This window comes from Medicago sativa, chromosome 2 (assembly GCF_051527215.1).
Source record: "Medicago sativa cultivar Bolivia chromosome 2, Bolivia_mono, whole genome shotgun sequence".
In the NCBI taxonomy this organism is placed as follows: Eukaryota; Viridiplantae; Streptophyta; class Magnoliopsida; order Fabales; family Fabaceae; genus Medicago; species Medicago sativa.
In genome coordinates this window covers 29,042,031-29,114,119 of record NC_140750.1, presented here as the reverse complement: position 1 = coordinate 29,114,119, position 72,089 = coordinate 29,042,031, and the positions used below count along the sequence as shown (strand labels likewise).

Below are 72,089 nucleotides of genomic sequence, written 5' to 3'. Positions count from 1 at the left end.
TTTGCTTAAAAGAAAAATATTTGAGAGAAATAACAAATCAAAATAAATCAAAAGAAAAGGACTTGGCTAATTCCTATTAGCAGAAACTACGTATAACCTGAAGATAAAAAGTCCATGGTGATCAGGCAAATCAAATATTCCTTTTTCATTAGTTTTCATATTGTCTCCTTTTGCAACATTCCACAAAAGATAAATATAAATGGTGATTGGAGAGTCCCAATCCCTTATAACATTTTCATTACATGATTATTATATTTAAATAAATTTTCCCTTATTAAATTTATCTCTCAGGAAATTTATCGTCATATGTTACAAGCTATTTGTTCTTGCAAGCTCCCAAACATGAACTCACGATGTGCTCTACTGAACCTTGAGCGTCTGTCAAAATTTAAATTATGGTAAGAAACACCATTTGAGCATCTATAAAATATAATTTAACAGATTTATCATATAATGTAAGGGATAAAATTTAGCGTGCATACCTTCGATGTTATTGGATTTAGAAACAGCACAACTAGTTGCACAATCATAAGCAGCTATTAATGACACCTTATTATCAGCTGTTGTTGACCCTCCACTACATTTTACTACTCCACATCCTGCTGTACAAGCTGCATAAGCACCCATAAATATTCTCGCTATTCTACATCGAGAAGCACACCTGCCAAGACAACCGATTGTCTCCGATACTGAAGAAAGTTCAGGTGTTGATGACATAGGGGGAGAATCATCGGCTTGAGCAATGATAGATCTCTGGCAAGTGCACCAAATACTATCGAAGTAGTAAAAATATCGTTCCCACGAGGACTGTTTTTAACTTCAATAATTCAATTTCGTTATATAATTAGGATGTATAAAATTTATTTTGTTTTGCCACTAGGCGGTAGATTTGGTTTGATTTTAATTAAATCAAGAAACAGAAAAGATTTGATTAAGAAAATAGGAGAGAAAGATGAGATCAGATCCGTCGAATCCTCTAAGTTCCCCTAATTGGTCTACTGCACCTATTTGTTATGAACCCTCTTCTAGTTTACGATGATTAACAAATTAGCCCTAATCAATCCCTTGAGTTAGGACCCTCTTCTTAAACTACAGCCCCTAATTCCTTAGGTGGTCTAATAATTCTTGAAGGTTTTACCGAACGTTAACCTATTATCACTAACAAACGATTATCTATTCCTAGACTAATCCTGTTTATTAGAACAATTCAATTAGGTCTAAGTTGAAAGCCATGGTCAGTGGTCATTCATTCTCACGAAAACAAGTTATATGTGATCAAGATATAAAAAGCATTAAGAACAATTGAATTGAATAAACTAGAATTGAATTCATAAACAAAATAGAGTTTCACAGCAACATGTGTCAATTAGGGTTACAAAGATTCATCTCGGATCTAATCTCTAAGAGATTTAGCTACTCATAATCGAGTTTACAAATAGCATAATCAATGAAATAATTAAAACATACATGAATTGGTAAAAGGATGAAGAAATCGCCCTTCTAGCCGTCTCCGATGTCTCAAAATCGCACTTTGCTCTCCAAAATCGTAACCCTTGTTCTTCAGCTTGAGTGCAGTATTTATAGAAGTCATGGGCCTGACCCATCAAAATCGCGCCGCGCCTTGTTAATTGGCGTGCCGCGATTTCCCCTTTACAGGAAGTGTGTATTTTTGCTTCAAAAATCGCAGCACGGCTTGAAATTGGCGTGGCGCGATTTCCTTCGAACAGACTTCAAATTTTAAGCTTTTTGCACTCCAGAACAGTATAAATTGCATGAGAACTCTATCAAAATGTCACAATAAGTCCCTAATATTACGTAATGACAGAATGTCATCACAACCCCAAACTTAAACCATTCCTTGTCCTCAAGGAATTTGCTTGCAACAGTGACAAACGACAGTAAAATAACAGTTACCTGACAAAACGATAGTACCCAAAAGTTCATTCTCCTTCTAGCTAAAGATGAGCTAGTTTGACTTGTTCGCATCCACCAATTCACAACTCCTCGCATCAAATTGAAACAGGGTTCTACCAGTCGACATGCAGGTCTACATATTACCATACGCTTGAAAAGTTTCTAAACATCAATCAAAGTCAATATCATTACACACTTTTGAGGTCTTTAGGGTTATAACGGGGCTTAGGTGAAAGGTGGGATATATTTGGATAAGTAGGCTACACAAAATTTGAGTTAGGCATTCCTACGGAAGTTATAGCACAAAATTCAATCCTTCAATCATTCACCTTGTGGAATAACAATCAATGCAAAGGTACTAGAGAATATTTTTAACATTTAGGGACAATCGAGTTTGAAGTTACTCGGATTTTAAATGTTTTGTCCCTTTTTCATCATTCAATTTCTTTTTTTTTTTTGATACACCATTTTTGTGTATATTTTGCATGACAATCTCATATTTCTTTCATTTTTGTTCTCTTATTCTCTAGTACCCCCACCCCAAACTTAGTTGGTTGCAAATTCCAATAGCAACCCCAAACTTAATCTTTAGCAACATTCTACAATGCCTTAACTCAGAAATTCATTAAGGGATAAGTCCTAAAAAGTCTCTAGGCTTGTAATGTAGTTTGTCACCGAACAAAAAGTTCTAATCCTACCGGCTCACAATTGGTTAAGAAAGGATAAATTCAGCAAATTAAAACAGGGTAGGCTTCAAAAAGGCTCACAGGACCAAGCACTTTTGCCTCAGTGTGTAATTGACAAAGACCAATCAATAATAGAGAAACAATGCAAGTTCTAGAAATGTAGTTGCATGGAAAACTAATCTAAATATAAGTAAATTGAAAAACAAGATTTGGCAATGAACCTTATGGCTGAGATTTCTGGGAGTATGTGACTACCTAGCAACGCCGTACACTTCGCCTTTGAATCAAGTCACCCCTCCTTTAGAACTTTTGGAATACCGTTTCATCAAACAACTGTTACTAAACTGGAATAGGTCACATGAAACAAAACAAATTCATTAATAATAAACAAGTGCAGGAGCAATTACAATAGGGAAATAAGTTCAATGGACTTCGACATTAAAAAGAAAATAAAAAGAAAATACATCAAAAGATAAATGACTGAAAAATAAAATACAAAGCAGAAAATGCTAATCCATCAGTAGATCAGCCCATGTCTTGATCATCATCCGAGTGTCCAGCCCCCGGTGTCCTCAATCCTTCGAAGATGCCATCCCCTTGATCTTGCTCGGTGTTGTTGAAATCATCAGTGATTTCCCTCCTCATGCGCAGCCCATATTCTTCTTGATGTGTAAAATATTGCTCCATGCGCTCACGGGAGCCTCCAAACCTCTCATAAGACCCACTAATTGGACCCATATGCAATTGAGCCTCCGCAGCAAACGCAGCTGAGAACCTAGGACGGTTCACCCACAGCTGGTCCGAAGTCTCATTCATCCAATTAGCTTGCACATGCATGAATTCCTCAAGCTTTGGATGAAGAGGAGCATAACCCCCTTGGCTACTACTCCCTCCTTGCTCCATTTGTTGTTGCCTTGCTGCTTCCCTCTCTCTCTCCTTGATGTAGCCTTCATATTTCTTGACAAACCCATCCATGACCGAGTCGGTGATCGGCTTCATATTGCTTGTGTTGAGATCACTATCATAAGCCGGCACCAACTGTTGCTCACACAACCAATTAATTAAGCTTCCATGTCCCAACTGTGTGGTGTTCCCGGTTGCTAGATCATGAAGACTATTGGCCAAGAGGCGGCCAATATCTATAGGGTGCCCCTTGATGATGGCATAGGCAGCAAGCACCCTCTTGAGAGGAATTTCAGAGGTGCAAGATGCACTCTCAAGAGTCTGGACCACATATGATACCCACGCCTTGGGTACCGGCAGCATCTCCGCATAAGTAAGCATCCGGGACTTTTTCCAAGTCGACCCAGGCCTACACATTGTTGTGATGATCTCATCAAATGTATCCTCCGTGATGGCAAATCTTTCCCTCCTCAGTTTTTCTACCCAACACTCCTCCGGTGCTTGAACATTCAGCCATGCGTTGAGAGCATCCGGGCTGAAATCAATATACTTCCCTCGAACAAAAGATTGAAAGGGTGTATCGGACACCCTTGCATTTGCAAAGAATTCGACGATCACCGTTTTGTTGTTTGCCTCGTCGATCATTTCATTCAATCTCGTCCACCCCCTCCTTCTTAATTCAGACTCAAAGAAAGGATATTTCACTAGTTTTGTGAAATCAAACTTCCTCTCCCCTATGACTTCGAAACTTTTCATAGATTGATGGAACTCTTGGGCTAGGTCATTGATGAAATGGATGGCGTTTTCTGGTGGTTCGGATGCGGCACGAGGACGTTTGGATTTGCTTGAGGATGGCTTGGGGTTGGTGGCTTTCTTGGAGCGGGTGTTTCTTTGGTTTGAGGCCATTTGTGAGTGAAAGGAAGATGGTGAATAGAAAATTTGTGGAGTTTTGGAAAATTGGTGAATTGTGGAGGTTTAGGTTGATGAATGGATGATGAATTTGTGGTTTGATGATGGTTAGGAAGTGAAAATTGAGATGAAGATGAAGAGAATTCGTGAATGGAAGTTTAGGGAAGTTTTGGTAGAGAAAGGTAAGAAGAATGGAATGAAAATGATGATGAACAGTGAAGAATTTATAGGCCTGTTTGGGCAAAATCGCGGCACGCCAAAATGCAAGGCGCGGCGCGATTTTGCGTTGCAACGGTCAATAACGGGCAGATTTTGTAACGGCTAGTAACGGATAGTTCCAACGGCTATTTTTTTTTCACAAAACAGTCAAAATCGCGCCGCGCCATGTATATAGGCGTGCCGCGATTTTGGTGAAACAGGGGGTAATTCCTTGCTTTCTCAGGCCAAAAATTTTGTTTTCTTGAAAAATGCCTGAGTCCCTTGGATTTTTGAAAAACTTTTGAGGAGAGAATCATGCAAGACATCAGTACCTTGCATGATTTTCTTGGCAAGAGGTATCCTTGAACAAAATTTTAAAACTTCCCTGCCTTGTATTAAAAGAAAAGAAAAATATTTTTGTGTTTTTATTTTTGAAAGCAATAAAATCATACCTGAAAAATAAATAGTGGGTTGCCTCCCACTCAGCGCTTCTTTATCGTCACTAGCTTGACTGATGACTATTTCTAAGGATCATATGATGTGGCTCCCTCTTCATTGTTTGGGAGTCCTCCTTTACGGTACCGTTTCAGCTTTTGTTCCTTACCCTTGAAAGTTCCTTGTGCACCAGACTTCTTTAGGTCTACAGCTTCATCAACAGGCTTGTTTCTTGCCAACCCTTCGTCACAGTACCTCCTAATTCTTTCCAAAGTATCAGAGAGAGTTGAATGCATACACCATCGAAAAGCAGCCGGCCCATTACGCATCCCATAGGGAATCCTTCTATAAGCCAATTTACCACCTGGACCAGTGGTAATAGTCTTTATTTCATTTTTACCAGTTGTCAATCCCCCATACTTGTTGTCACGGATGTCTCCTGATGATTGTTGGTGCATCTGTTCTTTGCTTACTTCCAGTTGCTTAACACCCTCTATCTTTCCAAGATCTTCAATCACTTCTTGTCTATCTATAGATTCCACACTTTCCACCTCCGTAGATTGAATAGATTGAGATTCAAGTGTTTTATCTTCGACAGTTTCTTCCACAACATCAATCCGGTAACACTTGGGATTCTCATCTTGGTGTTTCATTGCCTCAAAGATATTGAAGACTACCTGCTCCTTATGGAATCTCAACATTAGCTCTCCACGCTCAACATCAATCAAAGCACGACCAGTTGCAAGGAAAGGTCTCCCTAGAATGAGTGGCATGTCTTCATCTTCAGCCATATCTAGGACCACAAAATCTGCTGGGAACACCAAGTCATTAACCTTGACTAGCACATCTTCAAGTATACCGAAAGGGTAAGAGATTGACCGATCAGCTAAAGTGATGGTCATTCTTGTTGGTTTTGGTTCCCCACATTTAAGCTTCTTCATCATTGAAAGTGGCATCAGATTTATACTTGCTCCCAAATCACATAAAGCTCTTCCAATGTCTACCGGTCCAATTGAACAAGGGATAGTAAAAGCACCAGGATCCTTCAGCTTAGGTGGCAACTTCTTTTGAAGAATAGCACTACAATTCTCAGAAAGTGCTATGTTCTCATCATCCTTAGGCTTCCTTCGTTTAGTCAACAAGTCTTTCATGAACTTAGCATACAACGGCATTTGATCAAGGGCTTCACCGAAAGGAATATTCACCTGAAGTTGTGAGAAAAGTTGCATGAACTTCTTGAATTGGCCTTCATCCTTTTCTTTCTTCTTCGAAAGGTGAGGGTATGGAAGCTTCACATATGATGGAATAACCTGTGGTTTGTCTCCATCTTTCAAAATTTGACTCTTCGACTTCCTCAAGATTGAATCTTCATCAATTAATCTCTCACTTTTTTCTCCCTCTATTTTTTTCTTCCTTTCGTTTTCAACTACTCCATGATCATTTTCTTTTTCAACTACACCCTTCTCATTCTTTTCAACTACATCATTCTCCTCCACCTCAACTACTTCATCAACCTTCTTTGGAGCTTTTGGAACTAAAGGTGTCAAAACCTTTTTGCTCCTCAGTTCAATAGCATTGCAAGACTCATTCTTAGGGTTATCTTTAGTGTTACCTGAGAATCCGCCTTTGTTTTGTTCAGCCAACTGCTTAGCTAATTGCCCCAGTTGAGTTTCAAGCATCTTCCTAGAAGCTTCATTGTTCTTTCTTTCAGCTTCTTGACTCTTCTTCATCTCTTCAAAGTTGCCTTGAGTCATCTTCATGAAGTTCATCATAGTTTCCTCAAGAGCTGATGGCTTCCTTTGTTGTTGTTGAGGAGGAGTTAGCATCTGAGAGTTCAAAGCATTGTTGTTTGAGTAGCTTAGATTTGGATGCTTATTAATGCCTGAATTGTAGTATTGATTCTGCCTTTGATATCCTCCCATGAAGTTAGCTTCTTCACTTGATCCTTCCGGAACACATTCACCGTTGGGATGTTCTTCACCACATAAGTCACATTTGATTGCAGCCACTTGTTGTTGCTTATGAGCCAAAGTGAAGCCTTGAAACTCCTTAGTTAGAGCTTCGATTTGTTTGTTCATAGCTGCTTGGTTAGCAAGGATAGCAGTTTGTTCACTCACCCCAAACACTCCTCTTTCTTTCTTTTTAGCTTGATCACGATACTCATTGCCAGCCATGTTTTCAATTAGAGCTTGAACTTCATGATCAGTTTTACTTTTGAGACTACCTCCCGCGGAAGCATCTAAGAACATTCTAGTGTTTGGTGTTACCCCCTCAGTGAAGATTTGGAGGTATTGCTTCTCGGTGAACTCATGATTAGGGCATCTCTTGAGAAGCAAATTGAATCGCTCCCAAGCATCATACAATGATTCACCTTCTCCTTGCTTGAAGTTAGAGATCTCCATCTTCTTGTCCCAATACTTAGACATAGGGAAGTATTTCTCCAAGAACTTCAGCTCTAACTCTTCCCATGTTTGGACAGTCCCGTTTGGAATTGTTAGCAACCAATCTTTTGCTCTTCCCGTCAAGGTGAAAGGAAATAGCCTTAGCTTCTTTTGTGCTTCAGTCACGGTGGCTGGTTGCACACAAAACTCACAGGTTTCAGCAAAACGGCTCAAGTGTTCATGAGGACTCATGGCTTCAGTCCCATCGAATTGCTTGTCCCTCAAACCATTGAGGACAGTTGTCTTGATGTCGAACGCTACGGGGTTAGCTGGTTGAAAAGTGTGGGTCAGTTGACCGCGATGAGTGGCCAACCCGTAGTCTCCAAGCTTAGGTCTTGGTGGTACAACTCCTTCTCCTTCCATAGTTGCAGATTTAGGAGAAGAGATTGTTTCAGATTCACTTGAGAGTTGCTCCGGTACTTGTTCTCGAACACCCGGTGGAACGGATTGAGCTAACCTTTGCGATCGGACAGCTTTCCGAAGTGCTCTAGCAGTTCTTTCAATCTCCGGATCGTATTCTAAGTCGTCAGAGCTCTGTTTACCTCGCATAAACAGCAAAATACCTTAGTAGCACTGCACAACGCAAAGTAATCAAGTGAATATGAAAACAGAAAAATAAAAATTAAAAACAGAAAATTAAATTGCAAAAACCCTAAACTATAACGTAATTGCCTTGTTGAAATAATTCAACAGTCCCCGGCAGCGGCGCCAAAAACTTGATAGATCTCTGGCAAGTGCACCAAATACTATCGAAGTAGTAAAAATATCGTTCCCACGAGGACTGTTTTTAACTTCAATAATTCAATTTCGTTATATAATTAGGATGTATAAAATTTATTTTGTTTTGCCACTAGGCGGTAGATTTGGTTTGATTTTAATTAAATCAAGAAACAGAAAAGATTTGATTAAGAAAATAGGAGAGAAAGATGAGATCAGATCCGTCGAATCCTCTAAGTTCCCCTAATTGGTCTACTGCACCTATTTGTTATGAACCCTCTTCTAGTTTACGATGATTAACAAATTAGCCCTAATCAATCCCTTGAGTTAGGACCCTCTTCTTAAACTACAGCCCCTAATTCCTTAGGTGGTCTAATAATTCTTGAAGGTTTTACCGAACGTTAACCTATTATCACTAACAAACGATTATCTATTCCTAGACTAATCCTGTTTATTAGAACAATTCAATTAGGTCTAAGTTGAAAGCCATGGTCAGTGGTCATTCATTCTCACGAAAACAAGTTATATGTGATCAAGATATAAAAAGCATTAAGAACAATTGAATTGAATAAACTAGAATTGAATTCATAAACAAAATAGAGTTTCACAGCAACATGTGTCAATTAGGGTTACAAAGATTCATCTCGGATCTAATCTCTAAGAGATTTAGCTACTCATAATCGAGTTTACAAATAGCATAATCAATGAAATAATTAAAACATACATGAATTGGTAAAAGGATGAAGAAATCGCCCTTCTAGCCGTCTCCGATGTCTCAAAATCGCACTTTGCTCTCCAAAATCGTAACCCTTGTTCTTCAGCTTGAGTGCAGTATTTATAGAAGTCATGGGCCTGACCCATCAAAATCGCGCCGCGCCTTGTTAATTGGCGTGCCGCGATTTCCCCTTTACAGGAAGTGTGTATTTTTGCTTCAAAAATCGCAGCACGGCTTGAAATTGGCGTGGCGCGATTTCCTTCGAACAGACTTCAAATTTTAAGCTTTTTGCACTCCAGAACAGTATAAATTGCATGAGAACTCTATCAAAATGTCACAATAAGTCCCTAATATTACGTAATGACAGAATGTCATCAAGCAACAACGAACATTATCATCACCAATATTGAAGCTATCTTTTTCATCTCATAGTTTGCCATAACTCTTCTCTTTGTAGATCTTGTTTTTTCTGCCATTATTCAATTTTATTTCGCAGTAAAAGTTGAATAAAAAACTTATCAATTGATGAAGATAGAAATAAATGGACATTAAAGTATATTTTCACACCTTAAAAATCCACATATCGTGTAAAAAAAATATATGCAAAACTACATACATGGCTAGTTAATTGATACCTATAGAGTAATAACAACATATTACCCTAAAATGAATTTTATGGTTGTCTATTACAAGTTATATAAAATGACATTACTTTAGAATTTTTTAAGAAAAACAAAAGCATGTGTTTGTTTGCATTAATGAAAATCATTTCAAAATAAAACATTTTAGAGTGTTGCATGATAAGGTTGTGTGATATGCTACTTTTGGGAAACAATTTGCCAACATTAACACACATGGATAAATAAAATGAAAAGCGTCACAAGCATAACGGTATACCTTTAGATCGGAAAATGAATTGAAAGTGAGAGAAGGATTGAAGGAGAGAGGGATATATTTAGTGAAAGAAATGTTTGGTATTTATAGAATATTCAAGATGCATGTAAACATGGAAGGCAAGGAAAATATGGAATCAATCACTCAAAAATTTATTTTCATTACCATTTTTTTGGTTGCCTACTTAACTATTGTACCAATAACAAGGAAGTTGATTTTTATTACTTTTTTTTGCCTGATTAAATATGGTATCGATCACTCTGAATTTGTCCAGTAGGGACTTATTTTAAGGGACTAATTGTCTCTTTTGTGATGGTGGTTCAAGTATGGACTAATTGAGTTGTCTCGGTTTTATTTTCTAACATATTATATGTAATTTTGAATTTTTTTCAGCAATCAAGTTGAGTTTTTTGAATTGTGTTTTTTCACTCTATATTACATTTTAATTTTGTTTTTTAAATGATAAAACATCTAGAGAAGAAGCCTCTAATGTAAAAAAGAAGAATATGTTGAAGGGAGTTCAATTACATATTAAAGGACCAAGGGGAAGGAAACCCATACAATATGAGGAGTTGCTTGAATAATATGTGTGGATGTCCATAAGTTATTTTTCCATACCTTTGACTTGTACCTTGTATTCTCATATAAGTATGACACATCATTTGACAGAAAAGTAATTACAAGTTAATAATATAATACACTCATTTTTTTTAAAGGAGAATAGACTTATTTTTCTCTTTTTATCTCTGTGATATCTATTGTTGTTTTTTTTTTCTCTTTACAAAATATACTTTTGTTGTTATTGAGGAGTTTTGTAACACGTATTTCCCTTTTTTTTTTCTTTCCTTTGTCAGCTTTGCAATAAATGGAAAATTGAATTGTCTTTATTAATATCAATATAAGACCCTAGTAATTCGAAGTTCAATCGTGAGGGAGGTATAGTTTGAACAAGAATTTTTTTTCTCCCAATAATTGAACTTGGGTTCTACCGAATGATTCATCATTTGGTGGAGCTCATTAAGCACGTGAGCTTAATTTTTTTCTTCTACATACTCATAATACTCATTGATACTTTAATATCAAATTATTTTTTATTTTCACTTTATTACATTTAAATTTCTATTTTAAATTATGTTGTTTTGGTAAATCATTAAATGATTTTCTTATTCTATCATGTTTGTTTCCAACTAAACTAATATTCATGATAATAATTTTAACTAGAGAAACAACATAAAATAAATTTCAAAATTAACTTATCATATAACGTTGTCTCATCATCAAACATTGAACTGAGATAAGATCTATTACAATTATCAAATCTTGCCTCTACCACTTTTTTTTTTATAATTAAACAAAATGTTGCTGGTCTCTCCACTAATTATATAAGTCTAAGAAATATCCAATGACGCATTTATCGAGAGATAGCTAGAGTGGCCCCTACGTAAGTCTTACGCGTATACATTTTTAATTTATAATTTTTTAATGCTAATAAATATTAAGTACTCATTCACTTCAATCCAACAACTCATTAGAAATTATTCCTTTCAGAAAAAAAAACTCTTTAGAAATTATTAACTGCACTATATCAATAACTTTACATTATTCCATTTCAACGATTCTTAATTTGTTAATTCATAAAGTATCCAATGGGACCATCATTTTTGATATATATATATATATATATATATATATATATATATATATATATATATAGAGAGAGAGAGAGAGAGAGAGAGAGAGAGAGTAGAAGCCTTTGATTTTCACAACAATTCCTCTTAGTTTTTCTCTATTAAAGGAATAAAAAAATATCTTCATGTTATTAGAGAGATCATCGCCCATTAGAGATACTTTAATAATATTATAATACTAATAGCTTAATAGTTATATAATTCTTATATGTTTTTGGGGTTAAAATATCCCCGAACTTAACCAACTAACTAAACTCAAATGGTTATGGAGCTCCACCAAAAGAATAAATTGTTATGGAGAATCTAAGTTAGATTCGTACGAGAAGTTATTTTTGGTTAGGTTTAACTTATTTTTTAACCGAACTATGTATTATCAAGAGGTCTTTTTCTAAAAACCGGGGGATTAACACGAAAAAAAATTCTCAAAATTTGTTATTTATGATCAGTACATTTGTATGTGTTCTATTAATTCATGGGTGGTGATTTCAAGAAGTGAATTATTAACATTTTAAGAAGTTAATTAGAATTATCGTTTAAATAAAGAAGTTTATTAATTGTTTAATGATTAATGATTTTTTTTAAGACATTAACACATTAAATGACATACTATTGAAGTTTAAAGTTGTTGTTGTTTAATTTCTATTCCCAACCAAAAATCATGTTACTTTTATTGACATTTAATGATGTTAATGCAAAAATTATGAAATAAACATAGGTTTTTTAATCGGCAAAATTTATTAGTAGCGCAACTACAAACACAAGATGCGCAAAGATATAATTACAAATACTTGTGAAAAATGAAAAACGCACTGTCATTGTGGTTCACTATAAATATATTAATTTTCACAACTCACAATTTCCTCTTCCAATTTTTTTTGAAGGAGATTTCCTCGTACAAGTATTAAATATTTATTTCTTACATTGATTTGATTTGATTTCTTTATTATTGGCAAACCTTTTATTGAATGACGATAAAGAAAAAGAGAATATGTAGTACTACATCCACAACCTGAAAATTAGTACAAGTTGTTCTACATGCACAATACATAAAATAAAATTGATTTTATTTTCTATTATACATAAATGAGAATAGTCATGAAACCTGAATTCCCATTTTTTTTTTCATATTATACCTATTTTGCAAACTTATTCTATTTTTTTTCTCCCATTTTTATCTCAATTTTTTTGTCATCTCGTGCCAATTTTTCACCCCCACTCTTATCCGAATTTTGATCTTTATTAGCAAACCCACTACACATTCATTAATTTCCTCATTTTTTTTTAATCATTCATTGAAAACATTGAAGTTGATTCTCAATGACTCATTCATATTTAAGTTTACAATGCATGAACATATACCACACTACTAGTTTGAGGACCTTTAGCAACATTGAATTGTGACATTAATTTAATTGTTTCCCATAAACAAAGAAATAGTGTCTGTAAACCGAAAACAAATAGTGATCCGTAACACATAATTCATACCAAGTGAAATCACAAAATTCTATACGTGGCTGCGATTGTTATTTAATAGTTTGGCCGAGACAACAACAGACAAAAATATACGCGACCACGATTGTTATTTAATAGTTTGGCCGAGACAACAGCAGACAAAAATAATGAAACAAAAACTAATTTTTATAGAAATAGACAACACCCAGTTTAACTAACGACCGCTCTCTCACAAAATCAAACATGTCTTCGTCTGAAGATCAACTTAATTTTTAACAAGGGAAATACACGAAGCAAATAACTACAAAATCAAGTCCATATAACAGTTGTTAACACCTGAGCGATAAAGAGAGAAAGAGATACGAGAGAAGCACAACATGTGTTGGTATATAATAAGAAAAATATCAGACAAAACATAACAACATGCATGATTGATTTAGAGAAGCACAATCTCAAAAGATATGATATAATATGTGATTTCTTGTAAAAACATGTATTAGGAACTCAATGGATCACTCAAGTATTATTTAAATAAAAATGAGCAAAGTACACTTTCCATAAATCACATTCATGGTAAGCTCAAAGCATAAATTAAAAAAAGAAAATGAAAGAGAGAGTAATTGTTAATTGTTGATTACTAGAACACCAACCAATGCCTCTCAAGGATATTAAAAAAAAAACAAAAACTAATTAAGTGCATGTAGAAAATAACATGAAACATATAAACAAACATTTTTAAGCTCTTATCTCTAATTTAATGAAACAAATTAGTTTCTTTTTCACTTATTTTTCGCTTACAACTTCGTCGATTATGACATTCTTTTCAGTTGCTTGATCACACATGGTCTCATCTTCAAACCTTCTTCTGTTGGCACAATTAGAACCCAAGTAAACGTAGGTTGAATTGATTTGAGAGAAAACTATAATGTATTATGTTGCAGGGACTGTTGGTCGCCGTGAACCTATCTTTTCTGGTTGACGGTTCATTTACGATTCATTAAAAATAAAATATGGTTTAAATACGCTTGTATCTGGTTTGATATAATGCTCCTCGCTTTCTTCTACACATCATTTTTAAAGCATGAAATGTATTTTCCTGTTGCGCATTTGGATTCACTTAACGGATTTAAATTCATCTAGTTATATTTATATTTATCAATGTTAACCAAGTTATAATTCCCTTTTAAAGGTTGATTATGTCGTTGATGGGTCACAGTCATGTCCCCCAAATTTTTCTACCTCTTTTTTATTTAAAATATTTCACTTTGCTTAAAAGAAAAATATTTGAGAGAAATAACAAATCAAAATAAATCAAAAGAAAAGGACTTGGCTAATTCCTATTAGCAGAAACTACGTATAACCTGAAGATAAAAAGTCCATGGTGATCAGGCAAATCAAATATTCCTTTTTCATTAGTTTTCATATTGTCTCCTTTTGCAACATTCCACAAAAGATAAATATAAATGGTGATTGGAGAGTCCCAATCCCTTATAACATTTTCATTACATGATTATTATATTTAAATAAATTTTCCCTTATTAAATTTATCTCTCAGGAAATTTATTGTCATATGTTACAAGCTATTTGTTCTTGCAAGCTCCCAAACATGAACTCACGATGTGCTCTACTGAACCTTGAGCGTCTGTCAAAATTTAAATTATGGTAAGAAACACCATTTGAGCATCTATAAAATATAATTTAACAGATTTATCATATAATGTAAGGGATAAAATTTAGCGTGCATACCTTCGATGTTATTGGATTTAGAAACAGCACAACTAGTTGCACAATCATAAGCAGCTATTAATGACACCTTATTATCAGCTGTTGTTGACCCTCCACTACATTTTACTACTCCACATCCTGCTGTACAAGCTGCATAAGCACCCATAAATATTCTCGCTATTCTACATCGAGAAGCACACCTGCCAAGACAACCGATTGTCTCCGATACTGAAGAAAGTTCAGGTGTTGATGACATAGGGCGAGAATCATCGGCTTGAGCAACAACGAACATTATCATCACCAATATTGAAGCTATCTTTTTCATCTCATAGTTTGCCATAACTCTTCTCTTTGTAGATCTTGTTTTTTCTGCCATTATTCAATTTTATTTCGCAGTAAAAGTTGAATAATAAACTTATCAATTGATGAAGATAGAAATAAATGGACATTAAAGTATATTTTCACACCTTAAAAATCCACATATCGTGTAAAAAAAATATATGCAAAACTAAATACATGGCTAGTTAATTGATACCTATAGAGTAATAACAACATATTACCCTAAAATGAATTTTATGGTTGTCTATTACAAGTTATATAAAATGACATTACTTTAGAATTTTTTAAGAAAAACAAAAGCATGTGTTTGTTTGCATTAATGAAAATCATTTCAAAATAAAACATTTTAGAGTGTTGCATGATAAGGTTGTGTGATATGCTACTTTTGGGAAACAATTTGCCAACATTAACACACATGGATAAATAAAATGAAAAGCGTCACAAGCATAACTGTATACCTTTAGATCGGAAAATGAATTGAAAGTGAGAGAAGGATTGAAGGAGAGAGGGATATATTTAGTGAAAGAAATGTTTGGTATTTATAGAATATTCAAGATGCATGTAAACATGGAAGGCAAGGAAAATATGGAATCAATCACTCAAAAATTTATTTTCATTACCATTTTTTTGGTTGCCTACTTAACTATTGTACCAATAACAAGGAAGTTGATTTTTATTACTTTTTTTTGCCTGATTAAATATGGTATCGATCACTCTGAATTTGTCCAGTAGGGACTTATTTTAAGGGACTAATTGTCTCTTTTGTGATGGTGGTTCAAGTATGGACTAATTGAGTTGTCTCGGTTTTATTTTCTAACATATTATATGTAATTTTGAATTTTTTTCAGCAATCAAGTTGAGTTTTTTGAATTGTGTTTTTTCACTCTATATTACATTTTAATTTTGTTTTTTAAATGATAAAACATCTAGAGAAGAAGCCTCTAATGTAAAAAAGAAGAATATGTTGAAGGGAGTTCAATTACATATTAAAGGACCAAGGGGAAGGAAACCCATACAATATGAGGAGTTGCTTGAATAATATGTGTGGATGTCCATAAGTTATTTTTCCATACCTTTGACTTGTACCTTGTATTCTCATATAAGTATGACACATCATTTGACAGAAAAGTAATTACAAGTTAATAATATAATACACTCATTTTTTTTAACGGAGAATAGACTTATTTTTCTCTTTTTATCTCTGTGATATCTATTGTTGTTTTTTTTTTTCTCTTTACAAAATATACTTTTGTTGTTATTGAGGAGTTTTGTAACACGTATTTCCCTTTTTTTTTCTTTCCTTTGTCAGCATTGCAATAAATGGAAAATTGAATTGTCTTTATTAATATCAATATAAGACCCTAGTAATTCGAAGTTCAATCGTGAGGGAGGTATAGTTTGAACAAGAATTTTTTTTCTCCCAATAATTGAACTTGGGTTCTACCGAATGATTCATCATTTGGTGGAGCTCATTAAGCACGTGAGCTTAATTTTTTTCTTCTACATACTCATAATACTCATTGATACTTTAATATTAAATTATTTTTTATTTTCACTTTATTACATTTAAATTTCTATTTTAAATTATGTTGTTTTGGTAAATCATTAAATGATTTTCTTATTCTATCATGTTTGTTTCCAACTAAACTAATATTCATGATAATAATTTTAACTAGAGAAACAACATAAAATAAATTTCAAAATTAACTTATCATATAACGTTGTCTCATCATCAAACATTGAACTGAGATAAGATCTGTTACTGTAACACCCATACCAGACGTATCTAGAAAGTCTGGCACATGCGTTAATATTAGTACTGGATACATTAAAAGATACAACAATTAAAAACTTCGAATGAATAATATTTACATCAAGTTACGTTCGTATAAATAATAATACAACACAACTCTTCCATACATAAAAATACATCCTTGATGTCCATATCGTCCTGCAGCTTTACAAACGAACCCTTGAAGTAATATTCATCCGGCTCCGAACATGCATAAACATCCTGCTTATCTGAAACAAATAAGGATTGGGATGAGACATAATGTCTCAGTGAGTTCCCCTAATTCCTAGGCTATAGGTAACCTCGAGGGGAAACCTACGGTCACCACGTGTCTACATTACAACCTGACGGTTGATTATACGTGTGTGGGGACATGCATACTTAGACGGTAGTGCATACTAGGGCCGTCATAGTCATATCTCACTTGTTTTAGGCTTCTCACCTATACATGTCATGGCGGTTGAGGGAACCTAAACCGCATTGCCAAGTGTACTCTATACGTAACAAGGCCTAAACATAAATAACGTAGTATATCATGACATGATTCTAAACCGGACGATTAGGGAACCTAAGATCGTCACCGGTATCATATTCTTTACTTGTCCTATACATATCTTGCTCTCGTCTAATAGCATTTCATGCTCTTGTTCTTAAACATAAACGTGCATGAATTCATTCTTACATAAACATAACATAAACATATCGTGCATAAACGTATCTAAGTTCATTCATTAGGTTAGCGTTGAACAAACAGTTATTATCTTGATTCATTTTACGGATAGTCCCGGGTGGAGTAACCCCGAGATCAATCCCATACATGACCGATGTACGTACATCGGACTCCCTCGGTGTCGTGCGGGTCCCTTGCGGCTTAAACCGTTCCCCTTAGGTCGAGAACCTCCCGTATCCCCCTGGCGTGGATAATGAGAGACACGAACACCTACGTCTTGCTTACTCGGTGACATGCGGGTCCCTTACGGCTTGAATCGTTCTCATTACGAGAACCCCTTGCATCCCCCTGATGTGGATAACAAGAGACATGCCACCTACACATATTAATCATGGTCTTGTCGTGCATAAAAGTTAGACATAATCATACATACATGTTTACCTCGGAACCTTGATCGATCCGATTGTCGGTAACTCATACTTGCTAAGGCATACTTGATCATATGCGAAGAGAATACACTTCGCGTCTTATCATTCTAGGGAAACATATCCTATACTTGTCATACTTATATTCATGCTATCTTTCTATTTCTCGACTAGCTAAGCCGAGGCTCTACGTTCATTCCCTTTCTTAGTTCATTGCTACCCCATCATGCTTAAACTCTCTTGAGCCATCCTTGTAATACATGCTAAGATTGCCACGATTATCGATGCAAGGATCATTGGATGATGTGTGCAATTTTCAAAAGTTACTAAAGACCGAAAGTGCCGAAAACCCAATTCCAAGCCGTTTATAAATCTTATGATTTGACAAAGCTAAGTTTGTTCCAGTAGAAAAATAAGTGAAAACAGTCAAAGAACACTTCGAAACGATCGCTACGGACCCCCACGCGACTGCCCCCAAGCACCCGAACGCAGAACAACGCGGAGGTTGTCCTGTCTGGGGCGCCTGGCGCCAGGAGTGGGGCGCCTAGCGCTGGCTCCCTGTGTGTGGGCGCCTAGCGCCCTTGTACAGGCGCAGCGCTGCGAATTCTGCTTGTTCGCGTGTTCCGGCCGCGGGTTTTCGCCATTTTCGACCCAAAACTCGTCCAATTCGACCCTGTAATGCACCAAATACATCCAACAACATATATAGACTTATTTAAACATATATCATGGCAATTTTAACCTATAATCACCTAGGATTGGCTTGGGGTACTAAAGTTACATAAAAACTATACTTAGCATAAATCATGATTTTTCTACAAGATTAATCAATCCCAAAGGTGGGTAATCTATCTATGGAACTCACCTCAGTTGTTTGCACTTGATTCCCAAAGCCTCCAAGGCCAAGCATGACAACCCCCTAGTTCTTGATTCAACACAAAACCATGGCTTAAGCTCATCAATCCCACTTCTTCCATCTATCTCTTTGTTTCCTTGCAATATAAAGCTTCATGATCCTTGCTTGATCATTTTGTTCCAACCCAAAGCTTCCTCACCAAAACCCTAACTTATTAATTCAACCCAATCTTCCAAACCCTAAGCCAAACCAAGCTTCCACATGACCATGTTATCTTGAAAGGACAAGGATTAGAGCCTTGCTAATTGAGGAGGAAGATTTACAAAAGATTGATGAAAAGAAGAAGAAAGGGGGCGTGAGAGAGAAGAGGGAAGGAGAGAAGAAAGTCTTTGGCATAAGAGAGAGAAAGAAGATTGGAAAATAAGATATTTTGGTGCCTTTCCAAATAAATATCCTTTCCCGCACAATTACCAAATTGCCCTTGCCTCCAACGTGCCACATCCGTCTCTGATTCTTAACTCGTATTAAGCTGACATATCATAAAATATTTCCATTAACTTACTTTCCATGAACATCATTCCTCTGATACACTTAGCAGGTAAAATTTCCATTAGGTAAAGAGCGGGATGTTACAGTTACAATTATCAAATCTTGCCTCTACCACTTTTTTTTTTATAATTAAACAAAATGTTGCTGGTCTCTCCACTAATTATATAAGTCTAAGAAATATCCAATGACGCATTTATCGAGAGATAGCTAGAGTGGCCCCTACGTAAGTCTTACGCGTATACATTTTTAATTTATAATTTTTTAATGCTAATAAATATTAAGTACTCATTCACTTCAATCCAACAACTCATTAGAAATTATTCCTTTCAGAAAAAAAAAACTCTTTAGAAATTATTAACTGCACTATATCAATAACTTTACATTATTCCATTTCAACGATTCTTAATTTGTTAATTCATAAAGTATCCAATGGGACCATCATTTTTGATATATATATATATATATATATATATATATATATATATATATATATATATATATATAGAGAGAGAGAGAGAGAGAGAGAGAGAGAGTAGAAGCCTTTGACTTTCACAACAATTCCTCTTAGTTTTTCTCTATTAAAGGAATAAAAAAATATCTTCATGTTATTAGAGAGATCATCGCCCATTAGAGATACTTTAATAATATTATAATACTAATAGCTTAATAGTTATATAATTCTTATATGTTTTTGGGGTTAAAATATCCCCGAACTTAACCAACTAACTAAACTCAAATGGTTATGGAGCTCCACCAAAAGAATAAATTGTTATGGAGAATCTAAGTTAGATTCGTACGAGAAGTTATTTTTGGTTAGGTTTAACTTATTTTTTAACCGAACTATGTATTATCAGGAGGTCTTTTTCTAAAAACCGGGGGATTAACACGAAAAAAAATTCTCAAAATTTGTTATTTATGATCAGTACATTTGTATGTGTTCTATTAATTCATGGGTGGTGATTTCAAGAAGTGAATTATTAACATTTTAAGAAGTTAATTAGAATTATCGTTTAAATAAAGAAGTTTATTAATTGTTTAATGATTAATGATTTTTTTTAAGACATTAACACATTAAATGACATACTATTGAAGTTTAAAGTTGTTGTTGTTTAATTTCTATTCCCAACCAAAAATCATGTTACTTTTATTGATATTTAATGATGTTAATGCAAAAATTATGAAATAAACATAGGTTTTTTAATCGGCAAAATTTATTAGTAGCGCAACTCCAAACACAAGATGCGCAAAGATATAATTACAAATACTTGTGAAAAATGAAAAACGCACTGTCATTGTGGTTCACTATAAATATATTAATTTTCACAACTCACAATTTCCTCTTCCAATTTTTTTTGAAGGAGATTTCCTCGTACAAGTATTAAATATTTATTTCTTACATTGATTTGATTTGATTTCTTTATTATTGGCAAACCTTTTATTGAATGACGATAAAGAAAAAGAGAATATGTAGTACTACATCCACAACCTGAAAATTAGTACAAGTTGTTCTACATGCACAATACATAAAATAAAATTGATTTTATTTTCTATTATACATAAATGAGAATAGTCATGAAACCTGAATTCCCATTTTTTTTTTTCATATTATACCTATTTTGCAAACTTATTCTTTTTTTTTTCTCCCATTTTTATCTCAATTTTTTTGTCATCTCGTGCCAATTTTTCACCCCCACTCTTATCCGAATTTTGATCTTTATTAGCAAACCCACTACACATTCATTAATTTCCTCATTTTTTTTAATCATTCATTGAAAACATTGAAGTTGATTCTCAATGACTCATTCATATTTAAGTTTACAATGCATGAACATATACCACACTACTAGTTTTAGGACCTTTAGCAACATTGAATTGTGACATTAATTTAATTGTTTCCCATAAACAAAGAAATAGTGTCTGTAAACCGAAAACAAATAGTGATCCGTAACACATAATTCATACCAAGTGAAATCACAAAATTCTATACGTGGCTGCGATTGTTATTTAATAGTTTGGCCGAGACAACAACAGACAAAAATATACGCGACCACGATTGTTATTTAATAGTTTGGCCGAGACAACAGCAGACAAAAATAATGAAACAAAAACTAGTTTTTATAGAAATAGACAACACCCAGTTTAACTAACGACCGCTCTCTCACAAAATCAAACATGTCTTCGTCTGAAGATCAACTTAATTTTTAACAAGGGAAATACACGAAGCAAATAACTACAAAATCAAGTCCATATAACAGTTGTTAACACCTGAGCGATAAAGAGAGAAAGAGATACGAGAGAAGCACAACATGTGTTGGTATATAATAAGAAAAATATCAGACAAAACATAACAACGTGCATGATTGATTTAGAGAAGCACAATCTCAAAAGATATGATATAATATGTGATTTCTTGTAAAAACATGTATTAGGAACTCAATGGATCACTCAAGTATTATTTAAATAAAAATGAGCAAAGTACACTTTCCATAAATCACATTCATGGTAAGCTCAAAGCATAAATTAAAAAAAGAAAATGAAAGAGAGAGTAATTGTTAATTGTTGATTACTAGAACTCCAACCAATGCCTCCCAAGGATATTAAAAAAAAAAAACAAAAACTAATTAAGTGCATGTAGAAAATAACATGAAACATAAAAACAAACATTTTTAAGCTCTTATCTCTAATTTAATGAAACAAATTAGTTTCTTTTTCACTTATTTTTCGCTTACAACTTCGTCGATTATGACACTCTTTTCAGTTGCTTGATCACACATGGTCTCATCTTCAAACCTTCTTCTGTTGGCACAATTAGAACCCAAGTAAACGTAGGTTGAATTGATTTGAGAGAAAACTATAATGTATTATGTTGCAGGGACTGTTGGTCGCCGTGAACCTATCTTTTCTGGTTGACGGTTTATTTACGATTCATTAAAAATAAAATATGGTTTAAATACGCTTGTATCTGGTTTGATATAATGCTCCTCGCTTTCTTCTACACATCATTTTTAAAGCATGAAATGTATTTTCCTGTTGCGCATTTGGATTCACTTAACGGATTTAAATTCATCTAGTTATATTTATATTTATCAATGTTAACCAAGTTATAATTCCCTTTTAAAGGTTGATTATGTCGTTGATGGGTCACAGTCATGTCCCCCAAATTTTTCTACCTCTTTTTTATTTAAAATATTTCACTTTGCTTAAAAGAAAAATATTTGAGAGAAATAACAAATCAAAATAAATCAAAAGAAAAGGACTTGGCTAATTCCTATTAGCAGAAACTACGTATAACCTGAAGATAAAAAGTCCATGGTGATCAGGCAAATCAAATATTCCTTTTTCATTAGTTTTCATATTGTCTCCTTTTGCAACTTTCCACAAAAGATAAATATAAATGGTGATTGGAGAGTCCCAATCCCTTATAACATTTTCATTACATGATTATTATATTTAAATAAATTTTCCCTTATTAAATTTATCTCTCAGGAAATTTATCGTCATATGTTACAAGCTATTTGTTCTTGCAAGCTCCCAAACATGAACTCACGATGTGCTCTACTGAACCTTGAGCGTCTGTCAAAATTTAAATTATGGTAAGAAACACCATTTGAGCATCTATAAAATATAATTTAACAGATTTATCATATAATGTAAGGGATAAAATTTAGCGTGCATACCTTCGATGTTATTGGATTTAGAAACAGCACAACTAGTTGCACAATCATAAGCAGCTATTAATGACACCTTATTATCAGCTGTTGTTGACCCTCCACTACATTTTACTACTCCACATCCTGCTGTACAAGCTGCATAAGCACCCATAAATATTCTCGCTATTCTACATCGAGAAGCACACCTGCCAAGACAACCGATTGTCTCCGATACTGAAGAAAGTTCAGGTGTTGATGACATAGGGTGAGAATCATCGGCTTGAGCAACAACGAACATTATCATCACCAATATTGAAGCTATCTTTTTCATCTCATAGTTTGCCATAACTCTTCTCTTTGTAGATCTTGTTTTTTCTGCCATTATTCAATTTTATTTCGCAGTAAAAGTTGAATAAAAAACTTATCAATTGATGAAGATAGAAATAAATGGACATTAAAGTATATTTTCACACCTTAAAAATCCACATATCGTGTAAAAAAAATATATGCAAAACTACATACATGGCTAGTTAATTGATACCTATAGAGTAATAACAACATATTACCCTAAAATGAATTTTATGGTTGTCTATTACAAGTTATATAAAATGACATTACTTTAGAATTTTTTAAGAAAAACAAAAGCATGTGTTTGTTTGCATTAATGAAAATCATTTCAAAATAAAACATTTTAGAGTGTTGCATGATAAGGTTGTGTGATATGCTACTTTTGGGAAACAATTTGCCAACATTAACACACATGGATAAATAAAATGAAAAGCGTCACAAGCATAACTGTATACCTTTAGATCGGAAAATGAATTGAAAGTGAGAGAAGGATTGAAGGAGAGAGGGATATATTTAGTGAAAGAAATGTTTGGTATTTATAGAATATTCAAGATGCATGTAAACATGGAAGGCAAGGAAAATATGGAATCAATCACTCAAAAATTTATTTTCATTACCATTTTTTTGGTTGCCTACTTAACTATTGTACCAATAACAAGGAAGTTGATTTTTATTACTTTTTTTTGCCTGATTAAATATGGTATCGATCACTCTGAATTTGTCCAGTAGGGACTTATTTTAAGGGACTAATTGTCTCTTTTGTGATGGTGGTTCAAGTATGGACTAATTGAGTTGTCTCGGTTTTATTTTCTAACATATTATATGTAATTTTGAATTTTTTTCAGCAATCAAGTTGAGTTTTTTGAATTGTGTTTTTTCACTCTATATTACATTTTAATTTTGTTTTTTAAATGATAAAACATCTAGAGAAGAAGCCTCTAATGTAAAAAAGAAGAATATGTTGAAGGGAGTTCAATTACATATTAAAGGACCAAGGGGAAGGAAACCCATACAATATGAGGAGTTGCTTGAATAATATGTGTGGATGTCCATAAGTTATTTTTCCATACCTTTGACTTGTACCTTGTATTCTCATATAAGTATGACACATCATTTGACAGAAAAGTAATTACAAGTTAATAATATAATACACTCATTTTTTTTAAAGGAGAATAGACTTATTTTTCTCTTTTTATCTTTGTGATATCTATTGTTGTTTTTTTTTTCTCTTTACAAAATATACTTTTGTTGTTATTGAGGAGTTTTGTAACACGTATTTCCCTTTTTTTTTTCTTTCCTTTGTCAGCTTTGCAATAAATGGAAAATTGAATTGTCTTTATTAATATCAATATAAGACCCTAGTAATTCGAAGTTCAATCGTGAGGGAGGTATAGTTTGAACAAGAATTTTTTTTCTCCCAATAATTGAACTTGGGTTCTACCGAATGATTCATCATTTGGTGGAGCTCATTAAGCACATGAGCTTAATTTTTTTCTTCTACATACTCATAATACTCATTGATACTTTAATATCAAATTATTTTTTATTTTCACTTTATTACATTTAAATTTCTATTTTAAATTATGTTGTTTTGGTAAATCATTAAATGATTTTCTTATTCTATCATGTTTGTTTCCAACTAAACTAATATTCATGATAATAATTTTAACTAGAGAAACAACATAAAATAAATTTCAAAATTAACTTATCATATAACGTTGTCTCATCATCAAACATTGAACTGAGATAAGATCTGTTACAATTATCAAATCTTGCCTCTACCACTGTAACATCCCGCTCGTCAGCTAATGGAAATTTCATCTGCTAAATGTATCAGAGGACTAAGATTCATAGAAAGTGAGCATGATGAATAAAGTTAAATACGACGAAAGATATTAATGAGTAATATCAGTCAAGCATGAGTTATGTATCAGAGTCAGGTAAACACGACTGAGACGAAGGACATTTAAGTAAACTCGCACAAAGGGGTATATAAGCGATTTTGGGGAAAAATATCTCATTTCCCACTTCACTTTCTCTCTCTAGGTTTGAGAGAAAGAATTGTTCTCTCCCTTCTCTCTAGCCACGCCACTCTCCCTCTCTACCATAATCTTTCTAAACTTCCAAACACATGGGATTAGTGATCAAGCATGAATCAAAGAAGCTTTGTGAGCAAGAAACATCAAGAAGGAGAAGTTTAGCATGATTAGAGGAACTTGGAAGTTAGGGTTTGAGCTTGAGCAAGATGGATCAAAGCTTGTTAGGTGCTGCAATTATCATGTGAGTTCTTAGATAGAACCCACCTTTGGGATTATGTGTTTGATTTTGCAAGAAAAACATGTATTATGTTAATTTTAGGAAAATGAGAATTTTATACCCTTGCCTTGATCTTGCTTGGTACATGTTAATATTGCTATGAAATAAGTTTAGAAATGTATATGTATGTTGCTGGATGTTTTGGTGCATTGCAGGAACCATTAGAATGAGTTTTGGGTCAAAAATTGGAAATTTGGTACCACAGACCCGAAGAACTACGCTATTAGCGAAATTCTACGCTAATAGCGTAGCTCCCCAGAAAAGCCACGCTCCAGGGGCGCTATTAGCGCAGCCCTCTGGACCAGCCAACATGCTTTTTGGCTGTTGGCTCAGTGTGGGTCGGTGGTGCGTTCTAATGCTTTTCTTTCAACGATTTATAACTTTATAACCCCAAAACAACATCTAGGCAATGCACATAACATCAAATGATTCTTGAAATGGAAAACATGGTAATCTTAACATGTATGGCAAGGTTGGCATAGAGAGCTTTAGCCGAGTTACTCGGGTAGCAAAGAGCTAGGCATGGGATGCAAATAGAGCCTTGACATAGCTTGTCAAGAACTAGAATAATTAGTAAAGAATAGAATGCTAGACATGAGTAGTATGCTTGCTTAGACGCGAAGTGACATAGAGTATTCTATTCGCATAGAAGCTAGAGTGCCATACGAGTATGGCAAGACGTGAATTGATTAGATATCTCTTCACATAGAAAGTTAAGCAAGCATATAGTTTACCCCTAGATGGATCGTATAGGCATCCGAGGTAAAAGAGATAGCTAGCATAGATTTAATACTCATGCATTTATAGACCCAGACTTTAAAGTTAAAGGTGTCATGTCTCTTGTGTCCACACTAGTTTGGCTCAAGAGGTTTCCATTAGGTGAAACGGGGTTAGCCGTAAGGAACCCGCATGTCACTTAGTAAGTAAGATGTAGTGGTCGTGTCTCTTGTGTCCACACTAGGTTGGTTCAAGAGGTTTCCATTAGGTGAAATGGGGTTAGCCGTAAGGATCCCGCACGTCACTGCAGGAGTGCCGTTGGTTATACCTTAGATAGGTTTCCATCGGATAGATAGGGATTGCGCTCGGGGTTACTCCACTCGGGGCTTTCCGTAAAATGAACTCAGATAATATTTGTTTGTCAAACGCTAACTTAATGAATGAATCTGACTGTGCATATTATTAGATATATTATGTTATGTCATAGAGCCTTGACGTAGATCGTCAAGAATAGTAGAACATAGACGTAGATCGTCAAGAACTAGTATGATAGCAAGATAGAATATGTTGTTAGATACAACATAGTTATGCATAGAGCAAGAATAGAGAAAGATATACCGATGACGATCTTAGGTTTCCCCTAATCGTCCGGTTTAGAATTGTGTCATGATTATAGTATGCTTAGGCCTCGATACGTAGAGCGTATTCTTGGCATTGCGGTTTTAGTTTCCTCTCAACCGCCATGACACGTATAGGAAGTGAAGCCTATAACAGGTGAGATAAGACTATGACGGCCCTAGTATGCACAACCGTCTAAGTATGCAAGTCCCCACACACGTATAATCAACCGGCAGGTTGTATTTTAGACACGTGGTGACCGTAGGTTTCCCCTGAGGTTGCCTATAGCCTAGGATTTAGGGGAACTCACTGAGACATTATGTCTCATCCCAATCCTTATTTGTTTCAGATAAACAGGTTGGATTAGCAAGCTAGTAGCTGAATGGATGATGCAACAAGTGTTCGTTCGTACCTGCTGCAGGATGACATGGATAATCAAGGATGCATTCATATTATTTTAGAGAAGTTGAGTTGTAATATTACGTACGAACGCATTTGGTTGTATATATATTCATTTGTAGCTGTTTTGTTGTAAATTTTTAATGTATCCAATACTAAACTTAACGCACGTGCTAGACATTCTAGATACGTCTAGTATGGGTGTTACATTTGGTATCAGAGTAGGTCGATTCAGATCGTGCCTTGGGTCATTAAGTTACAACAAAGGTAGTGGGACCATTGGGTTCCGGGTAGATGTTCTAGTTGTTGTTGTTAGTTGAGCCTGATCAACTCAATTTAGCATTCGACGATTAGAGTGGATGCCTGAGAGCTGAATAGGATCCTGGAGGAACGAAGTATATGATGAAGATTCACCGGAAGTGTGAACTCAGAAGTAAGAACTCGGAATGAGTATTAGTAAGAAGTTGATCGTGCCAGTAGGTGGACGGTGAACTAAGAAAGTAGAAGTATGAATCCTCTGGGAATGTAAGGCAATGTTGAGAAGGGTCATTCCGATAAGTGTTGGGTAAGTTGTTAGTGATGCTTCGTATACCCGTAACAGAAGGATATGGAAATATCTTAGCAGGACCTGAAGCTTCAGTAAGGGTCATAGTTAAAACGGAATTGTATTTCAGAAAGTAAGCGCAAGGCTACAAGATAGAGAGCAGTCGGCGTATGATGACAGAATTAGTAGACTCTCAGGATTAGTGTTATGTTATTGAAGTTGTGGACTTGAATGTTCAAAGTAAACAAGGTTCTAGTGTTCGGGAGGCTACGTTAAGCGGCAACGCAGAGAAGTAAGCTACTCGTAGCAGAAAAGGATCCAGTGAGAGTTTTATGTTATCAGGAATGAAGCATTAGTTTCTAAAGTGCCGAGAATCGTATCGAATTAGGTTGATGCTTGCCATGCATATGTGTAGAATATTTTATGATGCTAGGAAAGAATGATGTGCATTAGGTTACTTGAGAAATAACAATTTATGCAAAGTATGTTTTGAAAAAAAATTGAGTTGAAGAAACTCGTCAATAGCGAACCTGGAGCGAAATTTTCGATTTTCCCGAAAACTTTTAGTTCGTCTCTAGGGAATGCAGTGACTATTGAGGAGTTGTTTTCACCATCTTTTATGCAACGAGAAATTGTTTTGATATCGAGTGACGAATGCATATCACCCCCCTAAAGTTTTAAAAAGGGAAAAAGGCATGGGCAACCATCAACGAAAATCGATTCGGTTAACGTGACTTTGAAAGTTAATGTGTCAAGAATAAGAATGAGTTTGGACCAAGAGTTTAGAGGCACCCGTATCTAGAATGGAAGTCACAGATGTGAAATCATGAAGCAAGAAGTTAAATGGTGCAAATTCATATGAAATCACGAGGATTTTGGATTTCGCAGAGTTAAGAGTACCCCTCGAATCTATGTTTTGCTTGATGAACTTGCGAAGGCTCGTTAGGATGCTAAGTAGTAAAGTTTACATGATTTTAGAAAGATATACACATAAGGGTGATTGAAGTTGACATTTTTTTTTTTTTTTTTTTTTTGAAAGTCAAAATGAAATTTTGTAGGTACCGGTTTGTTACGACTCGTGTAGTTTGGGCTAAACACACTAGGACTAAGATTTGATGACACATACGTGTTGTCAACTCGTCCTGGGATTTTAGAGTAACGACTGGGACCTAGATTCATTATATGTTTTATATATAGTTGTAAATTATCAACGTCAATGACCCGTGTGCTAATTTACGAAATTTTATTAGAAAGAAAATTAACGAGCAAGCATAGGAAGGATTAAGCAAAACATAGTGTGCGAGATTCAAAGCTACAATGTTAGATGCATAAGGAAGTATGTCCGAATGCAAGATTAGTCTACCATGGGAGGTTGTAAGAGCGTTTCATGGAATAGTAGGTATGTAATAGCAAAGATATGCTCCTTGAGTTAAGTTGCTCGGGAATAAGAGTAAGTATGACATTGATATGTCCAGAGGTAAGTTTCCTTTAGATTCAATCTTACCAGCAAGGAGTAGAGCAAGGTTGCAGAGTAGCATGCAACATAGAAGTATCAAGCAGAGTTCAAGCAGATATTAAGGTAGTGATAGAAGAAGAATAAAGTTCACTTCTCTCAACGGATCAGAGTATTGGTTGAAGCCAACCGGTGGGAATCAGAGTAGCGCAACGGAAGTTAAATAATTAATTAAGTTGTGAACAGTAGCCATGGAACATGGAATTTTGTAGTAAGAATTTTTGTGAAAAATGTTCGAGATAGAAATACCATTTCAGTGAGAAGTATTATGTGGAAAGCGAGGAGTTCTCGTTATGTTAAGTAAGTATAGATGCTTATGCAGCCAGTAATGATTAAAGTAAAAGTTTAAAGAAAGCATCTTCATTCAGGTAAGATGAGAAAGACTAGAGTTAACACAGATGAATTAATCGAGTTGCCTTTTGGTGATGTCGAATGTGTAGAAGAGCTGTTGGCTAGTCAGAAAGAGTATGTGCTATGTTAATGGAGTACGATTTATGGGTTATGCCTGACGAAGTACATACCCTCATACACCATATTTGTTAAATGATAACGATACTTTCCAGAATGGTGTCAAGCCATGATTTTATAACTTTTAAAAGTTGAGATTGGTACTGAGGAACTTGGGAACGATGTTTATTTTAAAAACATGAAATTTCACATTGTTAAAACTGATGAGATACGTCGTAAGCGAGTAAGCTCACTTAAGACGTACAGACTTCAGGACCAGCTTGTTAGAGACAAGTGTGAAGGAGAGTCATAAAACCTTTTTCAGATATAGAGACTCGTCCTGTGGTTCTGCAGTAGTAGTATAGACTCAGTTTTAAAATGATATTTTTCTAGTCGTGTATTTATTCGTTCCAAGAACCTATGTACCAAGGTTTAGAAACCCTTAGAAACAAAAGCTAGAATGAGTATCGTTATTAACTAACAAGCAGTGGCGCTAGAGAGTATGCAGAAACTATAGAAGATAAAGTTTTATGGATGTCAATGCCCATGTGATACTAATGCCATAAGGGATGCACGGATTTATGCTAAGAGCGTTCAATGCAAGTGCAAATGGACTTAGTAGAAAGTCTCAAGAGCTTGTGAATCGTCAGACAAGTTAATAGATTGTCAGATGAATCAGTGTAGTTGATTTTACTTCTTCATGCTAAGCTAGAACAAGTCACCCATGAATTGCAGTACAGGGATATTATGAAAGGATAGACAGGTTTCATAAGATTATGATTAGAGATGAATAGAATCATCAAGATAAGTAGCATCAGTAAGGAGCATAAATCGCAATGTGCGGTAAAACAAATTATGTATGCATGATAAGATGTATACATGAAAGATGTGTTAGATACACGTAAGCACTGCAGGGCAAACCTGGATATCAGTAGAACTCCAGTCTAAAGGCAAATCCTGAGTGTTTCAGATAAAGAAAAGTACGTAGATGCAGAGTTCATGCTACGCAGTGAAGGAATAGATCCGAGACAAGCAATCCACATATAACAAAAGTCAGTTTTAATCACTATGTTCTCAGATAGTTCTGTGATTTTGATAAATATAGTAAGATTGAAGAGACCATATTCAATCATATGCAGAATGAAAAAAAAAGGAAGAATTACATGCTTTGTTGAGAAAAGTATTCTTTAACCTCCCTAAAGTGGTTTTGATCAGACATTGTATAGCAGAAACCAAAGAAGGCAGGTTTTAGCCGCAGCAATGATTGTAGATGATTTCTAAATTTCGAGGACGAAATTTTTTTAAGGGGGGTAGAGTGTAACATCCCGCTCGTCAGCTAATGGAAATTTCATCTGCTAAATGTATCAGAGGACTAAGATTCATAGAAAGTGAGCATGATGAATAAAGTTAAATACGACGAAAGATATTAATGAGTAATATCAGTCAAGCATGAGTTATGTATCAGAGTCAGGTAAACACGACTGAGACGAAGGATATTTAAGTAAACTCGCACAAAGGGGTATATAAGCGATTTTGGGGAAAAATATCTCATTTCCCACTTCACTTTCTCTCTCTAGGTTTGAGAGAAAGAATTGTTCTCTCCCTTCTCTCTAGCCACGCCACTCTCCCTCTCTACCATAATCTTTCTAAACTTCCAAACACATGGGATTAGTGATCAAGCATGAATCAAAGAAGCTTTGTGAGCAAGAAACATCAAGAAGGAGAAGTTTAGCATGATTAGAGGAACTTGGAAGTTAGGGTTTGAGCTTGAGCAAGATGGATCAAAGCTTGTTAGGTGCTGCAATTATCATGTGAGTTCTTAGATAGAACCCACCTTTGGGATTATGTGTTTGATTTTGCAAGAAAAACATGTATTATGTTAATTTTAGGAAAATGAGAATTTTATACCCTTGCCTTGATCTTGCTTGGTACATGTTAATATTGCTATGAAATAAGTTTAGAAATGTATATGTATGTTGCTGGATGTTTTGGTGCATTGCAGGAACCATTAGAATGAGTTTTGGGTCAAAAATTGGAAATTTGGTACCACAGACCCGAAGAACTACGCTATTAGCGAAATTCTACGCTAATAGCGTAGCTCCCCAGAAAAGCCACGCTCCAGGGGCGCTATTAGCGCAGCCATCTGGACCAGCCAACATGCTTTTTGGCTGTTGGCTCAGTGTGGGTCGGTGGTGCGTTCTAATGCTTTTCTTTCAACGTTTTATAACTTTATAACCCCAAAACAACATCTAGGCAATGCACATAACATCAAATGATTCTTGAAATGGAAAACATGGTAATCTTAACATGTATGGCAAGGTTGGCATAGAGAGCTTTAGCCGAGTTACTCGGGTAGCAAAGAGCTAGGCATGGGATGCAAATAGAGCCTTGACATAGCTTGTCAAGAACTAGAATAATTAGTAAAGAATAGAATGCTAGACATGAGTAGTATGCTTGCTTAGACGCGAAGTGACATAGAGTATTCTCTTCGCATAGAAGCTAGAGTGCCATACGAGTATGGCAAGACGTGAATTGATTAGATATCTCTTCACATAGAAAGTTAAGCAAGCATATAGTTTACCCCTAGATGGATCGTATAGGCATCCGAGGTAAAAGAGATAGCTAGCATAGATTTAATACTCATGCATTTATAGACCCAGACTTTAAAGTTAAAGGTGTCATGTCTCTTGTGTCCACACTAGTTTGGCTCAAGAGGTTTCCATTAGGTGAAACGGGGTTAGCCGTAAGGAACCCGCATGTCACTTAGTAAGTAAGATGTAGTGGTCGTGTCTCTTGTGTCCACACTAGGTTGGTTCAAGAGGTTTCCATTAGGTGAAATGGGGTTAGCCGTAAGGATCCCGCACGTCACTGCAGGAGTGCCGTTGGTTATACCTTAGATAGGTTTCCATCGGATAGATAGGGATTGCGCTCGGGGTTACTCCACTCGGGGCTTTCCGTAAAATGAACTCAGATAATATTTGTTTGTCAAACGCTAACTTAATGAATGAATCTGACTGTGCATATTATTAGATATATTATGTTATGTCATAGAGCCTTGACGTAGATCGTCAAGAATAGTAGAGCCTTGACGTAGATCGTCAAGAATAGTAGAACATAGACGTAGATCGTCAAGAACTAGTATGATAGCAAGATAGAATATGTTGTTAGATACAACATAGTTATGCATAGAGCAAGAATAGAGAAAGATATACCGATGACGATCTTAGGTTTCCCCTAATCGTCCGGTTTAGAATTGTGTCATGATTATAGTATGCTTAGGCCTCGATACGTAGAGCGTATTCTTGGCATTGCGGTTTTAGTTTCCTCTCAACCGCCATGACACGTATAGGAAGTGAAGCCTATAACAGGTGAGATAAGACTATGACGGCCCTAGTATGCACAACCGTCTAAGTATGCAAGTCCCCACACACGTATAATCAACCGGCAGGTTGTATTTTAGACACGTGGTGACCGTAGGTTTCCCCTGAGGTTGCCTATAGCCTAGGATTTAGGGGAACTCACTGAGACATTATGTCTCATCCCAATCCTTATTTGTTTCAGATAAACAGGTTGGATTAGCAAGCTAGTAGCTGAATGGATGATGCAACAAGTGTTCGTTCGTACCTGCTGCAGGATGACATGGATAATCAAGGATGCATTCATATTATTTTAGAGAAGTTGAGTTGTAATATTACGTACGAACGCATTTGGTTGTATATATATTCATTTGTAGCTGTTTTGTTGTAAATTTTTAATGTATCCAATACTAAACTTAACGCACGTGCTAGACATTCTAGATACGTCTAGTATGGGTGTTACAACCACTTTTTTTTTTATAATTAAACAAAATGTTGCTGGTCTCTCCACTAATTATATAAGTCTAAGAAATATCCAATGACGCATTTATCGAGAGATAGCTAGAGTGGCCCCTACGTAAGTCTTACGCGTATACATTTTTAATTTATAATTTTTTAATGCTAATAAATATTAAGTACTCATTCACTTCAATCCAACAACTCATTAGAAATTATTCCTTTCAGAAAAAAAAACTCTTTAGAAATTATTAACTGCACTATATCAATAACTTTACATTATTCCATTTCAACGATTCTTAATTTGTTAATTCATAAAGTATCCAATGGGACCATCATTTTTGATATATATATATATATATATATATAGAGAGAGAGAGAGAGAGAGAGAGAGAGAGAGAGAGTAGAAGCCTTTGATTTTCACAACAATTCCTCTTAGTTTTTCTCTATTAAAGGAATAAAAAAATATCTTCATGTTATTAGAGAGATCATCGCCCATTAGAGATACTTTAATAATATTATAATACTAATAGCTTAATAGTTATATAATTCTTATATGTTTTTGGGGTTAAAATATCCCCGAACTTAACCAACTAACTAAACTCAAATGGTTATGGAGCTCCACCAAAAGAATAAATTGTTATGGAGAATCTAAGTTAGATTCGTACGAGAAGTTATTTTTGGTTAGGTTTAACTTATTTTTTAACCGAACTATGTATTATCAGGAGGTCTTTTTCTAAAAACCGGGGGATTAACACGAAAAAAAATTCTCAAAATTTGTTATTTATGATCAGTACATTTGTATGTGTTCTATTAATTCATGGGTGGTGATTTCAAGAAGTGAATTATTAACATTTTAAGAAGTTAATTAGAATTATCGTTTAAATAAAGAAGTTTATTAATTGTTTAATGATTAATGATTTTTTTTAAGACATTAACACATTAAATGACATACTATTGAAGTTTAAAGTTGTTGTTGTTTAATTTCTATTCCCAACCAAAAATCATGTTACTTTTATTGACATTTAATGATGTTAATGCAAAAATTATGAAATAAACATAGGTTTTTTAATCGGCAAAATTTATTAGTAGCGCAACTACAAACACAAGATGCGCAAAGATATAATTACAAATACTTGTGAAAAATGAAAAACGCACTGTCATTGTGGTTCACTATAAATATATTAATTTTCACAACTCACAATTTCCTCTTCCAATTTTTTTTGAAGGAGATTTCCTCGTACAAGTATTAAATATTTATTTCTTACATTGATTTGATTTGATTTCTTTATTATTGGCAAACCTTTTATTGAATGACGATAAAGAAAAAGAGAATATGTAGTACTACATCCACAACCTGAAAATTAGTACAAGTTGTTCTACATGCACAATACATAAAATAAAATTGATTTTATTTTCTATTATACATAAATGAGAATAGTCATGAAACCTGAATTCCCATTTTTTTTTTCATATTATACCTATTTTGAAAACTTATTCTATTTTTTTTCTCCCATTTTTATCTCAATTTTTTTGTCATCTCGTGCCAATTTTTCACCCCCACTCTTATCCGAATTTTGATCTTTATTAGCAAACCCACTACACATTCATTAATTTCCTCATTTTTTTTTTAATCATTCATTGAAAACATTGAAGTTGATTCTCAATGACTCATTCATATTTAAGTTTACAATGCATGAACATATACCACACTACTAGTTTTAGGACCTTTAGCAACATTGAATTGTGACATTAATTTAATTGTTTCCCATAAACAAAGAAATAGTGTCTGTAAACCGAAAACAAATAGTGATCCGTAACACATAATTCATACCAAGTGAAATCACAAAATTCTATACGTGGCTGCGATTGTTATTTAATAGTTTGGCCGAGACAACAACAGACAAAAATATACGCGACCACGATTGTTATTTAATAGTTTGGCCGAGACAACAGCAGACAAAAATAATGAAACAAAAACTAATTTTTATAGAAATAGACAACACCCAGTTTAACTAACGACCGCTCTCTCACAAAATCAAACATGTCTTCGTCTGAAGATCAACTTAATTTTTAACAAGGGAAATACACGAAGCAAATAACTACAAAATCAAGTCCATATAACAGTTGTTAACACCTGAACGATAAAGAGAGAAAGAGATACGAGAGAAGCACAACATGTGTTGGTATATAATAAGAAAAATATCAGACAAAACATAACAACATGCATGATTGATTTAGAGAAGCACAATCTCAAAAGATATGATATAATATGTGATTTCTTGTAAAAACATGTATTAGGAACTCAATGGATCACTCAAGTATTATTTAAATAAAAATGAGCAAAGTACACTTTCCATAAATCACATTCATGGTAAGCTCAAAGCATAAATTAAAAAAAGAAAATGAAAGAGAGAGTAATTGTTAATTGTTGATTACTAGAACAGCAACCAATGCCTCTCAAGGATATTAAAAAAAAAAACAAAAACTAATTAAGTGCATGTAGAAAATAACATGAAACATATAAACAAACATTTTTAAGCTCTTATCTCTAATTTAATGAAACAAATTAGTTTCTTTTTCACTTATTTTTCGCTTACAACTTCGTCGATTATGACATTCTTTTCAGTTGCTTGATCACACATGGTCTCATCTTCAAACCTTCTTCTGTTGGCACAATTAGAACCCAAGTAAACGTAGGTTGAATTGATTTGAGAGAAAACTATAATGTATTATGTTGCAGGGACTGTTGGTTGCCGTGAACCTATCTTTTCTGGTTGACGGTTTATTTCCGATTCATTAGAAATAAAATATGGTTTAAATACGCTTGTATCTGGTTTGATATAATGCTCCTCGCTTTCTTCTACACATAATTTTTAAAGCATGAAATGTATTTTTCTGTTGCGCATTTGGATTCACTTAACGGATTTAAATTCATCTAGTTATATTTATATTTATCAATGTTAACCAAGTTATAATTCCCTTTTAAAGGTTGATTATGTCGTTAATGGGTCACAGTCATGTCCCCCAAATTTTTCTACCTCTTTTTTATTTAAAATATTTCACTTTGCTTAAAAGAAAAATATTTGAGAGAAATAACAAATCAAAATAAATCAAAAGAAAAGGACTTGGCTAATTCCTATTAGCAGAAACTACGTATAACTTGAAGATAAAAAGTCCATGGTGATCAGGCAAATCAAATATTCCTTTTTCATTAGTTTTCATATTGTCTCCTTTTGCAACATTCCACAAAAGATAAATATAAATGGTGATTGGAGAGTCCCAATCCCTTATAACATTTTCATTACATGATTATTATATTTAAATAAATTTTCCCTTATTAAATTTATCTCTCAGGAAATTTATCGTCATATGTTACAAGCTATTTGTTCTTGCAAGCTCCCAAACATGAACTCACGATGTGCTCTACTGAACCTTGAGCGTCTGTGAAAATTTAAATTATGGTAAGAAACACCATTTGAGCATCTATAAAATATAATTTAACAGATTTATCATATAATGTAAGGGATAAAATTTAGCGTGCATACCTTCGATGTTATTGGATTTAGAAACAGCACAACTAGTTGCACAATCATAAGCAGCTATTAATGACACCTTATTATCAGCTGTTGTTGACCCTCCACTACATTTTACTACTCCACATCCTGCTGTACAAGCTGCATAAGCACCCATAAATATTCTCGCTATTCTACATCGAGAAGCACACCTGCCAAGACAACCGATTGTCTCCGATACTGAAGAAAGTTCAGGTGTTGATGACATAGGGCGAGAATCATCGGCTTGAGCAACAACGAACATTATCATCACCAATATTGAAGCTATCTTTTTCATCTCATAGTTTGCCATAACTCTTCTCTTTGTAGATCTTGTTTTTTCTGCCATTATTCAATTTTATTTCGCAGTAAATTTTATTTCGCAGTAAAAGTTGAATAAAAAACTTATCAATTGATGAAGATAGAAATAAATGGACATTAAAGTATATTTTCACACCTTAAAAATCCACATATCGTGTAAAAAAAATATATGCAAAACTACATACATGGCTAGTTAATTGATACCTATTGAGTAATAACAACATATTACCCTAAAATGAATTTTATGGTTGTCTATTACAAGTTATATAAAATGACATTACTTTAGAATTTTTTAAGAAAAACAAAAGCATGTGTTTGTTTGCATTAATGAAAATCATTTCAAAATAAAACATTTTAGAGTGTTGCATGATAAGGTTGTGTGATATGCTACTTTTGGGAAACAATTTGCCAACATTAACACACATGGATAAATAAAATGAAAAGCGTCACAAGCATAACTGTATACCTTTAGATCGGAAAATGAATTGAAAGTGAGAGAAGGATTGAAGGAGAGAGGGATATATTTAGTGAAAGAAATGTTTGGTATTTATAGAATATTCAAGATGCATGTAAACATGGAAGGCAAGGAAAATATGGAATCAATCACTCAAAAATTTATTTTCATTACCATTTTTTTGGTTGCCTACTTAACTATTGTACCAATAACAAGGAAGTTGATTTTTATTACTTTTTTTTGCCTGATTAAATATGGTATCGATCACTCTGAATTTGTCCAGTAGGGACTTATTTTAAGGGACTAATTGTCTCTTTTGTGATGGTGGTTCAAGTATGGACTAATTGAGTTGTCTCGGTTTTATTTTCTAACATATTATATGTAATTTTGAATTTTTTTCAGCAATCAAGTTGAGTTTTTTGAATTGTGTTTTTTCACTCTATATTACATTTTAATTTTGTTTTTTAAATGATAAAACATCTAGAGAAGAAGCCTCTAATGTAAAAAAGAAGAATATGTTGAAGGGAGTTCAATTACATATTAAAGGACCAAGGGGAAGGAAACCCATACAATATGAGGAGTTGCTTGAATAATATGTGTGGATGTCCATAAGTTATTTTTCCATACCTTTGACTTGTACCTTGTATTCTCATATAAGTATGACACATCATTTGACAGAAAAGTAATTACAAGTTAATAATATAATACACTCATTTTTTTTAACGGAGAATAGACTTATTTTTCTCTTTTTATCTCTGTGATATCTATTGTTGTTTTTTTTTTTCTCTTTACAAAATATACTTTTGTTGTTATTGAGGAGTTTTGTAACACGTATTTCCCTTTTTTTTTTCTTTCCTTTGTCAGCTTTGCAATAAATGGAAAATTGAATTGTCTTTATTAATATCAATATGAGACCCTAGTAATTCGAAGTTCAATCGTGAGGGAGGTATAGTTTGAACAAGAATTTTTTTTCTCCCAATAATTGAACTCGGGTTCTACCGAATGATTCATCATTTGGTGGAGCTCATTAAGCACGTGAGCTTAATTTTTTTCTTCTACATACTCATAATACTCATTGATACTTTAATATCAAATTATTTTTTATTTTCACTTTATTACATTTAAATTTCTATTTTAAATTATGTTGTTTTGGTAAATCATTAAATGATTTTCTTATTCTATCATGTTTGTTTCCAACTAAACTAATATTCATGATAATAATTTTAACTAGAGAAACAACATAAAATAAATTTCAAAATTAACTTATCATATAACGTTGTCTCATCATCAAACATTGAACTGAGATAAGATCTGTTACAATTATCAAATCTTGCCTCTACCACTTTTTTTTTTATAATTAAACAAAATGTTGCTGGTCTCTCCACTAATTATATAAGTCTAAGAAATATCCAATGACGCATTTATCGAGAGATAGCTAGAGTGGCCCCTACGTAAGTCTTACGCGTATACATTTTTAATTTATAATTTTTTAATGCTAATAAATATTAAGTACTCATTCACTTCAATCCAACAACTCATTAGAAATTACTAGTTTGGACACCCGTGCCAAGCACGGGCTAGAATTTGGTTATACTTGACGTAGAGAATATTATTATGTATCATGTATCGATTAAAGCTAAAGATTTGATAAAATAGTGGAGGTTGAACAACAAACAAATGGAAAAAAAAAAACTCATACTTAAACCTTAAAGTTTTGAATGAAGATGTGGTATCATTCTCACTTGTGTGGTTGTTCTTTCTCCAATGTGCTGATCCACACCAGTAATGTCTCCCCTTGAAGGTCCAACGACGGTATCATATCCCGGTTCAACATTGTGGGGGAGCTGTTCTTGGTGGTGGATCACGTATACAGAGACTATGATACTTAGTGGAGAGATGTTAATTTGTCAACTGTGAGTAACAATTTCACATTATATGCAAGAATAGATGTTGAGCAACATATATGTATGGTGACTCATATATCTAATATCTTACGATTGGTGCAATATCAATTTCACTTATATGATTGGTCTTAGTCTAATGTGATGATACAACCCATTGTAGGCTTCCACAGAAGACATAATATTATGATGATTTTTTTGTTTCAGTTTTTGGCTATCATTTGTTGAATTTTTAGCCTTAAATTTTAATTTTTAGATGTCATTCGCTTTCATGCAATTTTTTTTATTCAACCTTTGTTACTATAAATTTCTTTACTTTTGGTGTTTGGTGGAATCATAGTGGAAAATATAGATGTGTTAGGTCACAAAATACATGTTTATTAGACAGTTTATATTGATGTGGTATTTTTTTAATGGGTCTAATATTTTGGTAGCATAATTACCAGCAATCGCCAACGCCTTCAACAAATCCATAAACTATCAGTAACTCACTATATTACCTATATTCTCATGGGTAAAACATACTTTCCTTAGTTTGTTCCCTCGTAATTTCTCTCATGTTCAAATTCCTTGTTCATCTTCTTTCTTTTATTAATTTACTTTCTTTCTTCGCATGAAAGAAACAAACAAAAACACTCCTCTATGAAACCACCACCAACCAAATTTTTTTACGATGTTGTATCTTTGATCTGATTTCGCTATCTCACTATATCACATACACAGAGATTCCTACCCTTAAGGGAGATATGTTAATGTGTCATGTGAGTTAAACTTCTATTTTGGATGCAATAATATATATTGAGCAACATATGAATGAGTTGATAATATGCCTAATGTCTCGAGTTTTAGGTGAAGATGTGGCGTCAATCTCACTTCTGGAGTTTTATTAGTCAAATGTGATGATTAAATTCACTGTAGGCTCCCTTATAACTATAAATATTATGATGAATTATTTAATTTTTTTATTTTTTAATATAATATCTTAATTTTTTAATATTCAATATATATTTTTGGATGTCGTTCGATTTCATTCAATTTTTTATCCAACCTCTATATTTCAAATATTTTCACTTTTGATCTTTGATGAGATTGAACAATAGAAAACTACATATATGTTATGATGAGTTGATAAAGTACATGTGTACATGTTTATTAGACATTTTAAAATGATGTGGAGTTTTTTTATTGAGTCTATTTTTTGGTAAAATAATTACTCATAAATCTCTTACTCCTTCAAATAACCCATCAAATTATCACTAATACACTCTTTTCTTAATATTTCCACGGACAAAACTCACACTACTTTTTTCCCATTATCATTTCTCTCATGTTCAAATTTCTTTTTCATATTATTTCTTTTTCTATTTTTCTTTCTCTCTTTTTCATTAAATGTCGTAACATAAATCTCCTTCCATGAAACCACCATCAACCAACCTTTTTTACTATGTTTTGCCTTCGTCTAGCTTTATTTGGCTATGTCACCAGATCTCAAACGAAGAGAGTCTCACATTTAACGAAGATATGTTAATGTGTCAATTGTTAAGAAACAGATACGTGAGATGATCACTATAACTAATGTGTTAAGATTTTGGTGATGATGTGGTGTCAATCTCACTTTTATAGTCGCACTTAGCTTAATGTGTTGTTCTAACCTATTTCAATCTTCTTCAAAACTCCGAACATTATGATTAACTATTTTGTTAGTTTTTTGATGTCATTTATTTCATTTTTATATTAAATATAAGTTTTTGGATGTTATTCATTTTCATGCACTATTTTTTAATCAATCTCTATTATTTCAAATTTCTTCACTTTTGATCATTGGTTGGATTTAACTATACAAAAATTCTCACGTAGAATGTTCAGTTGACATAATTCGTGCTTATTAAAAAGATTTAAATGTTGTGGTGTTTTTTAATTAGGTATAATTTTTTGGCAAATTAATTACCCAAAAATATCAAACTTTTTCGATAGACCTATAAAATTACCAGCAACTCACTTTATTTCTTATAACCTCATCGATAAATACACAATTCTTTTTTTTTTTTTTACCTGTATCATTTATCACAATCTCAAATTTATTTTTCATCTTCTTTCTTTTTCAATTTCCTTTCTCTCTTCTCATAAAAGTAAGAAATATAAACCTCCTTCTATTTAATTACTACCATCCCAACTTTATGACCATGTTGTGCCTTCATTTGCCTTATTTGCCTATGTCACATAATTACAGACGTGGAGACTCGCACACTTGAGAGAGAGATGTTAATATGTCAAATGTGAGTTAAAATTATAATGGAGAAAAGAGAAGATGTTGAATAACATATAAGTGATATGAACTAAAAATTTTTTATGAAAATGTGGTATCGATCTAATTTTTGTGGTTTCTCTTAGCATAATGTTACGATATAACCTAATGTAGGCTACACCGGGAATTCCAACATTATGATAATTTGTTTTGTTAGTTTTTGCGTGTTATTTTTTTAATATTTTTAATCTTAACATTTAGATGTTGGACGTCATTCATTTTCATGCAATTTTTTTTGTCAAGGCAATATATATTTTTATTCAACATCTATTATTTCAAATTCCTTCACTATTGGTCTTTGGTGGAATCTGAAAAAGGAAAATTATAGATGTTTATTAGACATTTTAAATTGATGTCGACTTTTTAATGAGTTTGATACTTTGATAGCATAATTACTAAATTATCTCAATTTTCTTCAACGTAACAAACCCATAAAATTACCAACAACTCACTATTCTCCCTTACTTTTTCTCTCATGTTCAAATTCTTTTTTCATCTGATTTCTTTTTCTACTTTATTTTTTCTCTTTTCATGAAATAAATGAGTGAAAACATCTCTCTACGAAATGGCCTTATTTGGTTATTTCACCATATCATAGATACAAAGAGTCTCACGCTTAAGGGAGAGATGTTAATGTGTCGTGTGTGAGTTAAACTTCTACACATTAGATGCAAAAGTACATATTGAGCAGCATATAAGTGAAATGTGGTGTCAATCTCATTTGTTTTTAGGGGTGTGTCAATCTCATTTGTGGGGTTTCTCTTAGCCAAATATGAAGATCCAACCCATTGAAGACTCCCTCATAACTTCAAACATTATGATGAAATATTTTGTTAGTTTTTTAATCTCATTAGCTTAATTTTTTACATTAAATATAAAAAAATCATTTTATTTTTTTGCGTTATTTTAAATTCCTTCATTTTTTGTCTTTGGAGGAATCTAAAAATGGAAAAACGCTAATGTGATATTTTAAGTTGACAAAATACATGCTTATTAAAAAAATATATGATAGATAAATTAGGGAAATAATTTGATGAGTTACATATATACGCAAAACCTTTGATTAGTTTTAGGATTAATTAGAAGCTGACCCACTTGTGTTGTTTTAATTTTTTGTATTATCCGTTTAGGGTCGACCTACACTTTTGCGTGGATTTACTGGGTTAGGTTTATGTCCCCCCTAATTTGTATTTGTATCTCCCCCTTTTTTAATAATATAATATATATAAGCACAAATGAATAAAGTCTAGTTGAGACATCATATATTCTCTTTAAATTGTGCTTTTAATTTAGAATTTTTTTTACAAATATGATACGTAAAATTTACATTTAGATGTCAACGTATATTGAAGGAGGACACAATCGAAAACCAAACTCTCCACTCAACGAAAAAGGGATTTGAGAATTCGAGAAGAATTTCAAATTTTAGAATGAACGTTGAATTTTGAAACAGTGTGAAAATGTTGAAAGTTAGAAACAATATTTTAAAAAATAAAAATCAATTAAATAACTTCAATTACCCCCTTCCCCTCAAAAAAGAAAAACATCAATTACCCCTTTAATTTTGTGATATGATCAATGTATGGATATCTTAATGGATAAATGCATAGTTGACTAATGATATGATAAATGTCTAATCTTGAATATTATATTTATGCATTCCTTTCTCACTAAAAACTGAAAATGTACATGCTGATGTGGATTAGTTTGATAACATTTAATGAGCTTAAGCACCATATATGTACACGTGTACTTTTGCATTTTCTGAAGTCAAATCTTTATAATAGAGAAAGTCTTTTATTATATATTAAAACACATTTACGTGCATTTGTTATTATTATTTTTTTGACAATTACGTGCATTTGTTATTAAAACATATGCCATAATTTTTTAAAAAAATCAAGATAAACATTGTAGGAAATTCGTAAAATTGAAATTTGAAAAATTACCGAGTTATTGGTAAAATTTAATTTTACATATCATTCAATTCTACTTTTAAATTATCTTTGTTATTATTATTTCACAAAAAAAATTCCTTTAGAATCTGGCAAATAGACTTTAATTTTACATAAAAAAATTGAGGACACATCAAGGTCAGGACATGTCTCATGACTCAATAAGCACTTTCAAATTTTTTAGAGATCCCTTGTCAAAGTGATCTTCACGCTAATTGCGGAGATTGAATCCACACCCTTGAAATTGAGTCAACTCGTTATTAGCAAAACCAATTATTTAAATAGTGAATCAAAACATGATATCATATAATGTTATCATTTAAATAACATTTTTTCATCTGACTAAATAAATCAGACATTTAACAAAATCATTTTAATTTAAATTACAACATTAATGACTATTATTTAAAGAACCTTTTATTTTTTAGTCTATTATTTGTCTGGCCTATTAAACGACACAGTTTAATATTTATTGGATCAACCCAATTAAAATGACACATAAAATATAATTATTTTAAATTATAAAAATATAAATTTCAAAATTTAATGAAATTTTTTTTGCGAATTTGTCAAAAACTTTTTTATGTGAATTAAATATTCCCTTAAAACAAATGAATATAAAACATTAATTAAAAGGTTAAAAGATTCAAATAATTCATTTTTTTATATAGATAGGAAAATCGAACTATTTGAATTTTAAATGTCTTCCATTTATTTTTTATAATATACTACTTCAATATTTGTTTGTTTTCATCTTTTTTTTTTTTTTGGTTTAGTTGTTTCCTTTTTTTGGTAGTGTTTAGTTGTTTCCTTTAATTAAGGGTTATAATTAACGCTATCATTTAATTTTTTTTCTGTTTCCTGTCTGATCCATCAAATGAGGCATTTTCATTCTAAATAATTAAATGACAAATTTTAACCTTTATATAATCATTCTAATTTAAATGACATATTAATTAATCTTAAATTGCTTTATCATTATATTATCCTTAATAAATGCGAAAATAATTATATTTGAGAACTATATTAAATTATTAAGTATACAAAAATACATGAAAATTTTGTGTTAATATAATCCATTTTGTGTTATATTTGAGAACTATATTAAATGGATTTTTTTCTCAAAAAAAAAACATTTTGGCTTGTTAAAAATACCAAATACGTGAAACTTATAAAGAAAAAAAAAGAAAACAAAAAGAAAAAAGGAATGACATTGAGACAAAAGATTGAAAATAATACAATTTTTGATTGAAATGGTGGGTGGAATTGTTTGCAAATGGATGATATTTATAATAAAGGGTAGATAACAAAATTAACAATATTATTTAATAGTCCCCACAAAAAAAAATTATTTAATAGTAACTATCTAATTGACAAATTAAAGGAGAAAAAGTCATATGTTGATTATCAAATAAATAAGATGAAATGACACTTAAAGGATTGTGTATTATCTCATATATGGTCAAAAGAAATAAAAAAGAAACCATGTATATTGCTCAATGGTTGACTGAAGCTTTTGATACATTCTATTGAAGAAACCATGATAAGTGAAAAGCCGTCATAGTAAAACATGATGATTTAAGATGTCTTCTTATTAGAAAAGGTTTGTCCAAATTAGACGATGTGAACCAATTGTATGCAACCTTTATGATGATGTTTAACATGTCCGGAGATGTGTTTAAAATCATCAATTAGGATTCATCAAATAAGAGTTCATGTGTAGGATTCATCAAATAAGAGTTCATGTGTAATATACGTTTTTGTGCAAGACAAAAATTCATACAATAGATATAGATAAAGGCTAAATCAATTTATTGAGATTAGTTTATCGACATATAAATTCATTAAATAATATTCAATAAACCTAAGGTATCTAAACTCTAACATCTTGATTCTATATCAAATACAAAACATTGTCTTGACTAAAAATTATATTGTTGATGTTGAACATCTTGAAGTCGTAGAATGTAGACACATGCTCTCCAATGAGATCCTGGGAAAATAACATTATCAATTAACAATTAGATACAAATAAAAAAGAAAATCAACCCCATAATCTACGACCAAGTGATGAAATTTCTATGATTTCAAAACACATAAAAAATAATGAAAAAAAATAAGGATTTGTTGGTGGGGGAAGAGACACATGAAAATAATGAAAACAAATTGTCTATATATAGGGGAAAAAATAATGGCATGATCAATTTTGATTGGTTGATGAAAACTAAATGAGTCATTGTCCATCTTGATTGGCTAATAAAAAAACAAATGAGTCATAATTCAATTTGATTGGATGATAAGAAAACATTAAATGTGATGAAGAATGTGAAGATGCCACATGTACTTTTGCCCATAGAAGTAAGCTTTTGTATTATATAAAGATTCCTTTCAGAAAAAAAAAACTCTTTAGAAATTATTAACTGCACTATATCAATAACTTTACATTATTCCATTTCAACGATTCTTAATTTGTTAATTCATAAAGTATCCAATGGGACCATCATTTTTGATATATATATATATATATATATATATATATATATATATATATATATATATATATAGAGAGAGAGAGAGAGAGAGAGAGAGAGTAGAAGCCTTTGATTTTCACAACAATTCCTCTTAGTTTTTCTCTATTAAAGGAATAAAAAAATATCTTCATGTTATTAGAGAGATCATCGCCCATTAGAGATACTTTAATAATATTATAATACTAATAGCTTAATAGTTATATAATTCTTATATGTTTTTGGGGTTAAAATATCCCCGAACTTAACCAACTAACTAAACTCAAATGGTTATGGAGCTCCACCAAAAGAATAAATTGTTCTGGAGAATCTAAGTTAGATTCGTACGAGAAGTTATTTTTGGTTAGGTTTAACTTATTTTTTAACCGAACTATGTATTATCAGGAGGTCTTTTTCTAAAAACCGGGGGATTAACACGAAAAAAAATTCTCAAAATTTGTTATTTATGATCAGTACATTTGTATGTGTTCTATTAATTCATGGGTGGTGATTTCAAGAAGTGAATTATTAACATTTTAAGAAGTTAATTAGAATTATCGTTTAAATAAAGAAGTTTATTAATTGTTTAATGATTAATGATTTTTTTTAAGACATTAACACATTAAATGACATACTATTGAAGTTTAAAGTTGTTGTTGTTTAATTTCTATTCCCAACCAAAAATCATGTTACTTTTATTGACATTTAATGATGTTAATGCAAAAATTATGAAATAAACATAGGTTTTTTAATCGGCAAAATTTATTAGTAGCGCAACTCCAAACACAAGATGCGCAAAGATATAATTACAAATACTTGTGAAAAATGAAAAACGCACTGTCATTGTGGTTCACTATAAATATATTAATTTTCACAACTCACAATTTCCTCTTCCAATTTTTTTTGAAGGAGATTTCCTCGTACAAGTATTAAATATTTATTTGTTACATTGATTTGATTTGATTTCTTTATTATTGGCAAACCTTTTATTGAATGACGATAAAGAAAAAGAGAATATGTAGTACTACATCCACAACCTGAAAATTAGTACAAGTTGTTCTACATGCACAATACATAAAATAAAATTGATTTTATTTTCTATTATACATAAATGAGAATAGTCATGAAACCTGAATTCCCATTTTTTTTTCATATTATACCTATTTTGCAAACTTATTCTATTTTTTTTCTCCCATTTTTATCTCAATTTTTTTGTCATCTCGTGCCAATTTTTCACCCCCACTCTTATCCGAATTTTGATCTTTATTAGCAAACCCACTACACATTCATTAATTTCCTCATTTTTTTTAATCATTCATTGAAAACATTGAAGTTGATTGTCAATGACTCATTCATATTTAAGTTTACAATGCATGAACATATACCACACTACTAGTTTTAGGACCTTTAGCAACATTGAATTGTGACATTAATTTAATTGTTTCCCATAAACAAAGAAATAGTGTCTGTAAACCGAAAACAAATAGTGATCCGTAACACATAATTCATACCAAGTGAAATCACAAAATTCTATACGTGGCTGCGATTGTTATTTAATAGTTTGGCCGAGACAACAACAGACAAAAATATACGCGACCACGATTGTTATTTAATAGTTTGGCCGAGACAACAGCAGACAAAAATAATGAAACAGAAACTAGTTTTTATAGAAATAGACAACACCCAGTTTAACTAACGACCGCTCTCTCACAAAATCAAACATGTCTTCGTCTGAAGATCAACTTAATTTTTAAAAAGGGAAATACACGAAGCAAATAACTACAAAATCAAGTCCATATAACAGTTGTTAACACCTGAGCGATAAAGAGAGAAAGAGATACGAGAGAAGCACAACATGTGTTGGTATATAATAAGAAAAATATCAGACAAAACATAACAACATGCATGATTGATTTAGAGAAGCACAATCTCAAAAGATATGATATAATATGTGATTTCTTGTAAAAACATGTATTAGGAACTCAATGGATCACTCAAGTATTATTTAAATAAAAATGAGCAAAGTACACTTTCCATAAATCACATTCATGGTAAGCTCAAAGCATAAATTAAAAAAAGAAAATGAAAGAGAGAGTAATTGTTAATTGTTGATTACTAGAACTCCAACCAATGCCTCCAAAAAAAGAGAGAGTAATTGTTAATTGTTAATTTTCGCTTACAACTTCGTCGATTATGACATTCTTTTCAGTTGCTTGAACACACATGCTCTCATCTTCAAACCTTCTTCTGTTGGCACAATTAGTACCCAAGTAAACGTAGGTTGAATTGATTTGAGAGAAAACTATAATGATTTGGTCGCCGTGAACCTATCTTTTCTGGTTGACGGTTTATTTACGATTCATTAAAAATAAAATATGGTTTAAATACGCTTGTCTCTGGTTTGATATAATGCTCCTCGCTTTCTTCTACACATCATTTTTAAAGCATGAAATGTATTTTTCTGTTGCGCATTTGGATTCACTTAACGGATTTAAATTCATCTAGTTATATTTATATTTATCAATGTTAACCAAGTTATAATTCCCTTTTAAAGGTTGATTATGTCGTTGATGGGTCAAAGTCATGTAACACTCATACCAGACGTATCTAGAAAGTCTAGCACGTGTGTTAATATTAGTACTGGATACATTAAAAATTTACAACATAAATTACACACGAACGAATATTTATACGTGTAACATCCCAGACTGCTTACAGGATTGCCGACTAAGCCCACAAACCAACACGAGTCTTTTCAGCATGCTTTGTCCTCACTCACATGCTTACCGGGAAACTTCCCGGTAGGTCACCCATCCTAGTACTACTCCAAGCCAAGCACGCTTAACTGTGGAGTTCCTATGGATTGAGCTCCCGAAAAGAAGATGCATCTTGTTGATATGGGTAGTACCTAACAATTCTTAGAAGCCTTCCTTCAACCATGTAGTCCCATACCTACACGGCCTCCGGATCCCTCTCATTCCGATGTGTTTCGGTTCCTTCTATCATCGTGGGGGTCCCTTGCGGCTTAAACCGTTCCCCTTAGGTTGAGAACCTTTCGTATCCACCTAGCGGGATATCGAAAGCCACGACGTGGGTGTTACAAGTCATGTCCCCCAAATTTTTCTACCTCTTTTTTATTTAAAATATTTCACTTTGCTTAAAAGAAAAATATTTGAGAGAAATAACAAATCAAAATAAATCAAAAGAAAAGGACTTGGCTAATTCCTATTAGCAGAAACTACGTATAACCTGAAGATAGAAAGTCCATGGTGATCAGGCAAATCAAATATTCCTTTTTCATTAGTTTTCATATTGTCTCCTTTTGCAACATTCCACAAAAGATAAATATAAATGGTGATTGGAGAGTCCCAATCCCTTATAACATTTTCATTACATTATTATTATTTTAAATAAATTTTCCCTTATTAAATTTATCTCTCAGGAAATTTATCGTCATATGTAACAAGCTATTTGTTCTTGCAAGCTCCCAAACATGAACTCACGATGTAACACCCACGTCGTGGCTTTCGATATCCCGCCAGGTGGATACGAAAGGTTCCCGACCTAAGGGGAATGGTTTAAGTCGCAAGGGACCCCCACGATAATAGGAGGAACCAAAACACATCGGAATGAGAGGGATCCGGAGGCCGTGTAGGTATGGGACTACATGGTTGAAGGAAGGCTTATAAGAATTGTTAGGTACTACCCATATCAACAAGATGCACTTCTTTTCGGGAGCTCAATCCATAGGAACTCCACAGTTAAGCGTGCTTGGCTTGGAGTAGTACTAGGATGGGTGACCTACCGGGAAGTTTCCCGGTAAGCATGTGAGTGAGGACAAAGCATGCTGAAAAGACTCGTGTTGGTTTGTGGGGTTAGTCGGCAATCCTGTAAGCAGTCTGGGATGTTACACTTGGTATCAGAGCAGACCTCTCCCAGTACGGTGTGGTTCGGGGACGAACCAAGCGGAAGCTGGTGGGCATGTAACACCCACGTCGTGGCTTTCGATATCCCACTAGGTGGATACGAAAGGTTCTCGACCTAAGGGGAACGGTTTAAGCCGTAAGGGACCCGCATGTCACTGAAATTAACAAGACGTAGGTGCTCGTGTCTCTTGATAACCACGCCAGGGGGATACGGGAGGTTCTCGACCTAAGGGGAACGGTTTAAGCCGCAAGGGACCCGCACGACACCGAGGGAGTCCGATGTACGTACATCGGTCATGTATGGGATTGATCTCGGGGTTACTCCACCTGGGACTATCCGTAAAATGAATCAAGATAATAATTGTTTGTTCAACGCTAACCTAAAGAATGAACTTAGATAGGAATATGTTTCTCATGATTATGATTATGTTATGAAATGCAAGAATGATTTCCATGCATGAATAAGTTCAAGAACAATCCATGCATGCATGCATGATTTCCATGATGCTGATGACGTTCTTAGGTTTCCCTAATCGTCCGGCTTAGGATGGTGTCATGAACATGTTACATGAAGACCTTGATACGTAGAGCGTATTCTTGGCAACCCGGTTCTAGGTTCCCCTCGACCGCCATGACACCTATGATTATAGTAAGCCTATAACAAGTATGATGAATTATGACGGTTCTAGTGTGCACCACCGTCTAAGTATGCAAGTCCCCACACACGTATAATCAACCGGCAGGTTGTATTGTAGACACGAGGCGACCGTAGGTTTCCCCTTGAGGTTGCCTATAGCCTAGGATTTAGGGGAACTCACTGAGACATTATGTCTCATCCCAATCCTTATTTGTTTCAGATAAGCAAGTTAGTATGCAAGCTTGAAGCGGATGGATGTTTCAACAAGTGCGCGCTCGTATCGCTACAAGATGCCAAGGATATCAAGGATGTGATTTTCTATGTATGGATAAGATGTTTATGTTATTGTATGAACGAACGCAATTTGTTGTATAAACATTCATTCGAAAATTTTATTGTTGTATATTTTAATGTATCCAGTACTAAATTCAACGCATGTGCTAGACTTTCTAGATACGTCTAGTATGGGTGTTACATTTGGTATCAGAGCAGGTCGATTCAGACCGTGCCTTGGGTCATTAATTTACAACAAAGGAAGTGGGACCATTGGGTTCCGGGTAAATGTTCTAGTTGTTATTGTTAGTTGAGCCTGATCAACTCAATTTAGCATTCAACAGTTAGAACGGATGCCTGAGAGCTGAATAGGACCCAGGAGGAACGAAGTATGTGATGAAGATGCACTGGAAAGTGTAAACTCAGAAGTAAGAACTCGGAAATGAGTATAAGTAGGAAGTTTGATCGTGTCGAAAGGTGGCCGGTGAACTAATCAACTGGAAGTGTGAATCCCCCGGGAATGTAAGGTATGTTAAGAAGGAACGTTCCAACAATGTTGGGTAAAATGATAGTGATATTCCATGTACCCATAAGTGAAGAAGTTGGATATATGTATCTAACCATGACCGAAAGTTTCGGTAAGAGTTGTTGTTGGAATGGGTTTATGATATTCTGGAATATCAGAACAAGGTTGCACGATAGTTAGAAGATGACGTATGTTGACGGAGTCAGCATGCTCTCAGGAATAGTCTTATATGAATGAAGTTCAAGACATGTAAGTTATCAAGTTGCGTTAAGTGGGACGTAATGAGGTAAGCTATTCGTAGTGGAGAAAGTTATATGTTATCAGGATTAAGGCATTGATTTCCGACGTGCCAAGAATTGTATCGAAAAGGTTGAAGTTGCCATGCATACGTTATAGAATGTTTTATGATGCTAGGAATGAATGATGTGCATTGGTTACTTGAAAAAAAAAAAGATAGTTGGAGAAACTCACCAATAGCGAACTTGGAACAAAATTTTCCGTTTTATGAAATTTAACCGTTCGTTCCAAAGGTTTGCAATGACTATTGGGGAGATGTCTTCACAATAATATTTTATGTGATGAAAAATCTTTTGTGACATCAAGTGACGAATGCATATCATATCCTAAGAATTTCAAGGGAAAAGGCATGGGCAACAATCAACGAAATCGATACAGTTTAAGGTAACTTTGGAAGTTAATGTTTTAAGAGTCAAGAACGAGCCAAGATCAAGGGTATAAAAGTTCCGGCGTTTAAAAGGAAAGTCGCAGAAGTTTATGCATGAGGTATGAAGTAAGAAGTTAAAGCGGTGCAAAGTTACGAGAAATCACAAGGTTCACGGATTATGTGGAATTATGACGTATCTCTCGAACATATGTTTTGCTTAATCGACTTGCTAAGGCTCATCATGATGTTGAATTATAAAGTTTAAACAAATTTTAGAAGGATCTACACGTATGGGTAATTGAAGTTGACATTTTGAAAATTCACGAGACTTTCTAGGAACCGGTTTGCTACTACATTCGTAAAGCGGGCTAGACTTATTAGAGTCTAGGTTTGATGACACGTATGTGTTATCAATCCGTTCTATGAATTTAGAGTAATGGCCGGGGCTAAATTTTATATATTTATAAAGTAGGAAATCATCAACGTCAATGACCCGTGCGCGAATTTACGAAGTTTTCTTTAAAAAGGAAAATCAATGAGCAAGCATTGGTAAGATTAAGCAAAGTATAGTATGCGAGAATGCTAAGGTACAAGGACTAGATGTTCAAGAAAGATATGTTCAAGTGCTAGATAAGTTGTTAAAGGAATTCAAGTTTGATTGGGACCAAGTTCAAGTATGTTATGTATGCCCCGTAGGTAAATGCAATTAGCAATAACGTAAGGTTTACCCCAAGCCAAGTATTATGAGTATAAGATAAGTTATCATGAGATTTGAATTTACAAGACAAGAGTAAGGTTGTGACATTGGTTGCAACATGGAAGATCTCAAGAAGTATGTATTCAAGTGGTAAGTATGAATTGAAGTCTCAATTGCTCTAGGATTAGAGTATTAATTTAAGCCAACCGGTGGGGATCAGAGTAGCGCCATGGAAGCTAATCGGTAATCATGAAATATGGAAAACATGTAAGATTCAGACGGTTATCTTTTGTGATTTAAGTAATAATCGAAGCATCGAGATTGATGACTGGTTTCAGGAAAAGGTAATAACGCTCAAGCGATAACCAAATGAGATGATGTGGAGAATCAAGTTTAATGTCCCTAGATAAGAGGAATAAGTTAATGTTAAGTGGGTTACGGATCTTCTTGGTTTACATTATGTATTAATATGTTTATGAGGTATGTATATCAGTTAAGAAGGTAAGAATCCACCTCGAAGTTTAAGAATGATATCATGTAGGGAGATGCGACTCTTGAGTTTTATGCAATGAGATTCATACTCTTGTATGCAATACTTGTTGAGTGAAAACGATACTTTTTAAGATATGTTAAAGCATGATTTATAACTTTTAAAGGAAAGATTGGTATCAAGGAACTTAGGAACGATGTTTTTATTTAAACTCATAGAATTATACATTTTTGAAACTGATAAAATACGTCGTAAGTAAATTCACTTAAGACGTATAAACTTCAGGACCAACTTGTTATGGACAAGTTGGGGCGAGTTGTTAAATCTTTTTCAAAATATAGAAACTCGTCCGGTGGTTCTGTGGTGCTATTACAAATTCAATTTTGGAGATGATAATATTTTTAGTCATGTATATATTCGTTCCAAGAACCCGAATACCAAAGTTTAAGAAAATTTCTTCAAGAAAAATGCTAGACACATATCGTTATCATTTAACAAGAGGTGGTACTTGAAGTATGCACATGTTATGGAACAACAATATTCGTATGAAGCCAATGTCCTACGGAATACACGGAAATGTGTTAAGAATGTTTGATGTATGTGCAAGTAGAATTGCTAGAAAGTTTCAAGAACATGTTAACCACAACATGGGTTATTAGAATGTCAGATGAAGTGGCCATTTGATTTCACATTTTCATGTCAAGCTATGTAAATACCCTTTGTTCAGGCGTAAATAAATTACATGAAGTCGGAGTATTCTTAAGACTCGAAAAGGTATATGTGATATGTGGAAATTGTCTATATGAGTCATTGCAAGTAAGATACATGTGTCTCAAAGGATAGTAAGCAAACTGATGAATAAATTGTATGTTTACCCGATAAGATTATGTATGCACGGAAAGATGATTCAAAGTTATAGGTAAGCACTGCAGGGCAAACCTGGTTTCCGGTAGGACTCCAGTTAAAAGGCAAATCCTGAGTGTTCATGTTTATGATAAGATACCTTCGTGTATGGTCTATGTTAAGCGGGTAAAATACAAGTTCGAGACAATAAGTTTTGTATAACAAGGAAAGTTCCAAGTCATGATGTATTAAGATAACTTCAAGTATGAGTGATATTAAGATCAAGAAAGCTATATGCTTATGTATGTGGATCGTGAAACAAGACGAAAAAAAACAAGCGATGATGAACTTCTTGGATATGTATGAATAGAAAGTATATGGTTCAGACCAAAGATGGTAAGTTTTGGATATGATGATTGGTAGACGGTCTCTAAATTTCGAGGACGAAATTTTTTTAAGGGGGTAGAATGTAATATCCCGCCTGACAGTATCGGTATATTACCCGTTGACCGTGTTAGAGGAATTAAATTATGGAAAAGTAAGTTAATGGAAATATTTTATGACATGTCAGCTTTTTACGGGAGAAGTATCAGAGTCGTTTTTAACACGTTCAAGGCAAGGGTAAAATGGTAATTTCACGTGGAAATGTTATTTATTTGGATTTACCCCCAAAATATCTCATTCTCTTCTTTCCTTTCTCTCTCTAGGTTTTAGATTTGGTTTTTGCTCTCCCTTCTCTCTTCTTTCTCACGCCCAACCTCTCTTCTCTCCATCAAATCTTTCTAAAATTTCTTCCTCCCATGGCAAGCTAAATCTAAGTTATTATCCTTCATGATCTTTCAAGTCAAGGGAGGTTTGTTCTTTGTTGATCTCTCCTTCTCCTCTTAAGAAAGGATTCATGAAGTTAGGGTTTGAAGATGTTATTTGAGGGTGAGGGTTGGAACTTGGTTTTGAGATTGGCAAGGTTTCTTCTTGGTTAAGAATTTAAGAGGGAAAGAATTAGAAGTTGGAATCAAGAGCTAGGGTTTGGTTCTTGGTAAGATGGAAGAGGATTCAAGCAAGGTTTTCTTCAAAGATCAAGAAATTATGGTGCTAGGGTTGCAAGAAAGAGCAATAAGATGGATTGGTCTAAGTCAAGGAAGCATGTGTTCAAAACTAGGGTTTTGGTTTGATTGTGCTTGGAACTTTGTGATGCTTCAAGAACTTGTTTAGGTGAGTTCCATAGCTAGTTTTCCTACCCTTTGGGATTATGATTATGCCATGTATGTTTAGTATGAATAACATGAAATTCTAGGGTTTATGTATTAGTCTAGTTGCCCCTTTTTATGTCATGCATGCTATACATGTTAATACTTGCCATATGCATGTTTTATAAGTTTCCAATGATCAAATATGTTCTAAAACACATAGAGACACTTGGTTTGAGGTTTTTGGGTCAAAAATACCATTTTTAAGTGTTCTGGACTATCCTAACTCACCACGGCAAGCTATTACTCGCCACGGCGAGCTAGAACTTCGAAAGGGGGGTCCTGCTCGCCCCCAACTCGCCATGGCGAGCTACCACTCGCCTCCCCAGCAAATCTACTCGCCTAGGCGAGTAAGACAGGGAGAAATCCCATTGTTTTGCTTGCTTCAGGCAGGCATGGGGATTCGCGACGCGGTTTTCTCCGTGGTGACTTTTTACGAATGTAAACCCCTCAAACCAAGGTCCCAAATGATGATCAAGGAAAGCAAGATTCTTATGTTAAAGAGGCAAGTATTAAGCATGTTAGTAAGGCATGGCATATGAGAGAATAAGTTATGAGTCGGGTAGCAAGATATTCATCAAGCAAGGGAAAACTAGAGCCTCGACATAGTTGTCGAGAACTAGCTAGTTAGCAAGATCCCTAGAATGTTAAGATGCGAAGTATACTATCTTCGCACATGATTAAGATTAAGATAGCAAGCATGTTAAGCCGTGGTTTGATTAGTTAATCACTCCACCATGATTAAGAACTTACAAACATGAGCAAGTATGTATTTACCGATAATCGGATCGACTCAAGGGTCCGAGGTAATAAGAAAGCAAGTATGAATATGTTTAAGTTATATGTATGACAAGACCATGACTAATAAGTAAGTAGCATGTCTCTTGCTATCCATATCAGGGGGATACAAGAGGTTCTCGATCTAAGGGGAACGATTCAAGCCGTAAGGGACCCGCATGTCACTGAAATTAACAAGACGTATGTGCTCGTGTCTCTTGATATCCACGCCAGGGGGATACGGGAGGTTCTCGACCTAAGGGGAACGGTTTAAGCCGCAAGGGACCCGCACGACACCGAGGGAGTCCGATGTACGTACATCGGTCATGTATGGGATTGATCTCGGGGTTACTCCACCCTGGACTATCCGTAAAATGAATCAAGATAATAATTGTTTGTTCAACGCAAACCTAAAGAATGAACTTAGATACGAATATGTTTCTCATGATTATGATTATGTTATGAAATGCAAGAATGATTTCCATGCATGAATAAGTTCAAGAACAAGAGCATTAGATGCTATAAGACAAGTACAAGGCATGGATAGAACAAGTAAAGAACATGATGCCGATGACGTTCTTAGGTTTCCCTAATCGTCCGGCTTAGGATGGTGTCATGAACATGTTACATGAAGACCTTGATACGTAGAGCGTATTCTTGGCAACGCGGTTCTAGGTTCCCCTCGACCGCCATGACACCTATGATTATAGTAAGCCTATAACAAGTATGATAAATTATGACGGTTCTAGTGTGCACCACCGTCTAAGTATGCAAGTCCCCACACACGTATAATCAACCGGCAGGTTGTATTGTAGACACGAGGCGACCGTAGGTTTCCCCTTGAGGTTGCCTATAGCCTAGGATTTAGGGGAACTCACTGAGACATTATGTCTCATCCGAATCCTTATTTGTTTCAGATAAGCAAGTTGGTATGCAAGCTTGAAGCGAATGGATGTTTCAACAAGTGCGCGCTCGTATCGCTACAAGATGCCAAGGATATCAAGGATGTGATTTTCTATGTATGGATAAGATGTTTATGTTATTGTATGAACGAACGCAATTTGTTGTATAAACATTCATTCGAAAATTTTATTGTTGTATATTTTAATGTATCCAGTACTAAATTCAACGCATGTGCTAGACTTTCTAGATACGTCTAGTACGCATGTGCTAGACTTTCTAGATACGTCTAGTATGGGTGTTACAGATTTATCATATAATGTAAGGGATAAAATTTAGAGATACTTTAATAATATTATAATACTAATAGCTTAATAGTTATATAATTCTTATATGTTTTTGGGGTTAAAATATCCCCGAACTTAACCAACTAACTAAACTCAAATGGTTATGGAGCTCCACCAAAAGAATAAATTGTTCTGGAGAATCTAAGTTAGATTCGTACGAGAAGTTATTTTTGGTTAGGTTTAACTTATTTGTTAACCGAACTATGTATTATCAGGAGGTCTTTTTCTAAAAACCGGGGGATTAACACGAAAAAAAATTCTCAAAATTTGTTATTTATGATCAGTACATTTGTATGTGTTCTATTAATTCATGGGTGGTGATTTCAAGAAGTGAATTATTAACATTTTAAGAAGTTAATTAGAATTATCGTTTAAATAAAGAAGTTTATTAATTGTTTAATGATTAATGATTTTTTTTAAGACATTAACACATTAAATGACATACTATTGAAGTTTAAAGTTGTTGTTCTTTAATTTCTATTCCCAACCAAAAATCATGTTACTTTTATTGACATTTAATGATGTTAATGCAAAAATTATGAAATAAACATAGGTTTTTTAATCGGCAAAATTTATTAGTAGCGCAACTCCAAACACAAGATGCGCAAAGATATAATTACAAATACTTGTGAAAAATGAAAAACGCACTGTCATTGTGGTTCACTATAAATATATTAATTTTCACAACTCACAATTTCCTCTTCCAATTTTTTTTGAAGGAGATTTCCTCGTACAAGTATTAAATATTTATTTGTTACATTGATTTGATTTGATTTCTTTATTATTGGCAAACCTTTTATTGAATGACGATAAAGAAAAAGAGAATATGTAGTACTACATCCACAACCTGAAAATTAGTACAAGTTGTTCTACATGCACAATACATAAAATAAAATTGATTTTATTTTCTATTATACATAAATGAGAATAGTCATGAAACCTGAATTCCCATTTTTTTTTTCATATTATACCTATTTTGCAAACTTATTCTATTTTTTTTTCTCCCACTTTTATCTCAATTTTTTTGTCATCTCGTGCCAATTTTTCACCCCCACTCTTATCCGAATTTTGATCTTTATTAGCAAACCCACTACACATTCATTAATTTCCTCATTTTTTTTAATCATTCATTGAAAACATTGAAGTTGATTCTCAATGACTCATTCATATTTAAGTTTACAATGCATGAACATATACCACACTACTAGTTTTTGGACCTTTAGCAACATTGAATTGTGACATTAATTTAATTGTTTCCCATAAACAAAGAAATAGTGTCTGTAAACCTAAAACAAATAGTGATTAGTAACAATTTTTTCCAAACATCATTACAGTAGTTTACACACACACACACACACACACACACACACACACACACACACACACACACATATATATATATATATATATGAGGTAAGATCAAATGATACTAATGTGTCAAATTAAATTTGAAACCAAATCCTAGTCATTAATATAACTTTAATCTAACAAATCACATCAATTAATTAACTGCTCACATGAAATATCAAATGACCCACCTTTTAAGTTTAGAAATAATTTATATATTCATTCTTGTTTTGGTTAATTACTTACCCGAAAATACCCTGATTTTATATCTGTTATTTTTTTGTTTTGTTGAAGGATTATGTATCTCCTATTATTATCTTGCACATACTTCACCCATATTTCATTTCTCCAATTAACGCTGGTTTGTGTAGCTCTTGTCCAAAATATAATTTCCCTTGTTTGTGTAACCCTTATTTCTTTATTAAGTTTATTCCTATTAACTTTTTTCCCTGTAAATCCCAAAGAGAATTGTTTTAAAGAGGGCCTTGGATGCCAAAAACATGAACAAAGTGTATAATGACTAATTCTCTTATTGAAGTTTTTTGTGTTATGTTGTCAGAAATTCACACCACGACGACCACAATCCGTAACACATAATTCATACCAAGTGAAATCACAAAATTCTATACGCGGCTGCGATTGTTATTTAATAGTTTGGCCGAGACAACAACAGACAAAAATATACGCGACCACGATTGTTATTTAATAGTTTGGCCGAGACAACAGCAGACAAAAATAATGAAACAAAAACAAGTTTTTATAGAAATAGACAACACCCAGTTTAACTAACGACCGCTCTCTCACAAAATCAAACATGTCTTCGTCTGAAGATCAACTTAATTTTTAACAAGGGAAATACACGAAGCAAATAACTACAAAATCAAGTACATATAACAGTTGTTAACACCTGAGCGATAAAGAGAGAAAGAGATACGAGAGAAGCACAACATGTGTTGGTATATAATAAGAAAAATATCAGATAAAGCATAGCAACATGCATGATTGATTTAGAGAAGCACAATCTCAAAAGATATGATATAATATGTGATTTCTTGTAAAAACATGTATTAGGAATTCAATGGATCACTCAAGTATTATTTAAATAAAAATGAGCAAAGTACACTTTCCATAAATCACATTCATGGTAAGCTCAAAGCATAAATTAAAAAAAGAAAATGAAAGAGAGAGTAATTGTTAATTGTTGATTACTAGAACTCCAACCAATGCCTCTCAAGGATATTAAAAAAAAACAAAAACTAATTAAGTGCATGTAGAAAATAACATGAAACATATAAACAAACATTTTTAAGCTCTTATCTCTAATTTAATGAAACAAATTAGTTTCTTTTTCACTTATTTTTCGCTTACAACTTCGTCGATTATGACATTCTTTTCAGTTGCTTGATCACACATGCTCTCATCTTCAAATCTTCTTCTGTTGGCACAATTAGAACCCAAGTAAACGTAGGTTGAATTGATTTGAGAGAAAACTATAATGTATTATGTTGCAGGGACTGTTGGTCGCCGTGAATCTATCTTTTCTGGTTGACGGTTTATTTACGATTCATTAAAAATAAAATATGGTTTAAATACGCTTGTCTCTGGTTTGATATAATGCTCCTCGCTTTCTTCTACACATCATTTTTAAAGCATGAAATGTATTTTTCAGTTGCACATTTGGATTCACTTAACGGATTTAAATTCATCTAGTTATATTTATATTTATCAATGTTAACCAAGTTATAATTCCCTTTTAAAGGTTGATTATGTCGTTGATGGGTCACAGTCATGTCCCCCAAATTTTTCTACCTCTTTTTTATTTAAAATATTTCACTTTGCTTAAAAGAAAAATATTTGAGAGAAATAACAAATCAAAATAAATCAAAAGAAAAGGACTTGGCTAATTCCTATTAGCAGAAACTACGTATAACCTGAAGATAAAAAGTCCATGGTGATCAGGCAAATCAAATATTCCTTTTTCATTAGTTTTCATATTGTCTCCTTTTGCAACATTCCACAAAAGATAAATATAAATGGTGATTGGAGAGTCCCAATCCCTTATAACATTTTCATTACATGATTATTATATTTAAATAAATTTTCCCTTATTAAATTTATCTCTCAGGAAATTTATCGTCATATGTTACAAGCTATTTGTTCTTGCAAGCTCCCAAACATGAACTCACGATGTGCTCTACTGAACCTTGAGCGTCTGTCAAAATTTAAATTATGGTAAGAAACACCATTTGAGCATCTATAAAATATAATTTAACAGATTTATCATATAATGTAAGGGATAAAATTTAGCGTGCATACCTTCGATGTTATTGGATTTAGAAACAGCACAACTAGTTGCACAATCATAAGCAGCTATTAATGACACCTTATTATCAGCTGTTGTTGACCCTCCACTACATTTTACTACTCCACATCCTGCTGTACAAGCTGCATAAGCACCCATAAATATTCTCGCTATTCTACATCGAGAAGCACACCTGCCAAGACAACCGATTGTCTCCGATACTGAAGAAAGTTCAGGTGTTGATGACATAGGGCGAGAATCATCGGCTTGAGCAACAACGAACATTATCATCACCAATATTGAAGCTATCTTTTTCATCTCATAGTTTGCCATAACTCTTCTCTTTGTAGATCTTGTTTTTTCTGCCATTATTCAATTTTATTTCGCAGTAAAAGTTGAATAAAAAACTTATCAATTGATGAAGATAGAAATAAATGGACATTAAAGTATATTTTCACACCTTAAAAATCCACATATTGTGTAAAAAAAATATATGCAAAACTACATACATGGCTAGTTAATTGATACCTATTGAGTAATAACAACATATTACCCTAAAATGAATTTTATGGTTGTCTATTACTGTAACATCCCGCTCGTCTGCTAATGGAAAGTTTATCTGACAAACGTATCAGAGGACTAAGAGTCATAGAAAACGAGTTTGGTGAAGAATGTTATGTACGATGGAGGATATTATTAAGTGATATTAGTAAAGTATGGACTTATGTATCAGAGTCAATCGAACACGCTTAAGGCAAGGGCATAATGGTAATTGCTCGCAAAAGGGGTATTTAAGTGATTTTGGCTCCAAAATCTCTCATTTCCAATTCTCTTTCTCTCTCTAGGTTAAGAGAAGAGAATTCTCTCTTCCTTCTCTCTAACCCACGCCCTCCCTCTCCACTCTAAATCATCCAATCTTCCTCTAAACATGATCAAGCAAGGATTAAGGTGGTTTAGCAAGCAAGAAGCAAGTGGAGGAAAGGATTTAAGCATGGTTTTGGATGGAAGCTAAAGATTGAGAATGTATCAAAAGCTAGGGTTTGATGCTTGAAGCTTGAAGTTATGCAAGAAACATGTTTAGGTGAGTTCCATAGATAGTTTACCTACCTTTGGTTGTGTAAATTCATGTTAGAAAGGATTGAATTATGTTTATGTGAGGTTTAGAACCCTAATGTTCTCTTGATCAATTCTTGTGATTTATATGTTAAAATTGCCATGAGATATGTTTAAATAAGTCTATGTATGTTGTTGGATGGATTTGGTGCATTACAGGGTCGAATTGGACGAGTTTTGGGTCGAAAATGGCGAAAACCCGCGGCCGGAACACGCGAAAACGCAGAATTCGCAGCGCTGCGCCTGAACAAGGGCGCTAGGCGCCCACAAGTCAGGGAGCCAGCGCTAGGCGCCCTCCCTCTGGCGCCAGGCGCCCCAGACAGGACAACGTTCGCGTTGTTCTGCGCTCGGGTGCTTGGGGGCTGTCGCGTGGGGGTCCGTATCGATCGTTTCGAAGTGTTCTTTCACTGTTTTTACTTATCTTTCTACTGGAACAAGTTTGGCTTTATCAAATCATGAAATTTGTAAACGGCTCGTAACTTGGGTTTATGGCATTTTCGGTCTTTAGAAAGTATTGAAAATTTGCACGCATCGTCAATTGATCCTTGCATCCTTAATCGTGGCAATCTTAGCATGTAACACGAGGGTGGCTCAAGAGAGCTTAAGTATGATGGGGTAGTAATAAACTAAGGAAGGGAATGTATGTAGAGTCTCGGCTTAGCTAGTCGAGAACTAGTATGTTTAGCAAGAATCCCTAGAAAGATAAGACGCGAAGTGTAATCTCTTCGCACAAGAGCTAGTATGATTTAGCAAGTACGTAAGCCGTGGTTTGACTAGTTAGTCTCTTCACCATGATTAGGTATGTTTATGAACAAGTATAGGTTACCAATAATCGGATCGATCAAGGTTCCGAGGTAAACATGTATGTATGATTATGTTTAACTTATGCACGACAAGACTATGACTAATAAGTGTAGGTGACATGTCTCTTGATATCCACATCAGGGGGATACAAGGGGTTCTCATTATGAGAACGATTCAAGCCGTAAGGGACCCGCATGTCACTGAGTAACAAGACGTAGGTGCTCGTGTCTCTTGTTATCCACGCCAGGGGGATACGGGAGGTTCTCGACCTAAGGGGAACGGTTTAAGCCGCAAGGGACCCGCACGACACCGAGGGAGTCCGATGTACGTACATCGGTCATGTATGGGATTGATTTCGGGGTTACTCCACCAGGGACTATCCGTAAAATGAACCAAGATAATAATGTTTGTTCAACGCTAACATAAATGAACTTAGATACGTTTATGCAAGCTATGGCTATGATTATGTTTAAGAATGTATTCATGTACGATATGTTAGGCATAAGGGCATGAGATGATATAAGATAAGTTCAAGTTATGTATAAAACAAGTAAAGAATATGATACCGATGACGGTCTTAGGATTCCCCTAATCGTCCGGTTTAGAATCGTGTCATGATTATGTTATGCTTAGGCCTCGATACTTAGCGTGTATTTTTGGCAATGCGGTTTTAGGTTCCCCTTCGACCGCCATGACACGTATAGGAAGTGAAGCCTATAACAAGTGAGATATGACTATGACGGCCCTAGTATGCACTACCGTCTAAGTATGCATGTCCCCACACACGTATAATCAACCGTCAGGTTGTAATGTAGACACGTGGTGACCGTAGGTTTCCCCTTGAGGTTGCCTATAGCCTAGGATTTAGGGGAACTCACTGAGACATTATGTCTCATCCCAATCCTTATTTGTTTCAGATAATCAGGATGTTTATGCATGTTCGGAGCCAGATGGATATTACTTCAAGGGTTCGTTCGTGAAGCTGCAGGATGTTATGGACTTCAAGGATGTATTTTTATGTATGGATAAGTTGTATTGTATTATTATTTAAACGAACGGAACTTGATGTAATTATTATTCATTCGAAGTTTTTAATTGTTGTATATTTTAATGTATCCTGTACTAATATTAACGCACGTGCCAGACTTTCTAGATACATCTGGTATGGGTGTTACAATTGGTATCAGAGCAGGTCGATTCAGACCGTGCCTTGGGTCATTAAATTACAACTAAGGTAGTGGGACCATTGGGTTCCGGGTAAATGTTCTAGTTGTTGATGTTTGTTGAGCCTGATCAACTCAATTTAACATTCAGTGATTAGAATGGATGCCTGAGAGCTGAATAGGACCCAGGAGGAATGAAGTATATGATGAAGTAGTTTGATCGTGCCAAAAGGTGGCCGGTGAACTAATCAAGTAGAAGTGTGAATCCTCTGGGAATGTAAAGCATGTTAAGAAGAAACATTCCGACAATGTCAGGTAAGATGATAATGATACTCCATGTACCCGTAAGTGAAGAAGTTGGATATGTGTATCTAACCATGACCGAAAGTTTTGGTAAGAGTTGTTGTTGGAACAGGTTTAAGATATTCTAGAATGTCCGAACAAGGCTACAAGGTAGTAAGAGGTTGGTGTATGTTGGCGGAGTCAGCAGGCTCTCAGGAATAGCATTATATGAATGAAGTTAACTATATGTATGTTTGGAAGTTGCATAAGTAGCAACGTAATGAAGTAAGCCATTCTTAGCAGATGAAGTTAAGGTTTATGTGGAAATTTTATGTTAGGAAAACGTGATGACAAGATATCAGTTTCTAATGTGCCTTGAATGGAACCGAATGATGTTAATGCTTGCCATGCAAATGTTATAGAATTGTTTTAAGATGTTTGGAAGGAATGATATGCATTGGGATACTTGAGGAAATAAAATTTTTATGTAAAATACGATTTTCCTTTTGGAAAGCTGAGTTGAAGAAAATACACCAATAGCGAACCTGGATCAATTTTTTTTTCTTCAGTTTTTCTTCGAAAACTGTTATTTCGACTCTAGGGTCAGTAGTAGCTATTGGGGGTTGTTTTCACAATCTTTTATATAACCAACACTCTCTATAACATCAAGTATTGAATGCACATCACATCCTATGATTTCTGAGGAAGAAAATGCATGGACAAGTATTAACGGAAATCAATCCGGTTTAAGGTAGCTTTGGAGGTTAATGTGTCAAGAGCCAAGATCAATAGTACAAAGTTCCGGCATATGACTGGATAAAGTGAATGCGTATGCATGAGGTAAGAAGCAAGAAATTTAATTGGTGCAAGTTATAAGACATCACAAAGTTTTCGGATTATGTGGAATTATGGCGTAACTCTCGAACTTATGTTTTGCTTAACGAACATGCTAGGGCTCGATATGATGTCGGATCATTAAGTTTAAATAATTTTAGAAAGATTACGCGTATGGGTGATTGAAGTTAACATTTTGGAAATTCACAAGATTTTTCTAGGAACCGGTTTGCTACGACACTCGTAGAGCGAGCTAGACTCATTAGAATCTAGAATTGATGACACGTATGTGTTATCAACTCGTTCTATGATTTTATAGTAACAGCCGGGGCCAAAACTCAATATATTTATAAAGTAGAAAATTATCAACGTCAATGACCTGTGCGCTAGTTTACGAAGTTTTCTTTAAAAGGAAAAAATTAATGAGCAAGCATTGGTATGATTAAGCAAAATATAGTCCGCGGGAATGCGAAGGTACAAGGATTAGATGTTCAAGAAAGTTATGTTCAAGTGCTAGATGGGTTGTTAATGGAAATTGAGTTTACTCAAAAATAAGTTCAGATATGACATGTATGGTAAGTGCAACCAGCAAGAAAGTAAGGTTTACCCCCGAGTCAAGTATTATGAGCATAAGATAAACCATCATGAGTTTTGAAATCACAAGACAAGTGTAAGGTTGTGATGTTTGTTACAACATGGAAAATCTTGAGAATAATTCAAGAAGTAAATAATCAAGGGATAAGCATGAATTGAAGTCTCAATTGCTCTAACGGATTAGAGTATTAGTTTGAGCCAACCAATGGGAATCAGAGTAGCGCTACGGAAGTTAATGGTAATCATGAAACGTGGAATTTTAGTATGTATGAATCTTCGTGAAGAATGTTCGGTTGGAAACACAAGTTTAACAAGAATGCATCATAAGACATGCAAGGAGTTCTCGATGTGATAAAAAAGGATGAATTCTTATTCAAGCATTGTTGGCTAAGGTATAAGTTTAAGTATGTGTCGTCATCTAGGTAAGATGAAAAGGACAAGAATTGTCGTATGATAATTGGTCAAGATGCATGAATGATGATAATAGAAAACATGTACGGATCAGAAGGTTACGTTCTGTGACTTAGGTAAAGAATCAAAGCATCAAGAGCGATAACCGAATGAGATAATGCGGAGAATCAAGTTTAGTGTTTCGAAGAAGAGAAATAAGTTTATGTTAAGAGGTCCAAGGATTTCTTATGGATATGAAAGTGGTATGGCAAGTATGAATATCGGTTGAATAAGAAAAGAATTTATCTTCGAAGTTAAGTATGTTGTCATGAAAGGAGGTGCAACTCTCGAGTTGATGCAAGGAGAATCATACTCTCGTATGCAATACTTGTTGAGTGAAAACGATACTTGTTAAGACATGTTAAGTTATGATTTTAAAACTTTTAAAAGTTAAGATTGGTATTATGGAACTTGGGAATGATGTTTTTATTTAAACTTATGGAATTATACATTTTTGAAACTGATGAGGTCCGTTGTAAGTGGACTCACTTACGACGTACAAACTTCAGGACCAACTTGTCGTGGACAAGTTTTGGGCGAATTGTTAAAATCTTTTCCAAAAATATCGAAACTCGTCCGGTGGTTCTGTGGCACCTTTATACAATCAGTTTTAGAAATGATAAAATCTTTTTAATCATGTATAAATTCGTTCCAAGAACCCGAATACCAAAATTTAAGAAAGATTCATTTAAAGAAGATTTTAGAACACGTATCGTTATCCTTTAACAAGAGGCGGCACTTGAAAGTATGTACATGTTATGGAAACGACAAGGTTCGTATGAAGCCAATGTCAGGTAGAATACATGGAAATGTTTCAAGAATGTTGACGTAAGTACAAGTGGAATTTCTAGCAAGTTTCAAGAGCATGTGAACCGCAACGTTGGCTATTAGATTGTCAGATGACGTGGCTAATCGATATCACTTTTTCATGTCAAGCAATATGAGTTATTCCTTAGTACGGGTGATAAGATGCAATGAGACCGAAAGATTTCCTAAGACTCGGAAGGGATAAGTGATAAGTGGAATTGTTCATATGAGTAATACAGGTAAGCATTGCAGGGCAAACCTGGGCTCTGGTAGGATTCCAGTTAAAAGGCAAACCCTGAGTGTTCATGTCTATGACAAGATACCATTAGGCATGGTTTATGTTAAGCGGGTAAGATCCGAGTCTGGGACAATAAGTTTATGTCTAGCAAGGTAAGTTCTGAAACATGATATGCTAAGAAGACCCTAATTTTAAGTGATGTTAGGATTAAGAAGGCTATGTTCAGTTATATGCAGGTTAAGAAACAAGATGAGAAAATGGTGCGATGGACCCTTCCGATATGTACGAATGGAAAGCGTTTGGCTCAGACCCTAGATGGTAAGTTTTTTTTTGTCATGAGGATTGGTAGTTGGTCTCTAAATTTTGAGGACGAAATTTCTTTAAGGGGGGTAGAGTGTAACATCCCGCTCGTCTGCTAATGGAAAGTTTATCTGACAAACGTATCAGAGGACTAAGAGTCATAGAAAACGAGTTTGGTGAAGAATGTTATGTACGATGGAGGATATTATTAAGTGATATTAGTAAAGTATGGACTTATGTATCAGAGTCAATCGAACACGCTTAAGGCAAGGGCATAATGGTAATTGCTCGCAAAAGGGGTATTTAAGTGATTTTGGCTCCAAAATCTCTCATTTCCAATTCTCTTTCTCTCTCTAGGTTAAGAGAAGAGAATTCTCTCTTCCTTCTCTCTAACCCACGCCCTCCCTCTCCACTCTAAATCATCCAATCTTCCTCTAAACATGATCAAGCAAGGATTAAGGTGGTTTAGCAAGCAAGAAGCAAGTGGAGGAAAGGATTTAAGCATGGTTTTGGATGGAAGCTAAAGATTGAGAATGGATCAAAAGCTAGGGTTTGATGCTTGAAGCTTGAAGTTATGCAAGAAACATGTTTAGGTGAGTTCCATAGATAGTTTACCTACCTTTGGTTGTGTAAATTCATGTTAGAAAGGATTGAATTATGTTTATGTGAGGTTTAGAACCCTAATGTTCTCTTGATCAATTCTTGTGATTTATATGTTAAAATTGCCATGAGATATGTTTAAATAAGTCTATGTATGTTGTTGGATGGATTTGGTGCATTACAGGGTCGAATTGGACGAGTTTTGGGTCGAAAATGGCGAAAACCGGCGGCCGGAACACGCGAAAACGCAGAATTCGCAGCGCTGCGCCTGAACAAGGGCGCTAGGCGCCCACAAGTCAGGGAGCCAGCGCTAGGCGCCCTCCCTCTGGCGCCAGGCGCCCCAGACAGGACAACGTTCGCGTTGTTCTGCGCTCGGGTGCTTGGGGGCTGTCGCGTGGGGGTCCGTATCGATCGTTTCGAAGTGTTCTTTCACTGTTTTTACTTATCTTTCTACTGGAACAAGTTTGGCTTTATCAAATCATGAAATTTGTAAACGGCTCGTAACTTGGGTTTATGGCATTTTCGGTCTTTAGAAAGTATTGAAAATTTGCACGCATCGTCAATTGATCCTTGCATCCTTAATCGTGGCAATCTTAGCATGTAACACGAGGGTGGCTCAAGAGAGCTTAAGTATGATGGGGTAGTAATAAACTAAGGAAGGGAATGTATGTAGAGTCTCGGCTTAGCTAGTCGAGAACTAGTATGTTTAGCAAGAATCCCTAGAAAGATAAGACGCGAAATGTAATCTCTTCGCACAAGAGCTAGTATGATTTAGCAAGTACGTAAGCCGTGGTTTGACTAGTTAGTCTCTTCACCATGATTAGGTATGTTTATGAACAAGTATAGGTTACCAATAATCGGATCGATCAAGGTTCCGAGGTAAACATGTATGTATGATTATGTTTAACTTATGCACGACAAGACTATGACTAATAAGTGTAGGTGACATGTCTCTTGATATCCACATCAGGGGGATACAAGGGGTTCTCATTATGAGAACGATTCAAGCCGTAAGGGACCCGCATGTCACTGAGTAACAAGACGTAGGTGCTCGTGTCTCTTGTTATCCACGCCAGGGGGATACGGGAGGTTCTCGACCTAAGGGGAACGGTTTAAGCCACAAGGGACCCGCACGACACCGAGGGAGTCCGATGTACGTACATCAGTCATGTATGGGATTGATTTCGGGGTTACTCCACCCGGGACTATCCGTAAAATGAACCAAGATAATAATGTTTGTTCAACGCTAACATAAATGAACTTAGATACATTTATGCAAGCTATGGCTATGATTATGTTTAAGAATGTATTCATGTACGATATGTTAGGCATAAGGGCATGAGATGATATAAGATAAGTTCAAGTTATGTATAGAACAAGTAAAGAATATGATACCGATGACGGTTTTAGGATTCCCCTAATCGTCCGGTTTAGAATCGTGTCATGATTATGTTATGCTTAGGCCTCGATACTTAGCGTGTATTTTTGGCAATGCGGTTTTAGGTTCCCCTTCGACCGCCATGACACGTATAGGAAGTGAAGCCTATAACAAGTGAGATATGACTATGACGGCCCTAGTATGCACTACCGTCTAAGTATGCATGTCCCCACACACGTATAATCAACCGTCAGGTTGTAATGTAGACACGTGGTGACCGTCGGTTTCCCCTTGAGGTTGCCTATAGCCTAGGATTTAGGGGAACTCACTGAGACATTATGTCTCATCCCAATCCTTATTTGTTTCAGATAAGCAGGATGTTTATGCATGTTCGGAGCCGGATGGATATTACTTCAAGGGTTCGTTCGTGAAGCTGCAGGATGTTATGGACTTCAAGGATGTATTTTTATGTATGGATAAGTTGTATTGTATTATTATTTAAATGAACGGAACTTGATGTAATTATTATTCATTCGAAGTTTTTAATTGTTGTATATTTTAATGTATCCAGCACTAATATTAACGCACGTGCCAGACTTTCTAGATACATCTGGTATGGGTGTTACAATTACAAGTTATATAAATTGACATTACTTTAGAATTTTTTAAGAAAAACAAAAGCATGTGTTTGTTTGCATTAATGAAAATCATTTCAAAATAAAACATTTTAGAGTGTTGCATGATAAGGTTGTGTGATATGCTACTTTTGGGAAACAATTTGCCAACATTAACACACATGGATAAATAAAATGAAAAGCGTCACAAGCATAACTGTATACCTTTAGATCGGAAAATGAATTGAAAGTGAGAGAAGGATTGAAGGAGAGAGGGATATATTTAGTGAAAGAAATGTTTGGTATTTATAGAATATTCAAGATGCATGTAAACATGGAAGGCAAGGAAAATATGGAATCAATCACTCAAAAATTTATTTTCATTACCATTTTTTTGGTTGCCTACTTAACTATTGTACCAATAACTAGGAAGTTGATTTTTATTACTTTTTTTTGCCTGATTAAATATGGTATCGATCACTCTGAATTTGTCCAGTAGGGACTTATTTTAAGGGACTAATTGTCTCTTTTGTGATGGTAGTTCAAGTATTGACTAATTGAGTTGTCTCGGTTTTATTTTCTAACATATTATATGTAATTTTGAATTTTTTTCAGCAATCAAGTTGAGTTTTTTGAATTGTGTTTTTTCACTCTATATTACATTTTAATTTTGTTTTTTAAATGATAAAACATCTAGAGAAGAAGCCTCTAATGTAAAAAAGAAGAATATGTTGAAGGGAGTTCAATTACATATTAAAGGACCAAGGGGAAGGAAACCCATACAATATGAGGAGTTGCTTGAATAATATGTGTGGATGTCCATAAGTTATTTTTCCATACCTTTGACTTGTACCTTGTATTCTCATATAAGTATGACACATCATTTGACAGAAAAGTAATTACAAGTTAATAATATAATACACTCATTTTTTTTAACGGAGAATAGACTTATTTTTCTCTTTTTATCTCTGTGATATCACCTGTTGTTTTTTTTTTTCTCTTTACAAAATATACTTTTGTTGTTATTGAGGAGTTTTGTAACACGTATTTCCCTTTTTTTTTCTTTCCTTTGTCAGCTTTGCAATAAATGGAAAATTGAATTGTCTTTATTAATATCAATATGAGACCCTAGTAATTCGAAGTTCAATCGTGAGGGAGGTATAGTTTGAACAAGAATTTTTTTTCTCCCAATAATTGAACTCGGGTTCTACCGAATGATTCATCATTTGGTGGAGCTCATTAAGCACGTGAGCTTAATTTTTTTCTT

The 72,089-nt window shown here is 34.2% G+C and overlaps 3 long non-coding RNA genes and 1 other non-coding gene across 4 annotated transcripts; 3 read left to right on the top strand and 1 right to left on the bottom strand.

The window, feature by feature from the left end:
- Positions 1-7,349: 7,349 nt before the first annotated feature.
- LOC146946050 (small nucleolar RNA R71) lies at positions 7,350-7,456 on the top strand. Its single transcript, XR_015029521.1, has one exon. It is a non-coding gene; the product is annotated as a small nucleolar RNA R71 (small nucleolar RNA).
- Positions 7,457-16,852: 9,396 nt separating this feature from the next.
- Positions 16,853-19,363, bottom strand: LOC146946049 (uncharacterized). The gene is made up of 2 exons (XR_015026589.1): positions 18,769-19,363; positions 16,853-17,038 (listed from the first exon to the last, which is right to left on the bottom strand). It is a non-coding gene; the product is annotated as an uncharacterized LOC146946049 (long non-coding RNA).
- Positions 19,364-62,493: 43,130 nt separating this feature from the next.
- Positions 62,494-64,718, top strand: LOC146946048 (uncharacterized). Its single transcript, XR_015026588.1, has 2 exons — positions 62,494-62,726; positions 64,480-64,718. It is a non-coding gene; the product is annotated as an uncharacterized LOC146946048 (long non-coding RNA).
- A 2,300-nt stretch (positions 64,719-67,018) lies between these two features.
- On the top strand, positions 67,019-70,774 carry LOC146946047 (uncharacterized). Its single transcript, XR_015026587.1, has 2 exons — positions 67,019-68,823; positions 70,577-70,774. It is a non-coding gene; the product is annotated as an uncharacterized LOC146946047 (long non-coding RNA).
- Positions 70,775-72,089: the final 1,315 nt, after the last annotated feature.